The 59,210-nt window shown below is 42.5% G+C and overlaps 7 protein-coding genes across 18 annotated transcripts; 1 reads left to right on the top strand and 6 right to left on the bottom strand.

The window, feature by feature from the left end:
• Nucleotides 1-2,430: 2,430 nt before the first annotated feature.
• On the bottom strand, nt 2,431-14,956 carry LOC118702112 (keratin-associated protein 4-7). Of its 11 annotated transcripts, XM_036407771.2 has the most exons (4): nt 7,272-7,939; nt 6,919-7,046; nt 5,923-5,929; nt 2,431-2,959 (listed from the first exon to the last, which is right to left on the bottom strand). In XM_036407771.2, the coding sequence occupies exons 1-4, from the start codon at nt 7,451-7,453 to the stop codon at nt 2,698-2,700; spliced, it is 579 nt and encodes a 192-aa protein (XP_036263664.1). In that variant the 5' UTR covers nt 7,454-7,939; the 3' UTR covers nt 2,431-2,697. The 11 variants fall into 11 exon arrangements, with proteins under 11 accessions (XP_036263664.1, XP_036263659.1, XP_036263657.1 ...); XM_036407766.2 differs by lacking the exon at nt 5,923-5,929 and having other exon boundaries at nt 2,431-2,854; nt 6,885-7,939; XM_036407764.2 differs by lacking the exon at nt 5,923-5,929 and having other exon boundaries at nt 2,431-2,944; nt 6,900-7,939.
• A 4,960-nt stretch (nt 14,957-19,916) lies between these two features.
• On the bottom strand, nt 19,917-20,867 carry LOC118702114 (keratin-associated protein 4-3-like). Of its 2 annotated transcripts, none has more exons than XM_045570782.1 (2): nt 20,432-20,867; nt 19,917-20,263 (listed from the first exon to the last, which is right to left on the bottom strand). In XM_045570782.1, the coding sequence occupies exons 1-2, from the start codon at nt 20,865-20,867 to the stop codon at nt 20,190-20,192; spliced, it is 510 nt and encodes a 169-aa protein (XP_045426738.1). In that variant the 3' UTR covers nt 19,917-20,189. The 2 variants fall into 2 exon arrangements, with proteins under 2 accessions (XP_045426738.1, XP_045426739.1); XM_045570783.1 differs by having other exon boundaries at nt 20,534-20,867.
• A 2,165-nt stretch (nt 20,868-23,032) lies between these two features.
• On the top strand, nt 23,033-28,254 carry LOC118732264 (keratin-associated protein 9-1-like). The gene is made up of 3 exons (XM_036461381.1): nt 23,033-23,205; nt 23,926-24,254; nt 28,199-28,254. Exons 1-3 carry the CDS (start codon nt 23,033-23,035, stop codon nt 28,252-28,254), a joined length of 558 nt encoding a protein of 185 aa, XP_036317274.1.
• Nucleotides 28,255-28,847: 593 nt separating this feature from the next.
• Nucleotides 28,848-29,647, bottom strand: LOC118732263 (keratin-associated protein 5-5-like). The gene has a single exon (XM_036461380.2). It carries the CDS (start codon nt 29,573-29,575, stop codon nt 29,240-29,242), a length of 336 nt encoding a protein of 111 aa, XP_036317273.1. The 5' UTR covers nt 29,576-29,647; the 3' UTR covers nt 28,848-29,239.
• Nucleotides 29,648-36,891: 7,244 nt separating this feature from the next.
• LOC123651106 (keratin-associated protein 9-1-like) lies at nt 36,892-41,925 on the bottom strand. Its single transcript, XM_045570784.1, is given in 2 exon segments — nt 36,892-37,247; nt 41,772-41,925. Coding segments are annotated over 2 exon segments (510 nt in total).
• A 4,876-nt stretch (nt 41,926-46,801) lies between these two features.
• LOC118702136 (keratin-associated protein 5-5-like) lies at nt 46,802-48,292 on the bottom strand. Its single transcript, XM_036407795.2, has one exon. The coding sequence runs from the start codon at nt 47,951-47,953 to the stop codon at nt 47,597-47,599; it is 357 nt and encodes a 118-aa protein (XP_036263688.1). The 5' UTR covers nt 47,954-48,292; the 3' UTR covers nt 46,802-47,596.
• Nucleotides 48,293-58,491: 10,199 nt separating this feature from the next.
• Nucleotides 58,492-59,184, bottom strand: LOC118732261 (keratin-associated protein 4-11-like). The gene has a single exon (XM_045570786.1). The coding sequence runs from the start codon at nt 58,849-58,851 to the stop codon at nt 58,492-58,494; it is 360 nt and encodes a 119-aa protein (XP_045426742.1). The 5' UTR covers nt 58,852-59,184.
• Nucleotides 59,185-59,210: the final 26 nt, after the last annotated feature.

Below are 59,210 nucleotides of genomic sequence, written 5' to 3'. Positions count from 1 at the left end.
TTTATAACTACCTATGTGAATAATTCATGACCATGCCTCCTAAAAGCCAACAATTAAAAATTTAAAGGATAAATAAGTGGTGCTCTAAATGTCCACCAACCAGATGCTGTCTGAACACCATTCTTCTGGGTTTTTCTGGAGGCTTCATTCCATAGTCATACTGATAACTGGGATGGCGAGCCAAGGTTTTTACCCCGGGGTCATGTCTTATGAAGCCAAATTAAATCACAGACCAGAAGATTTAAGCAAAAGTGTGGGAAATTTATTATAAGCAGATTCAGACTTCCTGCACAGGGAGAGGGTCCAATAAGGGGTTGCATGAAGCTTTGTGATCTAGGCGTATATATGGCTACAGGCCTGCTCTATATCTACCTGTGTCACCACCTGAATGATTCCCTCAGATGTTCTTGCCCAGCAACGGACCTGAACTTTCCCTGTTTCTATGCATCAGTTCACCTTATTGCTGCAGACCCTCCCTAGTTTCACACGTCTCCCGCTTTGAGTCCAGAAACATTTTATTGTTTCTGCATAGTTGGTTCCTGTGATTAGGCTTTGCTCAAACTGCCGTGTCTTCCCCTGCCTATGTTCCGCCTGCCTTTGTTTCCCTCTGGACCCCTGCCCTGTCTGCCTGCGTGTCAAGCTAACACTCTCACTAAGACCCTAACACCCAACTTATGTTGGGGTGAAGCCCATATTATATCAACCTCTAGATGGTGTGTTTCTTGACACCTTAGAACTTCCAAAAAAATTTTTAGAAATAACATCAACTCTTAATTACATTTGTTTTTTGGAAATATAACCCAGCTAATATATAAAATTCTGATATATACTAATTTTGAATTTAAAATGACTTTAATGTACTTCAGATTATAAACCAAAAGTTATAGATCCTTATATTAGTACTAGAGGCCTGGACGGCCGTTCTGCTTTTTGGTCTAATTGACGTATTAGCTCTTCATTATATAGGATAAAAATGATATTATTGTATATATTGTGAGATGTTTTCACAGCTAAGGAGGATCATTTTCACCTAAGTTTTGGTGATAAGAAACTGAGTCTCAAGGAAATATCCTGCACATGTGCTCTTATGTAATATCAAACAAGGTGACAGAAGCCTAAGTCAGGAGAGTAAAACCATCAGGAAGATAGGAAACTTCAATAACATGAGAGGCTAAAATTATGAAGGAGTTTTCATTTTGAAATACTAAAATTTTAGGACATGCTTAGAGAAAGGAATGGAGCAAGCGAGAGTGAGAGAGAGAGAAACAAACATAGATATGAGAGAGAAACATCAGTAGACTACCTTCCCATATACTCCCCATCAAACCTGAAACCCAGGTATGTGCCCTGACTGGGAAATGAACAGGCAACCCTTTGGTGTATGGGACAGTGGCTCAACCAACTGAACCACTTCAGCTGGGCTTGAACATATATTAATAAACAGTTTTAAAAGCCCAGCCTGTGTGGTTCAGTGGTTGAGCATCGACCCCTGAATCAAGAGGTCACTGGGATTCAATTCCCAGTCAGGGTGCCCAGGTTGTGGGCTCGATCCCCAGTAGGGCCATGCAGGAGGCAGCTGATCGATGATTCTCTCCCAATTGATGTTTTCTAGCTCTCTCTCTAAAATAAATAAATAAACAAATAAATAAATAAATCTCAATAAAAACATCTTTTCAAAAGTTTTAAAATTTTTTATGGAGAAGTTGCTATGGACTTTAATACATTTTCAGAAATCTGTATTTAGAAGGTACACTTAGTATTCTGAGATGAAGTTTATTATTTAGAGAGAAAAGGAGGAAGGGGCAGAGGGAGGGAGGAAGAAGTACTCCAGCTAACTAAAACACCCAAATGTATTAACACAACCGTAATGGGACGTACTCAAGTACAGTGAGATTTAGATTTCTGTATGATGGTCAACTCAGTGGAGTTTTTAAGGGACATTTGAGACATATGCCAATACTTAAAGTTCTAGAGGACAGTGAAACCATTATACAAACTGTCTTTGTTGTTCTGTCAAAGAGAACATGATTCTAAGGTACTTTTCTCAACCAGGGTAGTGTTTCAGTAATAGTAACAATAAAAATGGCATTTACTGAGAGCTTACATCATGCTCCTCACCTCTGTGCTAAGTGTATTTATTACATGGATTATGTCTTTGAACCTTTGAAGAGCATAATGAATTATCCCCATTTCACAGAGGAAAAAAACCAAGGCCTAAAGATATTAAATAACTTTGCCTGTGTCATGCAAGGAATACCCAGTGGAATTTTGATTCCAAGATAAGTATCTGTTTCCAAACTTACTGTCCTGCATTTCATGCAACATTTCTTAGTGTGAAGTCATAAAGACACACATGTACACACACATGCACGCACACATCAAATTAACAAATCAGCAGATTTTGATATCAGGGGAAATGGCTGTTTATTAAGAACATATGGAGACAATGTTATATGAGATCATCACATACACTATATACTTCGGGTGAGACAGTGTCGGTTCAAACATAGATGCATCCGGTTTAAACCATTTGACAAATGTGCTTTCATTTATCATTTTCTGGAGTTGAACACCAACTCTGTATGCCAAATCAGAAGAATTGGCAGCTAAGAGTTCATTCCCCAGTCACTGGCTGGCTCAACACATTTTAGGTGACTTGTGAGGACATCCAGTGTGTGACAGATTACAGGCAGAGATTCAGCAGTCACAGACGGCACAGCACATGGGGCGGGGGCAGGTGGAGATGACGCAGGTGGGGCGATAGCAGTTGGTGTGGCAGGAGACCTGGCCACAGACTGGGCGGAGGCAGCAGCAGGGGCAGCAGCAGGGCCGGCAGCAGCTGGAGCCGCAGCAGCTGGAGCCACAGCAAGAGGGGCGGCAGCAGCTGGAGATGCAGCAGGTGGGGCGGCAGCAGCTGGAGATGCAGCAGCTGGGGCGGCAGCAGCAAGAGCCACAGCAGCTGGAGCCACAACAGGACATGGTGTCAGAGGGTGGAGGTTCTGGGTGGGTTTCCAGGAGAGTGAGGTTCTTGAGTTTGGGGGTCTCTTGGTGGCAAGGCCTCTTATATACTGTCTGGACAGGGTGAGCTGTCCACATGCTTCCTTGTTTTTATTTACCTTATGTTTGAGTAATTATCTTATTACACATAATGTTTATCTTCTTAATGGTTTAAACTTATTGGAAACAACATTTTCTTTTCCAGATATGCTAAATTCTGTCTGATTTGCTTTTCCTCTGAGTCAGACCTGTGGGCATGTTCTAGACCACACTCTCCTCCTCCATTTTGCATTTGGGGTGACATTCCTTACTCGCCCTCTGTATCCCCTCAGGATGGGATCTGGGCAGACGTATTCCTGGTTGTGCATTTCTTCCAGTGACTCATGTGGAGAAAATTCCATCAGCAAAGTGTGGCATCGGGCATGGGACAAGAGAAAAATGACCTCTGTGGGTCATTTGTGAGCAATGAGGAAGGGGACCTCGGTATGCGTGTGATGTTGGTGGCTTCTATGTCACAGGAATGGGTTTCCTTAGATGTTTCAAACTTTGGGTCATGTTCTGTACCCTAAACCATGGCGGACAATTTATCTACATGGCTCTGGTTACTACAACATCCCACAGTTTATTACGTTGTTACTTTGCTGGCAGATATGTTTGCAGCATCTCTCTCCAGTTGGTCTATTTATTAAAGTTTAATTTACATGTATATTAGGCAGAGTAGGAGATGAACAAACATAACTAGTAATAAAATAGAACAGTTATAAGACTATACTGTAATAAAAGTTATGTGAAATGTGGTCTCTCTACAAATTTTTCCTTCAACAAAATTTGTGGATAGAAAATCCATTCTTTTTTTTTTTTTTTAAACAATATACAGTATATACACTGAGTGGCCAGATTATTATGATCTTTGAATGCATAATAATCTGGCCACTCAGTGTACTTCTCTTGAGTACATAATTTATTTGATATCAAAGATACTATAAATCGTGCACCTGATCAGTTTTCCCCTTTGCACTGGCTGATAAAAAGCTCAGGGCAAATAGGTAAGTCTAGAATATTTTTGGTACCCATTTGAGATACAAATACACTGAGTGGCCAGATTATTATGAGTTCAGAGCTCATAATAATCTGGCCACTCAGTGTATATTTTTATGGATTTCAGAGAGGAAGGGGGTGGGGGAGAGAGAGAATTATTGATAAGCTTCCTCCGGTATGCCCCCTACTGGGGATTGAGCTCACAACCTGGGCTTGTGCCCTAGATAGAAAGGTGCCCTTGACCAGAATTGAACCTGGGACCCTTCAGTCAGCAGGCCAGTGCTCTATCCATTGAGCAAACTAGCTAGGGCAGAAGATCTATTCTTACTGTAGAAATTAGCAGCCTCAGCATATGCTTTAAAAATATTTTCTTATTAAGAACTTTCTCTTAAAAGGAGCACTTTAGGGCTTTTCTTTGGCATGTTTGAATTACCAGAATCACTGTTCTTACACTTGGAGTACAGGTCAGGATGACAAGCAGCAGTAAATAAGGAACACAAGCACTGCAACACCAAGAGAGTTGATCTAATTATTGAGACAGCTACAAAATGGGTAGCATATACAGTATGGATTCACTGGACAGAGGGAAGATTCACAACCTAGGTGGGATGGAACAGGACAGCACAAGACTTCACCTGCTACCCAGAATGGCATGCAACTTAAAACTATGAGTTATTTTTTGAATTTTCCATTTACTATTTTCAGACCATGGGCGACTGTGGGTTGCTAAAACTACTGAAAACAAAACCTCAGATTTAAGGGGGGAGACTACTATATACTGAAAAGTGTATAAGACATACATGTGTAATATCTATACTAATAATAGGGTAATATGCGAATTAGACTGAACATCTTCCAGAAGACCTTCCAGACAAAGTACGGTGGCGGGGCTGAGGCAGAGGCAGTTAGAGGCAATCAGGCAGGCAGGGGAGAGCAGTTAGGGGGATCAGGCAGGCAGGGGAGAGCAGTTAGGGGATCAGGCTGGCAATCAGGTGAGCGGTTAGGAGCCAGCAGTTCTGAGGGGTCCAGGGTTGGAGAGGGTGCAGGCTGGGCTGAGGGACCCCCCTCCCCTTCATGAATTTCATGCACCGGGCCTCTAGTAATAAATAATTATGAAGCAAGCATCTATCTATCCCCACACCCAAGTCAAGAAATAGGACATTGCTGTCCAAGGCCCTGAATGTGTCTTTTCTTTACCACATCACTCTCCTTCCCCCCTGATTATTACTGTTCTGATTCTTAAAGTAATCCTTTCACTGATGTGCTTTACAGTTTTACCACCTAGGTATGCATCCTAATAACTATAGTTTAGTTTTACATGTTTTTGAATTTTATGTAAGTGGAATCTTCATCTATGTATTGTGTGTTTTTATTCTCTCACTCAATATTATGTAAGAGTTGTGGTAGGCAGCCCCTTAGGTGACCCAGTGATTTCTACCTCTTGGTGTTCATGGTCTTACATATTTCCATTCTTGTGAGAAAATTGCTTCTAATCAACATCAAGTGACTTAGTTACAAAAGATGGTGACTAGCCAGATTTCTCTTCCTTACTGGGTCTGAAGGAAGTAAGTGGTCTGAGAGAAGTATGTGGCAAAGCACTGAGAGCAGTCTCTGCTGACAATCAGAGGGAACTGAGGCTCTGACTCTAATGGGTCTCAAGGAACTGAATCCTGTCACCAACCACATAAGTGAACTTGAACTGGATTCCTGCTCTGTCAAGACTTTATTTATTTTAATATATTTTATTGATTTTTTAAAGAGAGGAAGAGAGAGGGATAGAGAGTTAGAAACATTGATGAGCAAGAAACACGAATCATTTGCCTCTTGCACACCCCCTACTGGGGATGTGCCCACAACTAAGATACGTGCCCTTGACCGGAATTGAACCTGGGACCTTTCAGTCCGTAGGCCGATGCTCTATCCACTGAGCCAAACTGGTTTTGGCTCAGTCAAGACTTTAGATGGGACCCCAGTGCCAGCTATCACCTCGACTACAGAGTTGTGAAAGTAGATGAAGTGGAGAGGTCAGCTGAGCTGCGTCTGGATGCTTGACCCACAATATAAATGATTTAATGAAAAGATGATTCCTATATAGACAAATAGGGTGCAATTCCACCGAGAACCTCTGGAAACTGGAACAGCATGCCCCTACTAGAAAAAAAGAAGTCATAGCATTGACCAAAAACTCCTGTCCACTGGTTGAACAATGTTCCCAGAGACATTAACTCCGACTTTTGGCCTGCCCAGAGCTGGCTCTTTCATATGCAGGAAGTTCTCTACTGAGGAAGTTCCAGCTGGTTGCTATAGGAAACCATCTCCCTATAATAGAGTGAGGATGATGTGGGACTAAAGTTAGAAATTCTAAAATCACCTGCTGTAGACTGCTTTCTGCGGAGAGCAACAGAAGAGTGGACAGATAAGAATGCTGATTCAAAAAGGAAAAATGAGACATAATACTCTTGTATTTGTATGCTTGGGAAATTAAGATTTATTTAAGATTTGGGGACATCTTCATATGAGAAAATGTGGTAAGGAAGAAATATATCAATGGGGATGACAGACATTGAAGAATTACAGAGAAAATTGAAGCTTTCTATTCATTTGGGAGAGAGAGTAACATATGGGGGCAGAGAGGGGGGCATTATATTTGGAGGCCACAATCAGTTAAAGAATCAGTTGAAACCGAGTTTTGTCAATTGGACTCTCATGACTCAGCTCAATTTGAACTACATTGAGTAGACTGGTTTATGAAAAACAGGTCGGCACAGGTTACAAGGATCACCAGCAGGAACCGCTAGAGCAGGTGGGATGGCAGCAGGTGGTCTGGCAGCAGGTAGGGCGGCAGCAGCTAGACAACACAGGAGGGGCGGCAGCAGCTGGAGCCACAGCAAGAGGGGCGGCAGCAGGTGGTCTTGCAGCAGGTGGTCTGGCAGCAGGTAGGGCGGCAGCAGCTGGAGCCACAGCAGGTGGGGCGGCAGCAGCTAGTGATGCAGCAGGTAGGCCTGCAGCAGCTGGAACCACAGCAGCTGGAGCCACAGCAGGAGCCACAGCAGGGGCGGCAGCAGCTAGACACACAGCAGGGGCGGCAGCAGCTGGAGCCGCAGCAGGGGGGGCGGCAGCAGCTAGTGATGCAGCAGGTAGGCCTGCAGCAGCTGGAGCCACAGCAGCTGGAGCCACAGCAGGGGCGGCAGCAGCTAGACACACAGCAGGGGCGGCAGCAGCTGGAGCCGCAGCAGGTGGGGCGGCAGCAGCTAGTGGTGCAGCAGGTAGGCCTGCAGCAGCTGGAGCCACAGCAGGAGCCACAGCAGGTGGGGCGGCAGCAGGTGGTCTGGCAGCAGCTGGGGCGGCAGCAGGTCTCCTGGCAGCAGCCTTGGCCACAGCCCTGGTCAGAGCAGACGGAGCTACAGGAGTTGACCATGGTGTTGGAGGGTGGAGGTTCGGAGTGAGTTTTCAGGAAGGTGGGTTGGAAGGTTTGGAAGTCCACTTGCCCCAGGTCCCCTTTTATACCCTGCTAAGGGCGCTGTCATCAGGAGCTGTGCTCTTCCTTGTCCTTGTTTGTCCTAATTAACAGGTGATTATGAAATTAGCCAGGTTTGTTTTCCTGGCTCCCCTTTTTAAGATGGATGGAAAACGTTGTTTCCTTTTCCTGGTGGGTTAGCATTCCTCACTTCAGCTCTTCCTGGATCATCTCTTATGTGTCTTTCTTGCTTCATCTTCCTTAAAGAAAGCTGTTACGTGATTTATGCATATAGACCATGTATGTGTGTCTCATGTTGCACAGCCCAACATGTCTCCCTTTGGGTGATAATAAGCCACATTCCTTTTGGTGACTTGGGGGGTTCACTGCATTTCAGTGTGATGTCTCATTCCCTGTGGGTCAGGTGGGCAGAGAGGTGTTGAATGTGAATCATGGCATTGCTGGCATGAGAATGAGACTCTTAGAGTTTTTCCTTTCCCTCCTGTTAATTTTGGCCCATTTTCTAGACTTTTTGATGGGAAACAAATAACTGGTGTATGAGGAAACACTAAGTCATGTAATTTTGATGTTTCTTCTTTGTCTTCAGCTTTATTAAGGTATATATAATATACAAAAAATTGCATGTCTAATGTATACTTCTGATGAGTTTGGGCTTATGCATGCACCATAATATCATTTCCAAAATTAAGGTAAAAATCTATTCTTCACCTCTAAAGAGTTTTTTGGTCCCTTTGTTGTTTTTTTTTTTTTGTGTGTGTGTGTTACAAACATTAGCATAAGGTCTACCTTCTTAAGTGCATCATACTATTATTGTTAACGATAGGCATACTGTTGTATAGCAAATTTTTAAAATTCATTCATCTTGTATACCTTTAACTCTGTACTCATTGAACAATAACAACCCACTTCCTCCTCCCCAGGTTCCTAAAATTCACCATTTTATTCTCAGCTTTTATGAATTTTGACTACTTTAAATATCTCAATGAGTGGAACATGCAGTATTTGTACTTCCATGACTGACCAACTTCATGTAGCATAATATCTTTCAGGTCCATTTATGTTGTCACACTTGGCAGAATTTATTTAAGGCTGAATAATACACACTTTCATCAATGTATCAGTGTTGGCATTCAGAGTTTAGTGGCAACAGTGGTCAGCAGTACGTGTGGCTTATCCTGGAAATTAATATCTTGTACACATCTTGTCTTTTTCATTACAAACTGCTTCGATCTTTCTTACAGATTTGCAGTAGGTAGAGTATAGACCAGCAGTTCTGAAGCTCTTCTTCCACATGATAACAGGTGTACTGATGATGGTACACCTTGGGAAGAAGCGATGAGAGGAAATGTAATGTTAGGGTGTGTGAAGGTTCAAATCAGTTCTTCTCCTAATTAAAAAAATATTTTTAATTCAGAAAGGAAAGGAGAGGGAGAGAGCGATAGAAACATCAAAGATGAGAGAGAGTCATTGATCAGCTGCCTCCTGCACCAAGCCTGCAACCTGACCAGGAATTGAACAGTGACTCTCAACCACTGACCCACACTAGTTGGGCCCAAATTTTTAAATACAGTTAGAACTACCCAACTCATGTGCTATGTGCATTAATAACTTCTCATCTAAACTTCCGAAAGGCTCTGACCTGTGGGATTTATAGTGTTGTGCAAGGATGTCTAGGGCTTTCTGAACCAGATTCTGTCATTTAGCATATTCCATTGTCCTCAACATCATGGACTCCAAATCTTTTGATGAAAAGACTCTCATTTTATTTCTCATTTACATATTTTATGAGAAGACTCTCAACCAAATTAAGATGTCCTTGGCTGTGTTCTCAGGATAGCTAGTCCAAGACAGGAATGGCTTTCCAGAAACTATACGTTGGAGCTATTACCTATTTGGTAGGACATAATACAAAAACAAACAGATTTAAACTAAGTGTCCTACTCCCTCCCTGACTTTTCTTGACTCAAGAGGAAACTGTATAAAAGGAGCTAACAGATGACCTGCCAGTGCCCCTCATTTTTTAAAACAATCAGCTGGTCATATGGTTGCTATACGTAAGAGATCGACTTTCCCCAGATTCCTATAATAGACTGATACAGCCTAAGTGGGTGTCTCATAGAAGCAAATTTGAGTCACCATGGTGACTATGGTTTATGGAATGGCTGCCTCCAAGCATAGTCAGTGGAGAGCTTTAATTCTAAGCTGGTTTTACAGAGGAAGAATCAAGAACCAGGTGGTGGAGATTCGATGACATGGGTTTGAGGAGCCCTCTCTACCACAAGGTTGAATAAAACCAAACTCTTCATTTTTTTTTTTTTCTGGCCAGTTTCTTCTTCTGCCCTGGCTCTGATTTTTAGGTGGACATCCCTGGGTGCTAACAACCTGGGCTCCTGATGGGACCTCGGCTGGGAGGTGTGCCTGGTGTGCTGAGCCTGCGTTGTCATAATGCTGGTGAGCCAGCTGCAGCATTTTATTGGAAAAGTCCTGAGCCTCTCCTCCTGTCACAGAAAGATGAGGGAACAAGAACCGAGATTAAGTTGCTGTGGGGGCAGAGGCCCTGGAGAGCCTCATCATGGAGCCTGAAATAAAACTCGAATTCCATATGACCTCTTGTTTTAGGAAAAGGTTGTCCCCTAGGAGCTCTGATGAGTGAATCCTACTGATGACTCAGTAGAGATAATTTATATTAATTTAGTATATATTTTTCTTCATGGTGTGTGTGTGTGTGTGTGTGTGTGTGTGTGTGTGTGTGTGTTCCGTAGGATAAGCTTAAAAGTATGTTTAAAAATTCCTCATGATTTCTTCTAGTACATTAACAGTTTAATTTTTATATTGAGTTTTTCATCCAAATGAAGTGTTAACTCTTTCCTTTCTTTGTCCAGAAATTAATGAGCTGACTTACATAATTTTTATTATTATAGTATAGACATTTTTAGTCTATACTGAGTTTCTATAGGCTTTTAATCTATTCTGGAGTCTATTTGGTGACACACCCCACGATGTGAATATCCCTGGGTTAGAGGGTCTTTAATGTGATTCTCAGTTCTACAAATCCATAAGTTTATGATTATTCAATCCCCTTTTATTGACTGTTTTTTTTTCATTTACTTCTATGTCCATGATTTTATTTTAGAATTGATAATTGTCCTCAGAAGTAGTTAAGTAAAACTAGAATTTTTAAAATAGCATATAGTCAATGTCCCTTTGTGCTCATCCAATGCAGAAAGGACCCAAAATAAAATACCCAGCTATTCTTAAAAAAAAAAAAAAAAAAAAAAAAAAAAAAAAGATAATTCTGCTGTGATGTTATGACTTAGGGAAGTGCTACAAAACACTGGGAAAACTATTTTTCTCTACATTTATATTTCTGGGTCACTGCCAAATTTACTATGTCTCCTAAATCTTGAACATAACTGAGTAGGCTACAGAGACAAATACAACCTGTATTTCTTTCTTCTAGCAAGTATTTACCGATGGAAAGCCTTTCTTCCTTTTAGAAATTGAGACATAAATTGATGATTGTAAAAAAAGTGATATTTTAATTCTCAGAAGATTGATTGTTTTGTAAGAAAGACTAAATTATTAGAACCCTTTATTCCAAGAGGAAAATAGATATAGGCTTATGATAAAACTTTTAAAAGTCATAAGGAACAGGAGACAAAGAAAATAGATACAAACTTGCTAAAGCCAACAGTATTCAAATTAGATAATATGTCTTGTGACCGAAAAATGATAGTGTTTGCCTGCAAGTAGGAAGCCTCAATTCAATTTTTCCACAAAAATGAAAAAATGAGTGAATAATTGAATGAACTTGAAACAGTTAAGGTTATCCTTCATAGGTGAATGGTTGAACAAACCAAACTATATGTGTCCATAACATAGAACAGCTACTGATACACTGAACAACATGCATGATCTCAGTGGAAGACTGCTGAGTATAAAAAGCCAATCACCAGAGGTTACACAGTGTAAGATTCCATTTGTAGAACATGCTTGGAAATAAAATTATAGAGATGGAGAACAGAGTAGTGGTAGGCAGGGGTGTCGGATGATGTGTGGGAGGGAGTGGGTATGGCTACAAAGATGGAGCCTTATGGAGAAGGACAGTTCTGTATCTTAATTGTGATGGTGGTTACACAGATCATTACAGTAAACATGACTGTACTGCATAGAAACATACACAAATGCATGCACATGTACACTCACGCTTATAAAAGTGGTAAATTCTGAACAAGATCTTTGCACTAATGTAAATTTCTAAGTTTGTATATATACTGTAAATAGAATGTGACCAGTGTGGGGGATTGGGTGAAGGGTGTGCAGGCATTGCTGTCCTCTTTTATAACTTTCTGTGCACCTATAGATATATAAAAATAAAATATACAATAAGGTTAATTGTTGATAAAAGGGAATATGCTTTTACTTGCATACCGTTCACCTTCATCAACTTTTAGTACTTATGACCATTTACTTTATCTTGTACCACATAACACACAAATGAGGAGGAAGGGGTCAAAAGGTGCAGAGAAGTGGATATGGTAGAATAGATTTAGTCATAAAGCCAGAAAAGCCAGCTCACTGACTGTTCTCTAGGACGTCTCACTGTACACTACACAGGCATATTGAGAAGCTCAATAGTGTCTATTCTCTCAAGTTGGAGCTTGTCTTAGAGAATATTGTCACAGAACTTTGCTCCATAGGAGTTGCCCCATTTACTTCATTCACCCCCAGTGATCCATTTGGGGGGATTTATGCCTCCCTCCACCATAATTGTAGGCTCTGTGCATCTAAACGCCTTAGGTCTAACAGAAAAGAGTTACCGCTAACGAGGCACAGTAAAGGTGTGGTTGGAATTAAAGCTATGGCTGTCACTTAATTACTTTGAGCTTTTAGTACCAGGTGATCAGCAAGCAAAGAAAAGAGTAATGGCATCAAGGAGGAAAATATTTATCATTTATGTGGTGTCCTGAGGGCATTCTGGAAATTTCTATTTCCAAGATATGGGGCAAGTACAACAGCTGTGGCCATAGTAACAGCTGAGAACATAGGAATGGAGGGCTCAGAATTCTCAGGGACTAGAATTTGGTCCCTTCACTAGACAGGCCAGCCAGAAGAGCAGAGACGTTGCCCACAAACCCTCCTCTTGTAAGTTTCTGTAGAAATTGTAACCAATCAGTTGGAGTGAGTTTAATGAGAAAAATTCATGGACCTGAATAGTGCCCAGGGTAGACTTTATAATGGATGCCCTTTGCCATAATGAACTCCATCCTCAAATTAGTGTGTGTGGACCGCTGATAGCCAACATTGTTCAATCACATGTTCTCCGGGTCATTGTTCTCCCTAAAGGAGGAGGTGGCTCTCCATTTCTACTCCCCTCGGAGTGGTCCAGAACTAGAAATAACTGATGTAGTACAAAGCCCAGCCACCATGCCTCCAGGAGGGACAGGTCTGTGGTATTGTTCACACCCACATCTGTGGGGTCAGATGATCATAAAATTTCATGGCAACCACATTTTGGCTTATCTTCTTTTACTTTCCTATCGTGCTCCCCTCCATTTCTTACTGATTTCACCTGAAAGCATTTCCTTATGTATCACTTGTGCAAAAATCCTTGTGTCAGGCTCTGCTTTTAATAAATCCAACCTAAGACACACAGGTGGGGAAGGCTCCCCCATAAATGCAGCAGGCTCCTTTAGGATGAGAGTTGCTAACATGACGAACCATGTTACTTGTGGGATATCACTTCTCTCAGACATATTGTGCAAAAAAATGGCAAGAAGAAGCAGAAAATATGCAAAGGATTTAGTGGTTCAGTTGATGATAATTCAGGACTTGATTGTAACAGCATGGCAACCTTTCATAATGCAGGAAAAATGTTTTGAGGGCACTGGTAATGATATTGAAACACTGGTGTCTTAGATGGAGTGCCCTGAGGGGCAGACCCCAACACAAGTTTCAATAGTCTGCTAATCCTAAAAGCACTGCAGGGAACCTGGGAAGTGATCTGGAGAAGGGATGGAGGCGAGTGTGGGATGATGGAATGAGCAGCTTACTCCAGTGAGCAATTGGACACTATTCCACCAAGGACCTCTAGAGAGTGGTGCTCCTTGCCCCCACCTGAGAGGAAAGAGCTAGAGTATGTACCCACCCATCACTGGCCCAGCACTGCTCCTACACACTTGGACCCCGGCCTGCCTAGAGCTGACTCCTTCATCAGAGAAAGTCCACAGGCCGACAGATCCAAGTGTTCGCTGCACGAAGCCATCTCCCTCTGTTAAAACAAGGGTGCTGACGGCATGGAGGGGGAACCCTGAAATCACCCGCTGTCCCCTTCTCTCTGCAGATAAACACAGAACACCTGACAGCTAAGGATGACAAGTCAAGAGGAACAGGATCAGACAGGATACTCTTGTATTTGTATGCCGGGAAACTCAGATTTATTTAAGATTTAGGGACATCTCCATATGAGAAAAGATGGCCAGGAAGAAATATATCCATTCGGATGACATGTTGGTTGAAAGATTCCAGAGAAAATTCAAACTTTGAGTTCATTTGGGAGACAGACAGTAACATGATGGGGTGAGGGCAAGAAGGAGGGGAGGAGGCAGTACATTTGGAGGCCAAAGTCAGCTTAAGAATCAGTTGGAACTGAGTTTTGACACTTGGCCTCTCATGACTCAGATCAGTTAAACTACATCAAGAAGACGGGCTGACGGAAACCAGTGGGCACAGGTCAGGGCAGTCAGCAGCAGGAACCGCTGGAGCAGACTGGGCGGCAGCAGGGGGTCTGGCAGCAGGTGGGGCGGCAGCAGGTGGTCTGGCAGCAGGTGGGGCGGCAGCAGGTCTGGCAGCAGATAGGGCGGCAGCAAGTGGTCTGGCAGCAAGTAGGCCTGCAGCAGCTGGAGCCACAGCAGCTGGAGCCACAGCAGCTGGGGCGGCAGCAGGTGGTTCTGCAGCAAGTGTTCTGGCAGCAGATGGGGCGGCAGCAGCTAGAACCACAGCAGGAGCCACAGCAGGTAGGTCTGCAGCAGGTGGTCTGGCAGCAGGTGGGGCGGCAGCAGCTAGTGATGCAGCAGGTAGGCCTGCAGCAGCTGGAGCCACAGCAGCTGGAGCCACAGCAGCTGGAGCCACAGCAGGGGCGGCAGCAGCTAGACACACAGCAGGGGCGGCAGCAGCTGGAGCCGCAGCAGGTGGGGCGGCAGCAGCTAGTGGTGCAGCATGTAGGCCTGCAGCAGCTGGAGCCACAGCAGGTGGGGCGGCAGCAGGTGGTCTGGCAACAGCTGGGGCGGCAGCAGGTCTCCTGGCAGCAGCCTTGGCCACAGCCCTGGTCAGAGCAGACGGAGCTACAGGAGTTGACCATGGTGTTGGAGGGTGGAGGTTCTGGGTGAGTTTTCAGGAAGGTGGGTTGGAAGGTTTGGAAGTCCACTTGCCCCAGGTCCCCTTTTATACCCTGCTAAGGGCGCTGTCATCAGGAGCTGTGCTCTTCCTTGTCCTTGTTTGTCCTAATTAACAGGTGATTATGAAATTAGCCAGGTTTGTTTTCCTGGCTCCCCTTTTTAAGATGGATGGAAAACGTTGCTTCTTTTTCCTGGTGGGTTAGCATTCCTCACTTCAGCTCTTCCTGGATCATCTCTTATGTGTCTTTCTTGCTTCATCTTCCTTAAAGAAAGCTGTCACATGACTTATGCATTTATATCATGTATGTGTGTTTCATGTTGCATAGCATAGCATGTCTCTTCTTGGGTGATAAAGATTCTAATAACCCACATTCCTTTTGGTTAGTTGGGGAGGTGGTATACAGCTGCATTTTAGTGTGATGTCTCATTCGTTGTGGGTCAGGTGGGCTGAGAAGTGTTGAATGTGAATCAGGGCATTGCTGGCATGAGAATAAGATTCTTAGGGTATTTCCTCTCCCCACTGTGAATCAGGGACCGTTTTCTGGACTTTCTGATGGAAACCATTAGCATGAGATCCCTCTTCACAAGGTTTTAAGTGCACTATAACGTGCTGTTGTTATAAACATGATATTATACATCACATCTCTAAAACGTGTCTGTGTGTGTTTTTTGTATAACTAGAATGTTCTGTCCATTGAACAACTAACTACCCATTTCTCATTACTCTCATCCCTGGAAAACACCATTTTATTTTCTTCTATGAAAACTTTTGACTCTTATGATATCTCATGTAAGTGGATTCTTATAGTTTTTATCTTTCTGTGACTGACTTATTTCACTTAGCATAATGTCTTCCAGGTCCATCCATGCTATCAGAAATAGCAGGATATCTTTTTTGTTGTTGTCCTTTTTTGTTAATCCTCACCCCAGGATATTTTCCCATTGATTTTAGGCAGAGAGAGGGAAAGACAGAAAGAAACATCGATGTGAAAGAAATACATTGGTTGGTTACCTCCTGTATGACCCCGACCAGGGCTGGACTGGGGAGGAGTCTGCATGAACCCGAATCGAACCCAGAACTCTTTGGTCCACAGGCTTATACTCTCACCTCTGAGCCAAGCCGGCTAAGGCTGGCAGGATTTCCCTTTGAAAGGTTGAATGACAGACACTTTTATTACAATGATGACATTCTGAGAATAATGTCAGTATTGGTTGGCAGTAGATGTGGATGTTCAGCCTGTGAAACACGTTTGTCTTTTTCATTACAAACTGCTTCCATCTCTCTTATAGATTTGCAGTGGATATACATAGACCAGCACTTCTCAGTCTCTTCTACCTGATACCACGAGTAACGTGGCTCGTCCTGATAATGGTACATCTGGGGAAGAGGCTGAGAGGGGATACAACGTTAAATCAATTCTCCCCCCCCTCTCCCCGCAAATGTAAATATAGTCAGAGCTCCCCAACTCACCTGCCATGTGCTTTGATAACTACTCATCTAGGTCTCAGAAAGGCTCTGAAATTTCATCCTGTGGGATTTAGTGTCTTGTGCACTGATGTCTACAAATTTTCACATCATGATTTTATCTTTCAGCATATTCAACCTCCCTTACCTTAAGGCTTCCAAATATTTTGATGAAAAGATTCTCATTTTATTTCTCATTTCCATATTTTACGAGAAAATTCTCAACCAAGTTGAGATGTCCGTGACTCTGTTCTCAAGATGATTAACTCAAGATAGGGATGGCCACCCAGAAACTATCCTGAGGTTGAAACTGATGCCTATTTGGCAGAACATAATATAAAAACCGATTTTATAGTGACTGTCCTTTTTTCCCAGGTTTCCTTGACTCTAGAGGGGAAATGTATATAAAGAGCGAACTGCCAAAGCCCCTCATTCTGAGAAACTCTAGTCGGCTCATCGAATGGTTGCTGTATGTGAGGGATTGACATCCCCTGCTTACTGTAAAGGGCTGATATCAGGGAAGTGGGTGTCTCAGAGAGAATCAAATTCGACTCACCATGGTGAGTAAGACTATGGAATGACTGCCTCTGTAGACAGTCAGTGGAGGGCTTGAATTGTAAACTGGTGTTACAGAGAAGGAATAAAAATCCAGATAGAGGAGATCAGATGAAATGGGATTGAAGATCCCTTTCTATTTTAGGCAACACAAACATCTTATAAACCAAACTCCTTATGTTGCTTTTAAAATTCCTTGCCAGTTGCCACTTCTGCCCTGGCTCAAATTTCCAGGTGGACACAACCTGGATGATGATGATGTGGGCTCCTGACTGGACCTCTGCTGGGAGGTGTGGCTGGTGTGATGAGCCCACACACAGCATTTTATGGGAAGGTTCTGAGCCTCTTCTTCTGTCACAGAAAGATGAGGGAACAAACGCAGATTCAAGTTGTTGTGGGGTGAAGGCTATAGGGAGCCCTAATTATGGAATCTGGAGAAAATGCCAAGATTTCTAAATGACCTGGAATGTGGGAAAAAGAATGACCCAGGAATCCTTATGACAGACCTACTGATGACTCAGCTGCGGTCACATTTATTTATATTAATTGGCTATATTTTTTCCTTCATGGTGTGTGTGTGTGTGGCTTTGTTGTTCTTATTGCTTAGGATAAGCTTTAACACTATGTTTGAAAATCCCTCCTGATTTCTTTTAGAACTTTAACAGTTTTGTTTTTATAATGAGTTTTTCACTCTATTGAAGTTTGTTTTGGTTTAATGAATTTAGTATCTCTGATTTTTTTCCTTCTTTCTTTATCCAATTAACTAGCCAACCTATACCATTTAAAAAATAATTCTTCCCTTACAGGGTGATTTTAAACTGCAACCTTTTTTTGTACTTAATTCTCTAGGACTCTATTCAATCCAATTTTTATTTAAGAAATAAAGAGGTTCTTGCAGATTTGATATAAAAATCTGAAAATTCTAGTCTATTGCCTTGAAGTCAGAAACATATATGTCTTTTTAAAAAAATTATGTTGTGTTAAATATAAGAGCACAACATAAAGATATACCCCTTAGAAAATTTTATGTATACAAAACAGTATTGCCAGCCATAAGCAAAACTCATAGATCAGGGAAGAATTGAAGAATTTTGCTACTTCAGTGGCTTTTTGGGTCTCTCTCCCTCTCCCTCTCTCCCTCCCTTTTAGTACTAATATTTCAAATATAACATTTCTCATGTACATTTTCCCACTTATGCCATCTTCTAAGTATTTTATTCACATTATTCATATTGATGTGAATTTGTTATTTCAATTAATGATTTTCAAACCTTTTAAAAAATGTTTTCTTATCTGGAAGCTCACTGTATTGGTATAAACCAGGGAAAATGGAGCAACTCCAGGTGGAGGGAGATGGCACAGTCCACAGGCTAGCAGCATATGAGACAATGTTTTTCTGATACTTTTTAATAAAGACTGCCTACATAAGAATACAAACATTATGCTTTCATTCACTCCTCTTCTTGCTTTGTCTTGTCTTATGTGTGTGATCTGGACATTCCCCTCAATTTTCAGACTTGACACATTTTATTTTTAGAAATAAATCCTTATATATTATCTTCTCCAATAGAATAGAATCCTCTTTTTCTCCAATATTACCAACATACTCTACTTGATATATATTTTTCTATTAAATCCAAGACTTCATTGTGAATTACCTGAGGGATGGGAATTGGGTCTCATTCAGCTTATAAGCTTCCCGGAGCCCAATAGCACAAGGATCTTGCTAAATGGTTCATAATTCAGTGAGTAAAAAAGATATTCTTGTCTTCTCTCAATAAACTTGCTGGCAGACAATGTGGGCAGTCTGGTTGGAGAAAGACTAATTATTTGGCGTTTTCTTTGATACTAGTGGCTCGGTGCACCAATTCGTGCACATTGAAAGGAAATTAATTAGAAGAAATATTTTTAATATCATATTTGCCCTTTCTCTATAATAGAAGTGTCAACCAAATTCATGAACAACAATGACAGATTGAAACATGCATGCAATTGGCACCAGCGAGAGCTTTATATGTATCTCGTATGTGCAAGTCAATTAGCCTTTTATATATATAAAATAAACTTGCTTAATTAGACCTGCTTTCTGAGGTAGCTACACTTTTTCTGTAGTGAAGCACTCCAACTTCTCTTTCAGGTAATTGTGAGCAACACAGCAGTAAATGTCAACACAAAGCAAATTAGTATTGTAGATCATGCAGTGAGAACAAAGGGTAAACTATTTAACTGCAGCAGTGTTTAATTATATTCTGTGCAGTGAGAAAACCTGAAGTCATTTTCAAGGTCTCCTATTTCTTACTTCTTTTCAGTCGGGTCAAGTTTCTAAGCTTTCTAAATCTCTGTTTTCTGGCTAATGAAAGAAAAGAGGATTCCCCTAAGTCTCCTATCTACCTATTCCAGGACTTCTTGGAGGATCAAATGAGATGAGGATTTACGGACATTTGGTTAAAGTCTGAAATGTTTGTACCTGGCTATAAAGCAAGTTGTTTTCATGGGCTGAAGAAACTGCAAGGAAGCTACTTGTTGCTAGGGAGAGGAAGCTGGGCATTGTTATGTAACGTCACTACCTGGCTCCCACAGCCATCATTTCTGGGCTGGGCTGGGCTGGGCTGTTGGGTGCAATAGTGCTATGGGGTTTCGGCAGCATCAGCTGCAATTTGGTGGGATGTTGTTTTGGGGTGGTGGTGCCGCCTGTGTCCCACTTAGGGGAAGACAAGTGTTGCTTTGTGGGCACCAGGTCTACGGTGCTGTTTATTGTTAAATGGCCTGTTGCAAGGGAGAGGGAGCTGGGCGTTTTATGTGATATCATTACCTGAATGGATATTTAACATGTTAGCCTTTTATATATATAGATAGGCTTTGATGGCTATATGCAAAATCAGTTTCTCTGTGCCCATAACAAATATCCAAACTCATCTCCAATTCATAATCAAAACTAAAATATAATTAAAAGCCACAAATGTTTTGGTACCAGGAAAACAAGTATTTATTGAGACATGATTACTCTACTGCACACATTCAGTGTGAAGGTGAAATCTTCCCCATGAAGTAGTAGACATTTGGTCATTTGACTGAACGTCAGCTTGGAGGTTTTGTGTGGTATTTAGTTTAAGTTGTTACTTTTTAAATAGTTGCTTGGTGGCAGGAGTTAATAAACATAGCAACAGATTAGAACAGGGTGGGGTCCTATGGATAAAGGGAATGAGAACAAGCTTGATGCACTGATAGTAGACTCAGGGCTGGGGGTGAAAAATGTAGTTCAACAACAGGAGGATCCACAACAGACAGGGCGACAGCAGGTGGGACGGCAGCAAGTGGTCTTGCAGCAGGTGGTCTGGCAGCAGGTAGGGCAGCAGCAGCTGGAGCCACAGCAAGAGGGGCGGCAGCAGCTGGAGCCACAGCAGCTGGAGCCACAGCAGGGGCGGCAGCAGCTAGACACACAGCAGGGGCGGCAGCAGCTGGAGCCACAGCAGGGGCGGCAGCCGCTGGAGCCACAGCAGGGGCGGCAGCAGCTGGAGCTACAGCAGGTGGGGCGGCAGCAGCTAGTGATGCAGCAGGTAGGCCTGCAGCAGCTGGAGCCACAGCAGCTGGAGCCACAGCAGGGGCGGCAGCAGCTAGACACACAGCAGGGGCGGCAGCAGCTGGAGCCGCAGCAGGTGGGGCGGCAGCAGCTAGTGATGCAGCAGGTAGGCCTGCAGCAGCTGGAGCCACAGCAGGAGCCACAGCAGGGGCGGCAGCAGCTAGAACCACAGCAGGTGGGGCGACAGCAGCTAGTGGTGCAGCAGGTAGGCCTGCAGCAGCTGGAGCCACAGCAGGAGCCACAGCAGGTGGGGCGGCAGCAGGTGGTCTGGCAGCAGCTGGGGCGGCAGCAGGTCTCCTGGCAGCAGCCTTGGCCACAGCCCTGGTCAGAGCAGACGGAGCTACAGGAGTTGACCATGGTGTCGGAGGGTGGAGGTTCTGGGTGAGTTTCTAGGAGAGTGAGTTTCCTGAATCTCTGCTCGGGCCCTCTTTTATACCCTGTTGAGGGCAATTTTTTCCTTGTTATTGTTTATCTTAATAGGTAAACAGTATTCAATCAGATAATTATAATCATTTTTTTCTTGCAAAATTAGATAGAATGCATTCTTCCTTTCTATGATGTATTTCACTCTAATCTTTTCTTCAAGTCAACACTTGTGTTTCTTCCTTGTGTGTATCATCTAATTTCAGGACTGCAGCTCTCTGTCCAATTGGCTGGAACGGGACTGGCTGTTTGTTGTTAAGTGCCCATATGTTTCTCATTTCCGTGACTCAGCCTAGGCCCAAACTGTGAGTCGCGAGTTTAGGACACAGACAAATGGGAATGGAATAATTCTCAGAATGATATATTGAGGGATCCTGGAGAGGAGTAGGAGACCTCCCCCCAACCCCCACCCCCTCACCATGAATGATTCTTGAGCAGTGAGATAAGGTATGGCTCTAGATACAGGCTGGTGGTTAGTGAGCTGGGAAAGGAATTCCAAGTAATGCATTTTGGCATATTTCCTCATGTTGTTACAGCTTCTTATTGGCAGTATCACTCTGTTTAGCACAAGACATTATCATATCTCTTCTTTATGAAATAACCAAATGACACATATGCATTCTATCTAATTTTGAAAGAAAAAATGATTATAATTATCTAATTGAATTTGATATCACTTTATAATACTGATGTGAAATGATGTAGGTATTCTAAAAAACAGTTTGTCAGGTCCTTTAGAAACAGAACATGCAATTACCATATAACCTGGAAATTGCAATCATGGACATTTCTACCAGAGAAGAAGACTTTATTCATACAGTGAATGTTTGTACTAATGCTGTTCATAACAGCCAAAGAATGGATACTACCCAAATACCCTTCAATGAATGAGTGATTAAACTGTGGTATACTCATACCACTGAATACTACTCAGCAACAAGAGAGAATAAACTATTAATACTCAACAACCTGGATGACTCAATAGAAAATTATGTTGAGTGAAAAATGCCATTGCTCATACGCTGGACCTGCGAACATGGGGTTTCTCCACCTTTGCAGCCAAGTCAGGCCACCCCAGCAGCAGAGGGGCCAGAAATCCTTAGCCACAGCTTAATTCAGAGCACAGGAGGCTGTATCAGGCGCCACATCGCTGCCAGTGAAACAAAGAGGCTCTTTCTTTTTAAAAGTTATCCAAATATGGAAATTTCTAAGTTATCAAACTATGATGCACCTTGTTTTGCTTCGCTCCATTGATACACATGATGGAGTCATTGTTGTCCCTTTTGTCCCTCCATTTACACTCCTGGGCATTTGTAATTTTAAACTGCAATTTAGAGCAAACTCTTGGAGTTGTCAGGCGAACTGCTTTTTCTTTACCAGTAAATGTAAATATAGTGTCCCCAGAACACACTTGCTGTCTGGCCAGCCAACAAATCTGGAGCCCAGCGTGGAAAAGATCATGCCAGTTATAGTTGAGCTCCATCCCTGCTGCAGAATATACATGCCCATGTGGACTTGCTTGCTATTAAGAGAATAATCAGTCATTGAGTTTTGTGTGACATAGATAAAAAGCCTTATTAAAATATTCTTTTTAATTAAAAATGTGTTAAAATGTAGTTTGAATTTATCATCTTTGTTTTATCAACAACATGCTCTGTCTGCAGAGATGGATTTCAATAAAAGTAGCATCAAGGGAGAAAAGTCAGTGACAATGGCTCTGGCCTCTTCTCCAAACCAGCATGAACTAGCATATGACCAGAGGATGTGCTCCTTCTTTAAAAAAAGGATGATTCATAGTTAATAATTCTTTTGATGTTGACTATCTCTCCCATTTCTGGAAATGAGTTCTTATAGATTATCTTTTAATTAGGAGGACAATTCTATCATTTTATTTTCAGATCATTCATAATTCTTAGGGAACTCTTCTTCCTTGGTCAGTTGTCCATGGTCATGAAGAAATGTCATAAATAATAACCAGGAAACTTCGCTTCATTGGTCCCAAATTTGGGAACAAGTGTATAAAAGGTCTAGGAGGGCAGAAGAGTTCATATCCTAAGAATTATTTTCTGCTCAGAAGCCCACCTTTTACACCTGACACCATGACCTGCTGTTCCCCTTGCTGCCAGTCTACCTGCTGCAGGACCACATGTTGTGGATCCAGCTGCTGCCAGCCTTGCTGCCGCCCCTGCTGTGTGTCCAGCTGCTGCCAGCCTTGCTGCCGCCCATGCTGTGGGTCTAGCTGCTGCCAGCCTTGCTGCCGCCCCTGCTGTGGGTCCAGCTGCTGCTGCCGCCCCTGCTGTGTGTCCAGCTGCTGCCAGCCTTGCTGCCGCCCATGCTGTGGGTCTAGCTGCTGCCAGCCTTGCTGCCGCCCCTGCTGTGGGTCCAGCTGCTGCCAGCCTTGCTGCCGCCCATGCTGTGGGTCTAGCTGCTGCTGTCAGCCTTGCTGCCGCCCCTGCTGTGGGTCTAGCTGTTGCTGCCGCCCCTGCTGTGTGTCCAGCTGCTGCCAGCCTTGCTGCCGCCCCTGCTGTGGGTCTAGCTGTTGCTGCCGCCCCTGCTGTGTGTCCAGCTGCTGCCAGCCTTGCTGCCGCCCATGCTGTGGGTCTAGCTGCTGCTGCCAGCCTTGCTGCCGCCCATGCTGTGGGTCCAGCTGCTGCTGCTGCCCCTGCTGTGTGTCCAGCTGCTGCCAGCCTTGCTGCCGCCCATGCTGTGGGTCTAGCTGTTGCTGCCGCCCCTGCTGTGTGTCTAGCTGCTGCCAGCCTTGCTGCCGCCCCTGCTGTGGGTCTAGCTGTTGCTGCCGCCCCTGCTGTGTGTCCAGCTGCTGCCAGCCTTGCTGCCGCCCCTGCTGTGGGTCTAGCTGTTGCTGCCGCCCCTGCTGTGTGTCCAGCTGCTGCCAGCCTTGCTGCCGCCCATGCTGTGGGTCCAGCTGCTGCTGCCGCCCCTGCTGTGTGTCCAGCTGCTGCCAGCCTTGCTGCCGCCCCTGCTGTGGGTCTAGCTGCTGCTGCCGCCCCTGCTGTGTGTCCAGCTGCTGCCAGCCTTGCTGCCGCCCCTGCTGTGGGTCTAGCTGCTGCTGCCGCCCCTGCTGTGTGTCCAGCTGCTGCCAGCCTTGCTGCCGCCCATGCTGTGGGTCTAGCTGTTGCTGCCGCCCCTGCTGTGTGTCCAGCTGCTGCCAGCCTTGCTGCCGCCCCTGCTGTGGGTCTAGCTGTTGCTGCCGCCCCTGCTGTGTGTCCAGCTGCTGCCAGCCTTGCTGCCGCCCATGCTGTGGGTCCAGCTGCTGCTGCCAGCCTTGCTGCCGCCCATGCTGTGGGTCCAGCTGCTGCTGCCGCCCCTGCTGTGTGTCCAGCTGCTGCCAGCCTTGCTGCCGCCCCTGCTGTGGGTCTAGCTGCTGCTGCCGCCCCTGCTGTGTGTCCAGCTGCTGTCAGCCTTGCTGCCGCCCGTGCTGTGTGTCTAGCTGCTGCCAGCCTTGCTGCTGCTGATCCACTTGCCCACCAGAGACAAGACATATTTCTTTGACCATTTTGCCAAAGTTTCTGATCCTGCAAGAAACTGGCTCCCCAAGCTTTGCTGAGAAACAACATGCTGACGCAACTTCGTTCATCTTTCTATAATTCTTGAGAATCCACTGAGGCGATGCAGTCTACTTCCCTTCGATTCTGTTCTTCATTTCCTCTTGATCAATGTATAGATACTGGTCAGCTCCATCTGATTTCAACATGAATTAATGGTCTCAGGCCTGATGAAAGTCGTCCTTCCCTCTTGCCTCTATGGAACTTAAACAAATTATTATGACTGTATATTTAGCTCTGCACAATGATCAATATTGATCATCTTTTTAGACCTATTCATTGTATTTAATAATTTATGCCAGGCTACTAAACTCTTCAATATCAATTTGAACACTCTTCTTGACTGTTCTTTCCTAATAAAAATCTATACTATCTTGCATCATATGTTTGTATTTTGTTTATTTGTTTATAATACTGCCTTTATGGAGCCTTACTTTTGAGTTGCAGCTTATATGTTTTATCTCATTCAAGTCTCACAATGGCCTTACAAGATAGGCAGAGCAAAAATTATCATCCCATTATCATTCTCAGTGAACAGAAAATGGTTTGACACGTGGCTTATAATTGACATAATAGGTCCTACGTACACAGGGTCTTTTGATTCCAGGTCCAGGGCACTTTTCTTTACATTTTTCTGCAGGTAGAACAAACTGGTGACTGGGCACAGGGGAGGTATGTACATTGAGTTGCTTTTTTAACAATGGGGATAGTCACACCTTTCATATACAGAATACCTTTCTGTCTACAGAGCTCTTTTCAAATATTCTCTCTACTTCTCTGATCAATAGAGGCTGCTTTAAGAATTTTATCAGTGAAGGCAGCTCTGACAGCCTCCTTGAGTTCTGATCTGTAAGTGGCACAATCTGTCATCAGAAAGTAACGTGAGTGTGGTTGGTATCCCGGCCCTTCCCCTTGCCGAGAGGAACTTGTTCTTGAGTGTCATAGAATAGGCATTGGTGATATTTTATTTATCTCAACAGAAATTTGGATTAACACTCACACTTGCAAAGCACACAAGCTCAGGCCATACTTTCCAGGCTTCCAAACTTTGAGGCAATTTGATCTCCTGACCCGGAAGTTGTTAAAGGAAGATACATTTTTAGAGTCCTGAGATTTGAGGTAACTATGCAATGGGCACATAAACCTTTGATCCAGTCATTATCTCTAGGCCATAAAAGGAAACAGTACAGCTTACCATGTTCTCTTGAGATAAAGACTCAGAATTTTCAGGAAAAAGAAAGAAAAAAAGTAGGAAGAATGAAGGATGTATTATTCAAAGTCAAGATGGGCAGAGGAAACCTGGATTGTTGGATGAAAAACTGAATAATAAAGAGAATAGATGTATTAGCCATTAAGGGTTAATATAGCTCTGGGAGAAAAATAAGTTTTTATTGTGGTCACCTCTTAAGAGATGCAGAGATACTTAGGGTCATGTCACTGGATATAACGGAAAGTGTGATCTTTCTAGAGGATGTGTCCAACATAGAAAATAAGTGGGAAGAATTACTAACATTTATTGAAGTCCTACTCTGTGCTGAGTATTGAGCTAGATGTTTGCTCTACATCATCTCTTATTCTCATAGAACCCTGGAAAGTGGATATTACTGCCTCCGTGGAAGAGCTGAGGAAATCAGTGTTGAGGGAAGCAAAATAACTAGCATGAAATTGTATAAACTGCAAAACACCATCTGACTTAAATTAAATCTCTTGTGAGGCCACTGGGGAAATGTTAATGATATAGTCCAATGGGGGGGGGGGGGATTGATTTTTTTAAAAAGGTATCAAATTAATATGCAGAGAAAGTGTGCTCTTTTGTTGAAACCGGTTTGGCTCAGTGGATAGAGTGTCGGTCTGTGGACTGGAGGGTCCTGGGTTCGATTCCGATCAAGGACATGTACATTGGTTGCGGGCACATCCCCAGTGGGGGGTGTGCAAGAGGCAGCTGGTTGATGTTTCTTTCTCATTGATGTTTCTAGCTCTCTATCCCTCTCCCTTCCTCTCTGTAAAAAATCAATAAAATATATTTTAAAAAAAAGAAAGTGTGCTCTTTTGAACAGATGATGCTGAAACAGCTACTAGTAAATATCCATGTGCAAAAACAAACAAACAAACATACAAACAAACAAAAAAGACACCCAATTGGGCCCATATTTGATGTTATTCAAAACCAACTCAAATTGGGTTATGCATCTAAATGTAAAGCCTGAAACTGTAGAACTTCTAGAGAGAAACAGGAAAAAGTTCTGCAGTCCTTCACCCGATTACAGAGCCACTCAGTGTGAGCCAGTTTTGTAAAGAGGCTGCTAGTTTGCATCATCGCTTGTCTGTACTAAGTTCCCTCTAGAACTGTGCAGCTATTCATCTCAAATTCTATCTTTAATTGTAAACTCTCTGTTGTGGAAAAGAATATCATAGATCTTGGTTATGAGAATTAGAATCATATGGAAGAGTCCTCAAATTCCTGTTCTGCTGCACCCTAGCTGTGTGTTGGGGTGGGGTGGGGGGCATGCAGGATATGTTTATTCATACTCATGGGAATATTTCTCATATATAATTTCATCTTCCTTTTGTCTATTGCTTTCTTTTTCCCTTTAAATAGTATGTCCATCCATGGATTAATCTGGAATTTTTTCTTTCTCTTTTCCGGCCTCCTTTACTATATTAGCTGGACTGTAGGCAGATACAGTCTTTAAGATATCATCATCCTTACATTTCCAAGGGGTATCACAAAAACATATTTTATTCCTAATCTTTAATAAATAGTAAAGAATAGTTTATTTGCCATTTTTTCTCAGTAACTAGGATTTGCCTTTTTTGTTTATGCCTATATCCCTAACTTAACATAAACTTTATTTCAAATTTACAAATTAAACCTCCAGACCAAGGAACTAGCAAGAAGCTATAGCACATCAGGAGGTTTAGTGCTGACCTAAATGACTAAAGCAAGATTGCCTTACAACTCCATTTATCCCGGCAGAGACCTAATGGAATATGATATATAATCATGATATTCTTTAAATTTTATCAGTTAGTATCCCCACCAGCAGCTATTATACCCCATATAGAATTTTTACTAAAATAGGTCAACAATTTCTGGTCTGACAAGGCAGTGGAAAGGGAAAACACTCCCGGTGAGAAGAACTGTGAGCAGCAGTACATCTAGTTGTAAATTTTGCTTAACAACAAAGTGGACAAGGAAATGACGTTCATGGGCTATAAGGAAGCACGGACGATTGGTCTGAGACCTGGAAGGAGCAAGACAGAAAGACTGGAGATCCAGAGATTTGAAGAATCATGTAGCTATAACCATGTGTGTGGACAGAAAGTGTTCCCTCTTTGTGTCCCACATCAGTGCCCACAAGAGTATCCACCACTTGGGAGGCACTGGATAACCAGGAGTTGGGGATAATTCATCCCGTCTCCCTCCTCAGGTGCCCCAGTGCTTCCAATGTAGACCACAAACAAAGGAACTGTGGTGGCAGGGACCCAGGCTTTGCGTGGAACCAGCCACATGCACCCTCGCCCACCATAGCTGCCTCTACCGAAGGTGCTACTTGTCAGAGCAGGGACTGATGTCGAGCCCCTAATATGGTAACATCCCTCATAAAAACTCACTGAAGCAAGTTGGTTTAAAGTTGGGGATCATAATGTAGGGAGTATTTTTTGTAGAGAATTACTTAATGCCTTTTTGCTCTAAAACAGGGATGCGGGAGAAAGAGGCCACACAAGAAATATGTGATGCCAAGAATAAGTCCTGATAAGGGAGCCTATCTTAAGAGGACACAATGGATGATCAAAATTGCTCGATGCAGAGGAATTCATGCGGGGGGTGACCAGAGCCCGAGAGAAGGAAAGTTACCCTGCATTCATGAGAGCTCTCCAACGCCAACTGAAACTAACCGCCATCCTCACTGAAACATCCACTGCTCTATGAGCTGTGGGACCCTGACTGGGGAAGGACTCTGTAGACCCAGAGGTGCTGCATAGATGGAAGATGATTTCATCCATTGTTAAAGGAGTAACTCAAGTGCACAGGCTGCTGGTGGGCATCCCAGGTTCATCTCGACGTTTCTCGATACGGGAATGCAAGTGCCCTTGAGAGGAGCAGGAGGCCCAGTCTTCAGTCTCCTTAGTCCATTTTTAGCTGCATTATCCAGTGAAATGTTCTCATCAGCAAGCTGAAAATATAACTTGTGAGAGGCTGTTGTGAAGCTCAAAACGGAAATGCATGCGATATGTGATACGTGCATAAGTCCCTATATGAGGAATGCTGTGTAATAAAACCAAATGCAACTGGTGATGCGTAAGGGTACAGGATTTATTAAGAAATATAGGATGGAATTCTTGCATCTACAGAGACAATTCAAAGTGATCATGGAAATAAAACAGCAGGATATAAGAACCATGAGTACACTGAGAAAGAAACATGATTATGAAGACCAGCAGCAGAAATCCACGAAGAAGTAATGAGAGTTTGATTTCCTAAATTACTCGTAGGTCACACTCCATAGTGAGGATGCACGAAGCTGGCACATGGTCCACAAGACGTAAGAAAAGAATCGGGGATGTCCACTGCACCCTGTCGGGGGGATTCATACACTTGCTAACAGGCAAATGAGTCACAAAAATGTTGGTGACCACATGCTGGCTTTCAGCAACATTTGTAAGGGAATTTATTTCCAAAATTGCAAGTCAGTTCACAGTAGGTGTTGTGTGCAGGTGGTGACTCTTAAGTCAGGGCAATCAGCAGCAAGAAGGCTGGCAGCAGCTGGACACACAGCATGGGCGGCAGCAGAAGCTGGGCCGGCAGCAGGTGGTCCTACAGCAGGTGGTCTGACACCAGGTTGGGCAGCAGCAAGGCTGGCAGCAGCAGCTAGACCCACAGCAGGGGCGGCAGCAAGGTTGGCAACAGCTAGACCCACAGCATGGGCGGCAGCAAGGCTGGCAGCAGCTGGACACACAGCAGGGGCGGCAGCAAGGCTGACAGCAGCTGGATACACAGCAGGGGCGGCAGCAGCAGCTGGGCCGGCAACAGCTGGATCCACAGCAGCTGGATTGGCAGCAAGGGGAGCAGCACATGGTGTCAAGTGTAGAAGGTGAGTTTGTGTTCAGAGGTGAGTTTCTCAGATTCTGAGGACTTCTTCCGTTCTGGGTTTTTTATACACTGGGCACCCAATGTTGGGACCAATCAGTAAGACTTTCCTTGTTTTTGTTTGTCATTTGTTAATCACAGAGAAATTGTCAAGGAGGAAGCTGTTCCCTATATGATATGAATGTTTAGAAAATAGGTATTTAATGTATTTCCTAATTGAGAATAACTCACAGAAACTTTTTTAGATAAAAGGAAGGCATTCCCATCATCAGGATGGTTCCTGCTTTGGTCATATTGTGGTCATATGATAGCAACCCTCATGGCTTCATGCGGGTCAGTACATGAGTATTGGGTATTTGGCTGTACTTACATCCAGAAGTATCCCTGTGTAAGGGACATGATGCTGATATGTTCATGGTTTAAATTGACATTATGCCTGAGTCCAAGTCTGTTTGCCCACCAAAGCTTGATTCAAGACTGTGACAGGAATCTCTCTGGAGCCACCACCTCACCTGTGCATCCAGGTTGGGTCACAGACACTTGTGTAGAGGATGTTTGGCATAATCTCCTCCATATGCACAGCAGAACCAAAGCACGTTGGGTGGAAGCAGAAGCTGGGACTGAGAGAGCATCAATCATTTCACTTCCTACATGACCAGTGGTCCTAATTGCCCAGGACTCAGAAGTTTCCTAGGATGCAGGACTCCCCCAAAGGTGTGATTGGGGCAGTTTGGGTAAACCAGGATGAGTTGGTGACTCCAGTTCTAACCTTGTTAACCAGCAGATTCAGTGACCTCATGTCACTGACTACACATGCACTGTTTTCTTTTTCTTTCCTTCTCATTTTCTTTAATCCCTACCTCCCTTCCTTTTTCTTTCTTCTTCTCTCTTTCTCTTCCTCCTTCTCTACATCCTCCTTTTCCTCTTTCTTATGCATTTCTTTCCTCTCTCCCCCCTCATCTTTCTTCTTCTTCTTCTCCCATCGCTCATTCTTCCCCTCAACCTACTCTACCTTCTCCATCCCCTTCTTCACCATCCCTACCTCTTCTTCTTAGAAAGGGTGAGTTTACACTGAATAACCCAATGTTGGAGGCAATGGGGAAAATCATAGATTATAGATGAGGTTTTGCATTCCCCACCAAAGTATCTTGGATTGGAGAGGGTTATAAGGAGGCGGCTCCCAAATGACTCAGTTGGATAATCCTAAAGTGTGTGCTTCCAACATTTCTGATATTTCCTCTTAGACATAAGCTACAGTTGGCCACATGGTACTGGCTTCCTGTGCCCCATTCCTGTATCACATCTACACTCCAAACCAGTGAGACCTGCATTTACCAAATCAACTAAATGCACTTGAATCATTTATTTAGATTAATTTCTTGGAGAAACCAAACTGTGACATTCCTTTTCCTCCTCAGTCTCAATATCCTCATCTGTACAATGGGGATATTTATAATTGTCTTGAAAATTTCTGCAGAAATTAAAGATATGCAGATAAAGCACTAAGTGCATACCCCGCAAATAGTAAGTCACCCAGAACATGTTATAATAGTTTCTCATTTTAATCACCCAAACACCCACCAAAGACCAGCAGTCAGTCAGTTTGGCAATCTCTTCTGAGCATCCCAGACACACAGTCTCAAAAGCGAGCACGAGTCCTGGATACCAGCTTAGTGAGCTCATCAGAGGTACCACTACTGCTCCCAAGGAGGTGATCTGGGTTCCAAACGCTTTTAATTTTCTCAGAACCAGTCTCGAGCCTTAGCTCATTGAATGTTCAGGCAGCACTGTTAGTGCAGGATCAAAGAGCAGCCTCTGTCCAGCATGACTATTAGGAGTTCTCAGGCTCCTCGAATTTTCTTTCTCACATTATGTCACTTCCCCTGGAACACAGGTTTTTATTTCTCTCAAGTGCTACCGACTTCACTCACAATCCACAGGAGATGGTTCTGTTTCATTAGAAGGTTCAAGAATTATGAATTCCTCAAAGTCCTACCTGCCCATTGCTTATTTCTCAGGTATCAACTAACTTCTCTTGGTAATATTCTGATCAGAATGACAAATTGCCTTAAAGTTGGGGAATGTAAAATGTTCTGCAGGAAATGACTTAATTCCCTTTTATTCTAGTCTATAGGTAACTCAGGGGATGAAGGACAGCCAACATTTTGACTTATGTGAAAGCAAAGAACAAGTCTCTTAGATGAGCCTCTCCCTCATGAGGACACACTGGATACTCCCGAACATTGGATCCCCATGAAAGCGTGACAGGCTGGACGGCACCTGAGACTGGAAAGGATCCTGCACGCAGGGGAGCTGTAAACTACAGGCCTTGCTGCCCTCGATGTAGTGGAGGTGTGGACACTGATTTGGGGAAAACTTTGAAAATAGGTGTTATATGCCTGTACATACAGGAGAATATCATCTCCACTGTCAGAGACACTCAAATTAGCATCTGGCTGGTGCTCACGCCAGGCCTTTTTCTGACTTGTCTTAAGATAAGCACCATTGAGCAGTAAAGCAAAAGACACAGTCTTGGGTCTGAGGCTGTCCAGGTCAGCTGTCTAACATGACCCTGTGAAACGTTCTCATATGAAGAATGGAGATAATTGTTTTGGGGGACTACATGAAGCTCAGAATGGTTTATGCATATGATGTGCAATGTGTATGTAAATGCTTATATCAGTATTTATAATAAAACCAAACACAATGTGGAATGAACAGAATTTATTAAGAAATACAGGTACAACTCCCATATCTAGGGAGCCAACTCAGAGTGAGCATGAAAGAAGAAAGCAGGATTACAGGAACCAGGAGAGCAGAGGAAAAGAAAGCAGGATTGAAAGATTTTCAGCAGTTGCAGAAAACCCGTGTAACCGTTACAAAATGTGTTTTTCTAAGTCACACAGAGGGAGAGGGTGAAGACCTTGGCTACAGAGTCAAAGCAGAGACCAGAGCTCCGTATCGAGGATGCAGGAAGCTGACCCATATTGCACCCGCATGGGAAGAAGCTGATTGGGAACGTCCTCTGCTCTCCATCCAGCTGATTCAGAAGCTTGTATCAGGCACATGAGTCACAGAAATCAAGGGAGAGCATGCGGGTGGCCAGCCAAGCCTAGGAAGTGAATTTGTTTCCCAAATATTGAATCAGTTAACAGATGGTGTATGAAGATGATAGTTCTGTGTCGAGGTGTTCAACAGCAGGAAGGTTAACAACAGCTAGACCCACAGCAGGGGCGGCAGCAAGGCTGGCAGCAGCTAGACACACAACATGGGCGGCAGCAGCAGCTAGACCCACAGCAGGGGCGGCAGCAAGGCTGGCAGCAGCTGGACACACAGCATGGGCGGCAGCAGCAGCTAGACCCACAGCAGGGGCGGCAGCAAGGCTGGCAGCAGCTGGACCCACAGCATGGGCGGCAGCATGGCTGGCAGCAGCTGGACACACAGCATGGGCGGCAGCAGCAGCTGGGCCGGCAACAGCTGGATCCACAGCAGCTGGACTGGCAGCAAGGGGAGCAGCACATGGTGTCAGGTATAGAAGGTGAGTTTGTGTTCAGAGGTGAGTTTCTCAGATTCTGAGGACTTCTTCCGTTCTAGGGTTTTTATACACTGGGCCCCCAATGTTGGGACCAATCAGTAAGACTTTCCTTATTTTTGTTTATGTTCTTTTGTTAATCACAGGGAAATTGCCTAAGATGAATTTGTTTGCTATCTGATATGAATGTTAAAAAAGTAAGTGTTTAATGTGTTCCTTAATTGAGAATAAGTCATAGAAATGTTTTCAGATAACAGGAAGGTGGTCCCATCATCAGGATGGTTCCTGCTTTGGTCATATTGTGGTCATATGATAGAGTCTCTCATGGCCTCATGAGGGTCAGTACATGTGTTTTGTGTATTCAACTGTACTTAGTTTTGGAAGTATCCCTGTTTAAAAGACATGATGCTGGTATGTTCACGGTTTAAATTGACATCATGCCTGAGTCAATGTCTGTTTGCCCACCAAAGCCTGATTCAGGACTGTGACAGGAATCTCTCTGGAGCAACCACCCCACCTGTGTATCCAGGTTGGGTTACAGACACTTGGGTAGAGGATGTTTGGCATAATCTCCTCCATATGCACAGCAGAACCAAAGCAGGTGGGAGGAAACAGAAGCTGGGGCTGAGAAAGCATCAGTCATTTCACTTCCTGAGTGACCAATAGTCCTGATTGCCGGGGACTAACTTGTTTCTCAGGATAGGGGCTCCCCAGAGGTGTGACTGGGCAATTAGGGCAAAGCAGAATGAATTAAACCTTGTTAACCATCGCATGCATTGACCTCCCCTTAGTTACTACATACAATTACTGTGTTTTCTTTTTCTTTCTCATTTTCTTAGATCCCTTTTTCCTTCCTCTTTTTTCTTTGTTCTCTCTCCATTTTCCTCCTTCTCTACCTCCTAAGTCCTTCCTGTTCTCCTTGGCTTCCTTTGTCTCCTCTATTATCTTCTTCTCCATCTTTCCCTCACATGTTTCTACCCCTCATCTTTTCCACCTTCTATATCTCCTTCACCAGCACTACTTCTTCTTACTCTGTCCTCTTCTTCTTAGAAAGTGTGAGTTTAGCTGAAACTGGTTTGGCTCAGTGGGTAGAGCGTCGGCCTGTGGACTGAAAGGTCCCGGGTTCCATTCCGGTCAAGGGCATGTACCTTGGTTGCAGGCACATCCCTAGTAGGGGGTGTGCAAGAGGCAGCTTATTGATGACTCTCTCTCAGCAATGTTTCTAATTCTCTATCCCTCTCTCTTCCTCTCTGTAAAAAATCAATAAAATATATTTAAAAAAAAAAGAAAGTGTGAGTTTACACTGAATAAGCCAAATTGGATGCAATGGGGAAAATCATAGTTTATAGATGAGGTTTTGCATTCCCCACCCACCTATCTTGGATCTTAGTGTATTCAGGCCAATTTCTGCCAGTAGACCTGCATCTCTGAGCCTCGGGGCTATTTGCTTGAAACCACAGAAGTCATGCTGCCAGTGTGTGTCACAACCACTGCTTCTGGAGAGGGTTATATGGAGGCGGCTCCTGAATGACTCAGTTGGATAATCCTAAAGTGTGTGCTTGCATCGTTTCTGATATTTCCTCTTAGACATAAGATACAGTTGGCCACATGGTACTGGCTTCATTATGCCCCATTCCTGTATCAAGTCCATACTCCACCAGTGAGGCCTACACTTACCAAATCAACTACATGTACTTGAATCATTTATTTAGATTAATTTATTGGAGAAACCAAATTGTGACATTTCTTTTCCTCCTCTGTCTCATTATCCTCATCTGTATAATGGGAACTTTTATACCTGCCTTGAACTTTTCTGCAGCAATTAAAGATATGTAGAAAAAGCACTGAGTGCATACCTAGCCATCAGTTAGTCACCCAGAACATGTTAGTTTCTCATTTTAATCACCCAAACACCCACCAAGGACCAGCGGTCAGTCGGTTTGGTCTTAGCAGTTTTTGCTGAGCATCCCAGACACACAATCTCAAAAGCGAGCACGAGTCCTGGACACCAGCTTGGTGAGCTCATCAGAGGCACCACTACGGCTCCCAAGGAGGTGATCCAGGTTCCAAACTCTTCTAAATCTCTCAGAACCAGTCTCAAGCCTTAGTTCATTGAATGTTCAGGCAGCATTGTTAGTGCAGGACCAAAGAGCAGCCTCTGTCCAGCATGACTACCAGGCTCCTGGACTTTTCTTTTTTTTCAAATTATATCACTTCCCTGGACGAAAGCTTTTATGTCTCACAAATGTTTCAGAGTTGACTCACAATTCACTGGAGATGGCTCTATTTCTGTAGGAGGGTCAGGTTTTATGGATTCCTCAAAGTCATAATTGCCCATTGCTTATGTCTCAGTTCCTGACTTTTTTTTCTCAATGAATTCTCTTAGTAATATTCTTTTAAAAAAAATATATATATATTATTGATTTTTACAGAGAGGAAGGGAGAGAGATGGAGAGTTAGAAACATTGATGAGAGTAAAACATCGATCAGCTGCCTCTTTCACACCTCATACTGGGGATGGGCCTGCAAACTAAGTACATGCCCTTGGCCAGAATCAAACCTGGGACCTTTCAGTCCACAGGCTGATGTTCTATCCACTGAGCCAAAGGAGTTAGATCTAATATTCTGATCAGAATGGCAAATTGCCTTAAAGTTGGGGAATGTAAAATGTTCTGCAGGAAATGACTTAATTCCCTTTTATTCTAGTCTATAGGTAACTCAGAGGAAGGAGGACAGCCAACATTTTGATTTACTATGTGAAAGCAAAGAACAAGTCTCTTAGATGAGCCTCTCCCTCATGAGGACACACTGGATACTCCCGAACATTGGATGCCCATGAAAGCGTGACAGGCTGGACGGCACCTGAGACAGGAAAGGATCCTGCACGCAGGGGAGCTGTAAACTACAGGCCTTGCTGCCCTCGATATAGTGGAGGTGTGGACACTGATTTGGGGAGAACTTTGAAAATAGGTGTTATATGCCTGTACATACAGGAGAATATCATCTCCACTGTCAGAGACACTCAAATTAGCATCTTGCTGGTGCTCAGGCCAGGCATTTTTCTGACTTGTCTTAAGATAAGCACCATTGAGCAGTAAAGCAAAAGATACAGTTTTTGGTCTGAGGCTGTCCAGGTCAGCTGTCTAACATGACCCTGTGAAACGTTCTCATATGAAGAATGGAGATAATTGTTTTGGGGGACTATATGAAGTTCAGAATGGTTAATGCATATGATGTGCAACATGTGTGTAAATCCTCACATAAAGATTTATAATAAAACCAAACACAATGTGGAATGAACAGAATTTATTAAGAAATAGAGGTACAATTCCCATATTTAAGGAGCCAACTCAGAGTGAGCATGAAAGAAGAAAACAGGATTACAGGAACCAGGAGAGCAGAAGAAAAGAAAACAGGATTGAGATTTTCAGCAATTGCAGAAAACCCGTGTAACTGTTACAAAATGTGTTTTTCTAAGTCACACAAAGGGAGAGGGTGAAGACCTTGAGTACAGAGCCATAGCAGAGACCAGAGCTCCGTATCGAGGATGCAGGAAGCTGACCCATATTGCACCCACACGGGAGGAAGCTGATTGGGGACGTCCTCTGCTCTCCATCCAGCTGATTCAGAAGCTTGTATCAGGCACATGAGTCACAGAAATCAAGGGAGAGCATGCGGGTGGCCAGCCAAGCCTAGGAAGTGAATTTGTTTCCCAAATATTGAATCAGTTAACAGATGGTGTATGAAGATGGTAGTTCTGTGTTGAGGTGTTCAACAGCAGGAAGGTTAACAACAGCTAGACCCACAGCAGGGGCGGCAGCAAGGCTGGCAGCATGGCTGGCAGCAGCTGGACACACAGCAGGGGCGGTAGCAGCAGCTGGGCCGGCAACAGGTGGTTCTACAGCAAGTGGACTGACACCAGGTTGGGCAGCAGCAAGGCTGGCAGCAGCTGGACCCACAGCATGGGCGGCAGCAGCAGCTAGACCCACAGCATGGGCGGCAGCAGCTGGACACACAGCATGGGCGGCAGCAAGGCTGGCAGCAGCTGGACACACAGCAGGGGCGGCAGCAACAGCTGGGCCGGCAACAGCTGGATCCACAGCAGCTGGACTGGCAGCAAGGGGAGCAGCACATGGTGTCAAGTGTAGAAGGTGAGTTTGTGTTCAGAGGTGAGTTTCTCAGATTCTGAGGACTTCTTCCGTTCTAGGGTTTTTATACACTGGGCCCACAATGTTGGGACCAATCAGTAAGACTTCCCTTATTTTTGTTTGTCATTTGTTAACCACAGAGAAATTGTCAAGGAGGAAGCTGTTCCCTATGTGATATGAATATTTAGAAAATAGGTATTTAATGTATTTCCTAATTGAGAATAACTCACAGATAAAAGGATAAAAGGAAGGTGGTCCCATCATCAGGATGGTTCTTTCTTTGGTCATATTGTGGTCATATGATAGCAACCCTCATGGCTTCATGCGGGTCAGTACATGAGTATTGGGTATTTGGCTGTACTTACATCTGGAAGTATCCCTGTGTAAGGGACATGATGCTAATATGTTCATGGTATAAATTGACATTATGCCTGAGTCCAAGTGTTTGCCCACCAAAGCTTCATTTAAGACTGTGTCATGAATCTTTCTGGAGCAACCACCCCACCTGTGCATCCAGGTTGGGTCACAGATGCTTGTGTAGAGGATGTTTGGCATAATCTCCTCCATATGCACAGCAGAACCAAAGCAGGTGGGTTGAAACAGAAGCTGGGGCTGAGAGAGCATCAATCGTTTCACTTCCTTGGTGACTAATGGTCCTGATTGCCCTGGACTAACAGGTTTCCCAGGATGCGAGACTCCCCAGAGGTGTGACTGGGCATTCTGGGCAAACCAGGATGTGTTGGTTACTCCAGTCCTAATCTTGTCACAATTACCGTGTTTTCTTTTTTTCTCGTTTTCTTATAATAATCTTTCTCTCTCCTTGCCTCTCAGTTTATGAAGGAATTAGATTAGTTGAGATGTTACCTGATTTATCTTTGATGTCTAATATGTTTAAACTTTTTTTAGGTATACTATTCATTTTAAAAGTATGCAAATGATTAATTTCCAATTTGACTGATTATTACAAAATGACCAGACCCATGGTAATACTATCAGGTCAAGAAATATAAATGAACCTTACTCACTCCAAATCATACCCCCTTATGCATCTCTAATGCTTGCTAATCACTCTCTTGACTTGTCACACTATAGCTTGATTTCACTGGTTTAGATCTTTATATAAATAAAATATTATAGGACTGGCTCTTCTTTACATGATGATTGTGACATTCAATAATGTAAATATTTGTAGTTCATTTATTATTGTTGGTGTATAATCTTCCACTGGATGAATGTGACATAATTTATTTGTTGACTCTCCACTTGAGAAATATGTAGTTTTTTTGCAGTTTGGGACTCTTAAAAATAGTGCCTCTATGAATTATTTTTGTTTGTTTAGGTCTTTTGGCAAACATATATAAATGTCTCTTTGAATATATTATATATACACCTCGCAGCAGATTTCTCATAGACTTGCTTGGTCAAACTATTCTGTCCTCTGTAGGAGTCTTGGCTATCTTTCATTAGATTTTTCCTAGATATTTTATTTTTATGATCTTATTTATGGTATAATATAAAATTTTATTTGTAACTGCTTCTGACATACAGAAAAACATTTATTTGTATATGAATTTATCTTGGAACCAAATTCCCTCGTTATTTTTAATAGTTTACTAATAAATTTTTTTGTTGGAAATTTTGCATATACTGCCATATCCACAGAAAATGGTGGTTTTATTCATTAGCAGCCTTTTTATCTTGTAAATTGTTTCCTTCTTCATTCCATGGCTAGACCCTCCCTTTAATATTGAATGAAATGGTGAAGTGGATTCCTTTGTGTATTGTCTGTAGAATAGGACAGCTCTCCATATTTCATAATTAAATAGTAAGCTTTCTGTCTTTTCTGTAGATTCTTTCCATCAGGGGAGCAAGTGTGTTTTTTTAAATTATTATTCCTATTTGCTAAGGCATTCTATATTTGAAATGTGTATTTAAACTTATAAGATGCTCTTTCTTTATCTATTGAGATAATCATATGATTAGTCTCCCCTTTTTTCAGTAAATATGGTTTTTAAAAATTGATTCATGTTTAAATGTTAAACCAACCTTGTATTCCTGTCAACAATTCAATGTGGTTATGATCATATGTATACGGCACTGAATTTTATCTGCTTATATTGTGTTTAGGACATATGCTCTGATTGCATCCCAAACTTTTATCCTTCGGTTCTTATACCATTTCCTCCACCTCCCTCAAACAAGTCAATCCTTAATATGGCAATATCCTCCCCACTTCCTGTGACTGAATTTGCATCTGATGTGACTCCCTGTATTGGGTTTCCAAAGCACTTTTATGACCCACAGGATTAACCCGCAGCACTATTGGGGAGTAGGGCGGGGGTGAGGGGAAAGTGTTATCTTTTAAACAGTTCACAGGAATATCCCATGGGTTACTTTCAGGCACACAAGCCATGATGGAATTTCAAAGTAGCTATGGTGGCAGGAATAGGGGCAGGTGTGGACCAATAGCACGGCTCCATCTCACCTCTGCTACCTCTGCTATATAGGCTGTCATCATAAGCAGAGAATGGTATTGAGCCCTATGGACAAATATCAGCCATGAAGCTAACCACCCCACCTGAAGGCTAGTTTTCTATATCAGACCACTTCCACAGTGAAAAGACTATAGCAGTTCTTTCTTATTCTTTTTTTTTTTTTTTTTTTTTTTAATATATTTTATTGATTTTGTACAGAGAGGAAGGGAGAGATAGAGAGTTAGAAACATCGATGAGAGAGAGTCATCGATCAGCTGCTTCTTGCACACCCCCTACCGGGGATATGCCCGCAACCAAGGTACATGCCCTTGACCGGAATCGAACCCGGGACCTTTCAGTCCCCAAGCCGACGCTCTATCCATTGAGCCAAACCGGTCCCGGCTCTTTCTTATTCTAATGGCATGTGTGGTGCATAGAATTGCCTTTCCTGCCTTCAGTGCTGCCCCTGCAGTGCAGTACTATATACTGAAAGCTTATATACAGCTTACAGTATATAAGTCATAGGATAGCATCACTTTGGACCAAGGGATCCACTCTTATGATGAACAAGGTCAACAATAGGCCATGGGATCTACTTGTCCTACTATACATCACATGACAGAAAAATTGCAGGCTTGACGAGAAATTAAAATGGTCTTTTAGATGTGCAGCAAAGCCACCATCTTAGAGGTGACATCCTGCTATATTGTGTTTTGGATATGGAATGTACCTCAATCCAATGCCATTATATGGTTTGATATATATGTAGGACCACATACATCCATTAAAAAGTAGAATATGTAGGTTCAGAAAATGATGGGTGGGAGTGAACCTTCTCAAATTAACTCCTAGTGAGACGCTTGGGAATCTGTGCTTCTTGTCTCACAGTGCCATTAGGCTCTCCTGGGTTGAAGGTCTTACTTCTCTGAAAGACACCTTTTTGTGTCAGGAGACACAACTATCATCTGGCCATTGTGGATTCTAGAGAGCAGTTACTATTTGGGGAGGGATCATTATCTTGAAGGTAAGAGAGCACAGAGAAATACATCTGGAACACAGGATTTCACTGGAGTGACTCGTGGTGGGTTCGGGCTCAGTGGCATTCATAAATAAGCAAGGACAGCAACCACAGCAGGCCAAACAGATGTAACGGGGGCTCAGACCTACATCTTTGAGATGTAGATGTAAGTGCCTGTGAGCAGGAACAGGAGGCCCAGTCCTGGATCTGAGTCTGTTCATCATTAGCTTGGGGCATTGCAAAAATGAACTGTTTGTGTGTTGTTTTCCTGAATCTTGGAGATGATAATGGTGGGAGGTGCTATTCTGATGCTCAGAATGGATAATGTATGTAGTATGCAAGGTGTATTTAAATCCTTATGTGAGGAATTCTGTACAATAAATCTCACACAATATGAATTAGTTATGATATATAATTTATTAAGAAACACATAGGTAAGATTCCTGATTCTATAAAGACAACTCAAAATGATACAAAAACCATGAGTACAATGAAAAAGAATATGTGATTTTGAAGATTATTGGTTAATTACAGAAACCTATGAAAAAAGTTATGAGAATTTGATTTCCTAAGTTACTTAGAGGAACTAGGTAATCCTACTTCAAAATCAAGGTCATTTTCACATCGAGGATGCGCAAAACTGGTACATGATCCACATGCACAGGAGGAAGGTCCAAGACCTGTGACCTCCACCAAGCTGACTCAAACTTGTAACCAAGCAGATGAGTCACAGAAATTATGGTCCCGCATGCTGGTGTCAGCAAATTAAGGAAGACAATTTGTCTCCATAATGGCAAGTCAGTTCCCAGATGTTATGGGTGCAGATGGTGGCTGTCTGGCAAGGTGCTCAGCAGCAGCAAGGTTGGCAGCAGCTGGATCCACAGCCATACCTTATGCAGCCTGGCACGCAGCAGCAGGTGGGGTGGTAGCAGGTTCTGCAGACATGCACGGGGCAGCAGCAAACCTGCTGGCAGCAGGGAGAGCAGCAGCAGGACCCACCACAGCTGGACCCACAGCAGCAGGGCTGGCAGCAGCTGGACACACAGCAAGGGCGGCAGCAAGGCTGGCAGCAGCTGCTCACACAGCAAGGACGGCAGCAAGGCTGGCAGCAGCTGCTCACACAGCAAGGACGGCAGCAAGGCTGGCAGCAAGGGGAGCAGCACATGGTGGCAGGTGAGGAGGGTGGGTTTGTGTTCAGAGGTGAGTTTCTCAGATTCTGATGGTGACTTTTCTTTGGGGGCTTTTATACTCTGGAACCCCCCAATGTTGGGACCAATAAGCAGGTCTTTCCTCATTGTTGTTTCTGTGTTTATAGTCACATGGAAGTTGTCAAAGAGGAAGTTATTCCCCTTGCATTTGAGGGTTCTGTCAATTACCATTTTATCTTCTCCTTAATTGGGAATACTGCTTAAGAATCTTTTCCAGAAATGGGACAATCAGGAATCATCCCCAGCAACATTTCTGGTCATGTGACATCATCTGGTCATATATTACTTCCTGCTGGTTTGTCTTCTAAATGTGATGCAACTGTGCACTGCCCACGTCATAGCTACCAGTCATTCTGCTGTTCCATTGATTTGCATGTTAGCCTTTTATTATATAGGATAGCTTATTGATAGATTTTTTGAACATTTTACATACACAGTTATATCATTCACACAGGATAGGATTGAAGAAGTGGTCTCTTCTCAGTGTTGTTCCTTTGGTCATATTTAGATTGATGTGCTGTTGTCATAAGCAAGAATGGTTTTGAAACTTTATCTATAATATCCATCTTGAAAGTAAATCACTCACACAGAGCCATTGTTCTACTTGTACCACTTCCATCTTGAAAGTAAATATGAAAGTAAACTTCCATATCCATCTTGAAAGTAAATCACCCACACAGAGCCATTGTTCTACTTGTACCACTTCCACATTGAAAACACAGCGATTCTTCCTTTCTATGGTTGCGAGTTTGGTGTGTGGAATTATCTTCTTTGTCTGCAGGGCTATCCACAAAGATAGTCTATTGTCATAGGATGCTGGGTAACAACATTTTGGACCAAGGGGCCCACTTTATGATGAACAAGGTCTTCAATAGGCATATAAGCATAGATCTATCATACTTGTCCTATGGATCTACTTGTCCTGCCATACATCACATGGGAGATAAATTGCTGGACTGACAAAAAATGAGCCTGGTGTTTTAGATGTGCAGCAAAGATACCACCATAGAGATGACAACCTAGGGGATAGATATATTGTCTTCTAAATGTGGTGCAACTGTGCACTGCCCACTTCTGGAAGCCCTCAGGAGATGTCCAACTGACTGCTTAGACCTGTTCCATGCTGCCATGGAGGCGGGAGCAGCTCCCACCACCTCTGCATTCACCAGCCGTGAGTCCCACTTTTGGCTGAGTAGTGTGGGAGCACACTGACTACAATGGACAGCTCCTGCATTGAGTGTCTGCCCCCTGGTGGCCAATGCACGTCATAGCTACCAGTCATTCTGCTGTTCCATTGATTTGCATGTTGGTCTTTTATTATAGAGGATAGCTTATTGATAGATTTTTTTGAACATTTTACATGCACAGTTATATCATTCACACAGGATAGGATTTCCCTTCTAAAGCTGAATGTAAAGATACAGACAGGAGTAGAACCAATTCATGCAGACACTTTAAATAGGAGGAATTATATCGAGACAAGTAGATTATTCACTACCCAGGTTGAGAACATATACAAATGAATGTGGTTTCTCAAATGGGCATGTGGCAGTGAACCCTGGAAGTTCAGAGTCAGGAGAGGCACATGGGCAGAGGTGGGCAGTGCACAGCTGCACCACACAGAGGAGAGGGACATTGCACCTGAGCCTTCCAGTTCCTGAGGCTAGAGCATGTGTTTGACATGAATGTAGGCGATGCCACTAAACATTTTGTTCTTCTAAATTATTTCCTCTGATTCTTTGCTCAGAAACTAATCCTCCTATTATAATATAATTTGACTACTCTGGTAAGCATTTGTGTGGTGAGAAACAACTGGCTAAATAAAGTATAAAAACTACAGTTATTACATTTATAATTATGGCTAATAATTGACGTATTAGTTTATGAGGATCAATAAAGTTGTTGGGCCTCAGGTGGTGACTCATCCTTGTATGTGATTGAGATCAGATATCCGAGACCGCAAGATTCCAATCCAGCCCCTCATAGATTTGTCACAATTCTGAAAATCGACTTGAAAGAGTTTTGGAAGAGAGCTTCTTGTTCTCCCAGATGAATGCATAAAAATGTCATGGCACCCTGTGACATGTATTTATTTCAGTGTGATGCTTTTGAATGCTTGTGGACTTCTGAGAATGACAGCAATGTCAGAAAGCAATCAGTGACAGTGATTGGACAAGAGAGAGAATTTAGGGACTTTAGACAGACTCGGTAATGGAAAGGACCCCTATTGAATTCGCTCACAGAGAGTGCAAATCAAAGATACAATATCCCAGTATCTACCAACTGGTTATTTAGTTGATGCTTGATACCTGCAGTGACGTGAGTTCCTACCCACAGTGTCGCCCATAACAGAGCTTCCTTATCTGAGCGTCCACCCTCCTGGGCCTCCTGCATCTCTTGTTCATTGGGATCCTTGTGACCAGACAGTCAGATAGCATTGCAGAGTAGCTGCTTCTCTCATTAGACACCTTGTCCCCTGATAGGCCTGCTGCAGCATCGCATTCCCTTCACTCTATTTCTGCCCTGTGTTTCCCCACCTCATGGGATGCACTTCTGATGAAGGACAGCATATCCTATTGATTACATGAATTTTATGAAACTCGATTTTTCTCAAGGACCATGAAATTGACATTGCCAATTAGATGCTTATTGTGAAGAAATTGTTAAGAGTAGTGTCTCTTAATATTCTAGTTGTTCTTAGATTCTGGTTGGGTGGAATATAATAAGATCCTGAAATGTATGGACATTTATTTCTGTTCTTACTACTTGCGTCTGTGCTGATTTTGTGAGATGCTTCTAGTTTCAATTATCCATTTTCTATAGATTGTACATCTGTTTATCTCTGATTTTATCTTAAACCATGAGTTCTCTATTGTGGAAGAAAGTACAATTAATTTTGGTTATGAGGTTTAAATCAAATGGAAGAGTTTCAGATTCCTGCTCTGCCACTCACTAGCTTTACCATTAGGGGAAATATAATGTATTATTTATACCAACTCATGAATTGTTTCCTATATGTACTGTATGATCATCCTTTACAAATGTATATTTTTTATTTTTCAGCTACCATCTTACATATTATGACCACCCGTGGAATAATTTGGAAGTGTTTCTTCCTCTATTTTACTTTATTTTAATGGGGCAGCCAGTCTGCTGGCAGATACTTCCTTGGAGATATCATTGTTCTTATATTTTCCACAGACATGACAAAAACAAATCCATCACCCTTACTTTTTGTAGAGAATAGTAAATTTTCCTTTTCTTTTCCCTTAATAATCTAAGATTTATTTCTGTCTTGCTTATCTCTCTATCTCTGACTTAGTACAACTGACCTCAATGTTACAAATTATGAACATCCCAAACCAGGAATAATGGTAAGGCTTCTCCCAAATCAGGGAGAAGATCATGGTGTAGCAATGATGTCCATGGCTAATGAACACAGGATGATACTTTTTTTTTTTTTAAACACAATTTCATTTTATTCCCCCCAAACATAAAATTATTATAATATATGGACATAGAATACCTTAAAAATTCATTAATTGGTAACCCAAATAGTAGAATTTATGCCCAATGGAGTTCTTATGGCAAGAAATGAAGTTTCAAAGACAGTCCGCAGAGGAAATATTTCCAGTTAAAACAACTGTGAGGAGTACCTTGAGCATTATTTATATGTGTATGTAATTGTGGATTTAAAAAGTGGCTCGAGGGAACTATGTTAATTGACTATTTGCCAGTGGTGAAAGCCTTGACTGACTGCTCATAGTCCTGGAAGGACCAAAGTTGGGCTGACTATAGGCATTTGGAAAAGAATCATGTAGACGGGGATGGTACGTGGGCCCAACCCCCAGAGAGTATCTACCATTAATGGGACACTGGACAACTATGAGTTTGATACAACTCAGCCTATGGCCTTCTCAGGTACACCAACTCTTGCACAGGGAGCATGAGCAAAGTAGCCATGGAGGAAGGGATGGAGGCTTTGTGTGGACCAACAGCAAGGACTTCCTCTCCTCATAACTCCTCTGCTCTATGTGCTCTTGTCACAAGCAGAGAATGGTGTTGAAACCTTATCTGTAATATCCACCTTGAACGTAATCACCCACACAGAGCTAATGTTCTACTTGTACCACTTCCACATTGAAAACAGTGATTCTTTCTTTTGATGGTTGTGAGTTTGGTGTGTGGAATTTTCTTCTTTGTCTGCAGTGCTACCCATGAACTTACAGTCTATTGTTGTAGGATGCTGGATAGCAGTAATTTGGAACAATGGACCCACTTTATGATGAACAAAATCAATAGTAGGCATATAATCATGGATCTACTTGCCCTATGGATCTACTGACAGAGAAATCGCTGGACTGATAAAGAATGAGCATGGTTTAGATGTGCAGCAAGGATACCACCATAGAGATGACAACTTGGGGGATTGATATATTGTCTTCTAAATGTGGCATATATTTTGTCCAGTGACATATATGTAGTACTATATGTATTTATGAAAGTTAGTATCCATGAATTTAGAAATAATGGGTGAAATTAAAGGTGACCCTCTCCTGTGAATACCCTGTAACATGCTTGGGAATTGGGGCTTCCTATCCCATCATGCCTCTAGTTTCTTCTCGATTGGTGGTTTTATGCCTAAGAAAGCATTTTTTTTGTGTGTCAAGTAATATCATGTAACTTTATAACTATCATCTGGTGAGTTTGGAATTTTCATATGAGTAGAGTAGCAAGCAGTTACTATTTGGTGAGTGATCATTACCATACAGATGTACCAGTAGAGAGTAGGGAAAAGTACATCAGGAATCTGGGAATGTACTGGAGTGTCTCATGGTGTGTGTAGGCTTACTGACAACCTTATCTGAGCAATGACAACACCACAGCTTGCCAAGGGTGCAGTAACCAGAGGCTCTGACCTCTATATCTTTGACATATAAATGCCAATGTCTTAAGCAGGAACAGAAGACCCAGTTTTGGAACTGAGTCTGATCATTATTATTAGCTTGTGATATTATGCAATGAGTTTGTTTTTTCTGAAATTGTAGATAATAATTGTGGGAGCTGTTGTGCTCAAAATGAATGATGCATAAAGTATGCAGTAAGTATTCAAATCAGGAATGCTGTACAATAAATACACACAATATGGATAGCTTATGGTATAGACTTTATTAAGAAACACATGGAGAAGAGTCCCACATCTAGTAAGACAATTCAATGTGATCCTGAAGAAAGAAAGTCTTATACAAGAATCATGATTACATTGTAAGGAATTGCAATGATGAGGGTTATTCAGTTACAGAAACCTGTAAATAAGATATGAAGATTTGTTTGACTAAGTTGTTTAGAGGGAGCCATTGGTCCTGACTTCAGAATCAAAGCCAAGATCATGACTGCATATTGAGGATGCACAAAGCTGGGGCAAGATCCACATACCTTGGAGCAAGAGAACTGAGGGAGGTCCTCTGCACTCCATCCAGCTGACTCTTTAAACAGGCAGATGAGTCACAGAAATTATGGTCCCACATGCTGGTTGTCAACAAAGTCCAGAAGGTCCATTTTGTTTCCATAATGGCAAGTCAGTTCTCAGATGTTATGTGTGCAGATGGTGGCTGTCTGGCAAGGTTCTCAGCAACAGCAAGGTTGGCAGCAGCTGGATCCACAGCCATACCTTATGCAGCCGGGCACGCAGCAGCAGGTGGGGTGGTAGCAGGTTCTGCAGACATGCACGGGGCAGCAGCAAACCTGCTGGCAGCAGGGAGAGCAGCAGCAGGACCCGCCACAGCTGGACCCACAGCAGCAGGGCTGGCAGCAGCTGCTCACACAGCAAGGGCGGCAGCAAGGCTGGCAGCAGGGAGTGCTACAGCAGCAAGGCTGGCTGCAGCAGGACCCACAGCAGCTGGACCCACAGCAGGCGGGCCTCCAGCAGGTGGTTCTGCAGGTGGTCCTGTAGCAGCAAGGCAGGCAGCAAGGGGAGCAGCACATGGTGGCAGGTGTGGAGGGTGGGTTTGTGTTCAGAGGTGAGTTTCTCAGATTCTGATGGTGTCTTCTCTTTGGGGGCTTTTATACTCTGGACCCCCAATGTTGGGACCAATAAGCAAGACTTTCCTCTTTGTTGTTTTGGTAATTACTCTGGAATTGTCGAGGAGGAAGTTGTTCCCCGAGTGTTTTGAGGCTTATGTAAGTAACTGTTTGATCTTTTCCTTAATTGTGAATCCTAATTTACAGCCCTTTCCAGAAATGAAACAGGAATCATCCTCAGGAACATCTCTAGTCATGTGACATCATGTGATCTGTGGTCTTTCCTGCTGGCTTGGTGAAGGTCAGAACTGTTGTCTCTTCTCATCCTTACAGCGTTGGCCTTGTTAATAGGGGGAAGTGTCCTGAGATGCCAGGAGCTAGTGAGTTCTCTATGAATGGAGCCCTGCTTGTGCCTAAGTCTGATCTCCCAGAATCTGGATCGAGAACTCTAGCATTATTTGCCTGTGGCCACCTACTAGAAATTGACATAAAACATTAACTTTAGGAGTGGGACCTGATGATTCATGTTTGTATATATTACGAATGATCACCACAATAAGCCTAGTTAATATTTGTCAGTTTTCCCAACACCATTTATTGAGAAGACTGTGCATTCCCCAATATATTATACTCTTGAGTCCTTTGTCATAAAGATACTGACCATATATAGGCAGATTTATTTCTAGGCTCTGTATTCTGCTCCATTGATATGTGGGCATGTTTTTATGCCAATAACTTACTATTTTGATTACTATATGTTTGAAATATAGTTTGAAACCAGGAAGAATGATGCCTATAGCTTTGCTCTTCTTTCTCAAGGTTGTTTTGGCTATTCAGATTTTTTTTTTCTAGTTCCATATAAATTTTAGGATTTTTTTTCCATTTTTGTGAAAAAAATGCCATTATCATTTTAATACTAATTGCATTGAATTTTAGATTGCTTTGAGCATTGTGGACATTAATATTAATTTTTCCATTGCACGAGCACAGATATTCTTCCATTTTTGTATCTTCTCAAATTTCTTTCATTTATGTATTTTAGTGGCAGGCACAGGTCTTTTACCCCTTTGGTTAAATTTATTTCTATATATTTTTATTTTGATGCCACCGTAAATGGAATTATTATCTGAATTTCTCTTTCTGATAATTTATTAATGTCTGGAAATTCAGCATTTTGTATATGGACTGTATAGACTGCAATTTTTAAATTTTTAAAAAAATATATTTTATTGATTTTTCTACAGAGAGGAAGGGAGAGGGATAGAGAGCTAGAAACATCGATGAGAGAGAAACGTTGACCAGCTGCCTCTTGCACACCCCCTACCGGGGATGTGCCCACAACCAACGTATATGCCTCTGATAGGAATCAAACCTGGGACCTTTCAGTCCACAGACCAACGCTCTACCACTGAGCCAAACCGGTTTTGGCTAGACTGCAATTTTTAAAATTTTATTGATTAGTTCTAACAGTTTTTTGGTGGAGTCTTTATGTTTTTCTCTCATTATATATTACATAGTCTACAAATAGAGTTAGTTTTACTTCTTCTTTACTGACTTGGATACCTTTTTTTTTCTTGCTAATTGCTTTGGCTAGGACTCGCAATAATACTATGTTGAATAAAGGTTCAATATTATGTTGAGTAAAATACTATGCTAATTAAGAGTGGGCATTCTTGTCTTGTGCCTGCTCTATCTATCTATCTATCTATCTATCTATCTATCTATCTATCTATCTATCTATCTATCTATCTATCTATCTATCTATCTAAAAGCCTAAATGACCAAACGACCAGTTAACTGGTTTCTATGATGCGCGCACTGACCACCAGGGGGTAGACTCTCAATGCAGGAGCTGTCCCCTGGTGATCAGTGTGCTCCCACAGCTAACCTCCTGCTGCTGGCCAACCTTCCATGGCCCTCCTCCTGGCCAACCTCCTGTGTCCCCAATTGGCCCCAATTGCATGCCAGGCCGATGGACCCTACCCATGCATGAATTCATGCACCTGGCCTCTAGTCTTAAATAAAAAGCTTTCCACAATTGAGTTTGAAGTTAGTTATGGACTTACCATATATGGCCTCTATTATGTTGAGGTATGTTCCCTATATGCTTTCTTTGTTGATAGTTTTATAATAAATAGGTATTGAATTTTGGCTAATGCTTTTTCTGCCTCTATTGAGACAATCATATTATTTTTATCCTTCACTTTGTTAATGTGGTGTGTCACATTGATTTGCAGATGTTTTACCACCCTTGCATCCTTGAAATCAGTTCCACTTAATCATGGTGTATGAGTCTTTCAAACTTTCATTGGTCTCTTTTTGTTAATATTTTGTTGAGGATTTTCCACCTATGCCCATTGGGGATATTGACATATAATTTTCTTTCTTCGTTGTTCTTGTCTGGTTTTAGTATCAGGGTAATGCTGGCCTTATAAATGGGATTGGAAGTTGTTCTTTCCTCTTCTGTTATTTGGAAGAGTTTGGTATTAATTCTACTTTAAATGATTGGTGGAATTCACTAGTGAAGCCATCTGCTTGTAGACTTTTGTTTGTGGAAGGTTTTACATTATGGAGTCATTTATTACTATAATTAGAGGCCTGATGCACAGAATTCATGCAAGGGGCTTGGCCCTCTCAGCCCCGGCTACCTTGGCCGGCCCTTGCAGCCCTGGCTTTGTCCAGAAGGTCATCTGGAAGGGTGTCCAGATGGTCATTTTGCTGTTTGGTCTAAGCTCTTTATTATATAGAAATGACTGCTTGGATTTTCAATTTCTTTACAAATTATTTTTGATATCAGGTTTTCTGTGATATCAGTCGTTTCTTTCATTTCTGATTTTGTTTATTTGAGTGTTATTACTATTTTTCTTAGTGGGTATAACTAAAGGTTTGTCAATTTTCCTTCTTTACAAAATACCAAGCTCTTGGTTTCATTGATTATTTTTATTGTCTTCTTAGTCTATTATTTTATTCAGCTCTTGTCTTTGTTATTTTCTTTATCTACTAACTTTGATCTTCCTTATTCTTTTCGTAGTTTTGTGGGGTATAAAATTCTCTTCCTCTTTATCCTCTTCCTTTTCTAATTATTATTCTCAATCTAGAAATTGTGGATGTTCACAATTTGAAGAAGCAGAGGAAGGTTGAGAGTATCAAGGGGAGATTGCAGATGATGTTTCTAATTGCCTCACTTTTACAGCCTGAATGTTTGTTTCCTCTCAAAATTCATATGTTGAATCCCTAGTATCCAATATAATGGCATTTGGAGGAGGTCTCTATGAGAGGTAATTAGATTTGGCTGAAGAGATGAGGGCAAGTCCCCCATGATAGGATTAGTGCTGATCCTAACAAAAAGAGACCAGAATCTTCCCCATCTCCCCGTGTGTGTGTGTGTGTGTGTGTGTGTGTGTGTGTGTGTGTGTGTGTGTCATTGGAGGATACAGAAATAAAGCAGACATTAGCAAACTAGGAAGTAGGTCCACCTGAGTGGACACTTATCCTACCAGCACCTTGATCTTGGATATCCCAACCTGCAGAACTGTGAGAAATACATGTTATTGTTTGAGCAACCCAGTAATTAGTCATTTGTTATATATAGCTCTCCAAATTGACTTGTACATATTTTAAGTCTTAGTGTGCTCAGACCAATTTCCTCCCACCAGATGTTCACTTTTATGTCTTAGGGTTCTATTCATGCTAAAGCAGAAAGTCATGATGTCAGTGCATGTCACCTAACAAAGACATTCACCCAGTAATTTTAGAGATCTTTTTATAAAGACTCTGGCCCCTTCATTTGTCAAGAAGGACAATTCCAAAGTATGTGTTTTCCATCATTTTGGAGACTTTTCCCTCAAGTTTGCACTTCCGTAGTAAACTTGATACTGGCTTTGTACACAAATCTGCCTCATCCTTTTCTCAACTTTCTGCCAATGTGATCTGTGCATCCCTATGGTCACTTGAATCTTTTCTCAGGTTATTTTTACTTTGAGAATGCAAACTATGGCTTTCATTTACCTCTGTAAAATAGCAGAATTTATGTCCAATGGAGTTTTTATGACAAAAAATAAATGACTTCTGGTTTTAAAGTCAGTGGACAGAAGAAATATTCCCAATGAAAAGAACTTTGAATAGTACATTGAGTATTACTTATATATGTATGATTTTTTTTTTCAAAAACAAACAAAAAAACCCCAACCTGATGGAATGATATAAATGGCTATTTGCAAGTGGTGAAAGGCTTGACTGATTGTCTGAATTCTGGAAGGAGCAATGTTAGCCTATACGCGTTTGGAGAAGAATCATGAAGAGGGAGATGGTCTGTGGACAGAACGTGTTTCCACATTCTGTCCCACCTCAATGCCCAACCCCCCAGAGAGTATCTATCATTTAGGAGACACTAGACAACTATGAGTTTGATACAGCTCAGCCTATGTCCCTTCTCAGGTGCACCAGCACTTGCACAGGGAGCATGAGCGAAACAGCCTTGGAGGAAGGGACAGAGGCTTTGGGTGGACCAATAGCAAGGACTTCCTCTCCCCGCGGCTCCTCTGCTCTATGTGCTGATGTCACAAGCAGAGAATGGTGTTGAATCCTTATCTGTAATATCCATCTTGAACGTAATCACCCACACAGAGCCAATGTTCTACTTGTACCACTTCCACATTGAAAAGACAGCAGTTCTTCCTTTCTATGATTGCATCTTTGGCGTGTGGAATTAGCTTCCTTGTCTGCAGTCCTATCTAGCAGATTACACTATATTGTTATAGGATGCTGGACAGCAACATTTTTGATTCAGGGACCCACTTTATTCAGAACAAGGTCAACAATAGGCTAAATAAACGTGGATCTACTAGTAGTTGTCCTACCATACATCACATGACAGAGAAATTACTGGCCTGATTAAAAAATTGTAATAGTATTCTAGGTGTGCAGCAAAGATACCACCATAGAGTGACAACCTGTAGGATTGATGTCTTGCCTTTTAAATGTGTGGTATATATTTTGACCCAATAACCATTGTTAGGTTGACATATATGTAGTAGTATATGATCTTTTTCTGAAATTGTAGATAATAATTGTGGAGGCTGTTATGATGCTCAAAATGAATGATGCATATAGTATGCAATATGTACTTAAATCAGGGATGCTGTACAATAAATCACACACAATATGGATGGCTTATGGTATAGACTTTATTAAGAAACACATAGAGAAGAATCATCTATTAACCTTCATATTTAATTAATGGTTGTCTAAGTTGTTTAGAGGGAGCCATTGGTCCTGACTTCAGAATCAAAGCCAAGATCATGACTGCATATTGAGGATGCACAAAGCTGGGGCAAGATCCACATACCTTGGAGCAAGAGAACTGAGGGAGGTCCTCTGCACTCCATCCAGCTGACTCTTTAAACAGGCAGATGAGTCACAGAAATTATGGTCCCGCATTCTGGTTGTCAACAAAGTCCAGAAGGTCCATTTTGTTTCCATAATGGCAAGACAGTTCCCAGATGTTATGTGTGCAGATGGTGGCTGTCTGGCAAGGTTCTCAGCAACAGCAAGGTTGGCAGCAGCTGGATCCACAGCCATACCTTATGCAGCCGGGCACGCAGCAGCAGGTGGGGTGGTAGCAGGTTCTGCAGACATGCACGGGGCAGCAGCAAACCTGCTGGCAGCAGGGAGAGCAGCAGCAGGACCCGCCACAGCTGGACCCACAGCAGCAGGGCTGGCAGCAGCTGCTCACACAGCAAGGGCGGCAGCAAGGCTGGCAGCAGGGAGTGCTACAGCAGCAAGGCTGGCAGCAGCAGGACCCACAGCAGCTGGACCCACAGCAGGCGGGCCTCCAGCAGGTGGTTCTGCAGGTGGTCCTGTAGCAGCAAGGCAGGCAGCAAGAGGAGCAGCACATGGTGGCAGGTGTGGAGCGGGGGGTTGTGTTCAGAGGTGAGTTTCTCAGATTCTGATGGTGTCTTCTCTTTGGGGGCTTTTATACTCTGGACCCCCAATGTTGGGACCAATAAGCAGGATTTTCCTACTTATTATTGTTTCCTTGTTTATAGTCACATGGAAGTTGTCAAGGAAGTTGTTCCACTTGCATTTGAGGGTTCTGTCAATTACCGTTTGATCTTATTCTTAATTGGGAATACTAATTAAGAATTTTTTCCAGAAATGGGACAATCAGGAGTCTTCCCTAGCAATATTCCTGGTCATGTGACATCATCTGGTCTTATATTACTTCCTGCTGGTTTTTAAAAGGTCAGGATAGTGGCCTCTTTTCAGTGTTGTTCCTTTGGCAATATTTAGGTTGGGAGGTACCCCGAGTTTTCAGGAGTTGATGGGTTTTGTGATTCATGAAGCCCTCTTGAGTATAAGTCTGATCTCCCAGAAAAGTAGATTCAAGACTCCAGCCTGTATGTGTCTGAGGCCTCCTACTATTAATAGAAATGTGTTTTCCAGTTCTGCCAGAGATTCTTGGGTCCTTGGCCCACTGTTTTTCATATGCAAATCAGCACCCAAACAGGAGAATAGAGGCAGAAGCAGTCCACTGGTTTTCAGAGCATGAAGCTGTTCATGCTGCATTTTTGTTTTCTAGCTGAATCAGGTTCTCAGCTGACACCTCTCAAGTTGCAAATGCCTTCTTTCATAATTTCAGGTGAAAAGGGAGATAAAATGATGGCCAAGGGAAATTTGAGTATGTATATTTATACTTTTCAACAAATGTAGAAAGTTATCACATACATTTGGAATGTGTTTCTGCCCCATTTTCTCTCTTCTAGGTACATATGCCAGAGTGAATTGCCTTGTCATAGAAAAAGCACAGTCAACAGGATAGGAAGAGTAGGACCGTATTTCTACATTTCACTATCAACACTGTCTCCTGCTCTTTCTGATATTTTGAGCCCTCTGAGTACTACTTGTATGTATCTCAACTTATTTTTTATCAAGGTACTAGAGGCCCAGTGCGTGAAATTTGTACACTGGGGTGCGTGTCCCTCAACCCAGCCTATATCCTCTTCAGTCTGGGACACCTTAACTGCCCTCCCTCCCCTGGAGGCTTGATTGCCCCCAACTGCCCTCCCCTGCTGGCCTGGCCACCCCTAACTGCCCTCCCCTGATGGCCTGATCACCCACAACTACCCTCCCCTGTCAATCATTTTGTGGTAGCCATCTTTGACCACATGGGGGTAGCCATCTTGTGTGAGGGTATGAAGGTCAATTTGCATATTACCTCTTTATTATTGAAGGTATACTTGACAAATTTTATTACCTTTAGGTGTAGAACATTATGAATTGATATTTGCAAAATGATCAGTACAATCAGTCTAGTGAACGTTTTCCAGCATACATAGTTACTAATTTTCTTGTGATAAAAACATTTAAAATCTACTCTCTTCTCAAGGCAGTATAGTTCAGTGGTTGAATGTGGACACATGAACCAGGAGGTCACAGTTTGATTCCTGGTCAGAGCATATGCCCGGGTTGCAGGTTCAATCCCCAGTGGGTGGGGAGGTACAGGAGGCAGCCAATTGATGATTCTCTCTCATAGTGGATGTTTCTGTCTCTCTCTCCCTCTTTTTTCATTTCTGAAATAATAATAAAAAAACATATTAAAAAATCCACTCTTTTAGCAACTTTCAGATATGCGATACTGTATTTTTAAATGTCGTCATCACGCTGTACATTATATTCCCATGACTTATTTCTTTTATAACTGGAAGTTTATATCTTTTGACCCCCTTCACCCATCTTGCCCAACCTTCAATCCCCACCACTGGCTACCACCAATGTTGTTGGTTTCTTTCCCCTAGATTCTAGATATAAGAGAGGTCATATGTTATTTGACTGTATCTGATTCATCTTACTTAGCATAATGCCTTATAGGTCTATGTTGTGATAGATGAAAAGATGTACTTCTTTTTTTATGTCTGAATAATATTTGGGGGGTAGGGTGTGTGTGATGGATATGCAGGTTGTGTTCATATCTTGGGTATTATAAATAATGCTGTTATGAACATTGTTGATGCACATATCTTTTCATGTTAGTGGGGCTTTTTTTCAGATAAATATCCAGAAATGGCATTGCTGAGTCATTAGACAGCTCTATTTTTAATTTTTGAGGAACATCCATACTATTTTCCACAGTGGCTATGCCAATTTACCAAATTTAAATTTCCACCAACAGTGCACAAGAGATTTCTTTTTCCACATCCTCACCAACACTTGTGAGGTCTTGTCTTTTTGTTTATTATCCTTGTAAGAGTTATGAAGTGATATCTCATTGTGGTTTGGATTTGATATTAGTGATGTGGAGCACCTTTTTGTGTACCTCTTGGCCATCTGTATGTCTTCCTTCGCAATATATTTACTCAGATCCTCTGTCTATTTTTAAATTAATGTTTTATGGGTTTGGAAGTTTTGTCTTCATTTTGCTATGGAGTTTTATGAGTTCTCTATGTATTTTGTGTATTAATCCTTATTAGATGTATGATTTGAAATATTTTCTCTCAGTAGTTTGTCTTTTCATTTTGTTGATAGTTTTCTTTACTATGCAGATACTTTTTAGTTTGATGTAGTTCCACTTGTTTATTTTGCTGTCTTTACTTTTGATGTCATATCCAAAAAAAATAACACACACACACAAAAAAAACCCAAAACAAAACATTGGAATTCTGTGGTTTCCTATCTTACATTCTACTCTTTAATCCATTTTGAGTTAATTTATGTGTATGCTATAAGATAGTGATTCAGTAGCACTCTTTTGCAATGTTAGTACCTAGTTTTATTTCAACACCATTTATTGAAAAGACTATCCCTTTTCATTTTGTATTCTTGGCTCCTTTGTCATAAATATATTAATCATTACATGAGGGTTTATTTCTAGGCCTTGTATTTTGTTCCATTCATATGCGTCTATTTTTATGCTAGTACCATACTGTTTTGATTACTATAAATGTGCAATATAGTTTGAAATCAGGGAGCAAGATACCTCCAGCTTTTGTTTGTCAGGAATACTTTGGCTAGTCAGAGCTATTTGGGATTACATATACATTTTAATTTTTTTTTTATTTCTGTGAAAAACGCCATTGCAATTTTAATATGGATCGTACTGGATCCGAATATTGTTTTGAGTAGTTTGGACTTTTAACAATATTAATTCTTCCAATCCACGAGCATAGAATATATTTTCGATCGTCTGTGTGGTCTTCAGTTTCTTTCATATATAATATATCCTTAGTTTTCAGGGCAAAAGTCTTTCACATTCTTGATTATATTTATTACTAGTTATTCTATTCATTTTATGAAAATATAAATGAAATTATCTTAATTCCTCTTTCTGGTAATTTATTGCTAGTATATAAAGACACATTCTGATTCGTAACCTGTAACTTTCCGAATTTATTGATTAGTTCTAAGTTTTCTGAGTCATATTTAAATTTTAAAAAATATATGTAATATTACTTCAAATGCAAATAGAGTCAGTTTTACTTCCTCATGCCCAATTTGGGTGTTTTTCTTTAAAAAAAAACACCTATTTTTACTATAATTGCTCTGGCTGGAGCTTCCCGTAATATATTAAATAAAGTGGTGAGTGGCCAGAGGGATTGCATGATTGGCTGCACAGCGCCTGAGATGGGAAAGGCTCCTTGCACTCGCGAGAGCTGAGATGCTGTCCCTGCTGCCCTAGCACGTGGCTGCAGGTACCTGACATGGGAGGAATGTTGTGAACAGCGTCATCTGTACATGCAAGGGATTACTCCTGCCGCTGTTGAGATAGAAAAGTAATTGCACTCTTACTAAACCTCAGTACTCAGTGTCACTGCTACTTGTATTGACCTGTGAGCACAGGTACCCTTGAGCAGGAATAGATGGTCCCGTCCTGGATCTCAGTCTGTCCATTATTAGCTACAAGACATCACGCAATGAGGTTTGCTCATCTGAAACTGTGGGTGATAATTCATGGAGGTTCGTTTTGCAGCTCTAGCATGATGCTGCACATGGTATGCAATCGGTATATGACTTCCTATGTCAGGAATACTGTATGGTAAAAGAAAACACAATATGGGATTTAAGAGGTACCGATTTATTAAGGAATGTGTAAGATTCCCTGCATCCAGGGAGAGGTTACAAAGTGATTGTGAAAAGAAGAAATAGGATAGAAACTATGCATATATGATTATGAAGACATTGATCAATTGCAGAAACCTATTAAAAAGTTATGAAGATGAATTACTTAGAAGGAGCAAGAGAGTCTGACTTGAGAATCAAAGCAAGAACATGACTCCATATCGAGGATGCAGGAAGCTGGCAAATGATCCATGGCATGATCATGGGAGAGAGAGAACTGAGGGAAGTCCTCTACATTGCATCACACGCCTCTGAGTGGGCTGATGCATAACAGAAATAGTGGTGGTGGTATGCTGGCTGTCTTCGAAGTCGAGGAAGTGAAATTGTCCACATGGCAAGTCAGTTCACAGAGGGTGTTATTTCCAGTTGGTGGTTCTTGGGGAAGACAATCAGCAGCAGCAGGGACGGCAGCAGCTGGACACACAGCATGGGCGGCAGCAACTGGACACACAGCATGGACGGCAGCAACAGCTAGACCCGCAGCAGGGGCGGCAGCAGCTGGACACACAGCAGGGGCGGCAGCAGCAGCTAGACCCACAGCATGGGCGGCAGCAAGGCTGGCAGCAGCTGGACACACAGCAGGGGCGGCAGCAAGGCTGACAGCAGCTGGACACACAGCAGGAGCGGCAGCAGCAGCTAGACCCACAGTATGGGCGGCAGCAGCTGGACACACAGCAGGGGCGGCAGCAGCTGGACCCACAACAGCTGGATCCACAGCAGCTGGGCTGGCAGCAAGGGGAGCAGCACATGGTGTCGGGTGTGGAGGGTGAGTTTGTGTTCAGAGGTGAGTTTCTCAGATTCTGATGACCCCTTCCTCTCTGGAACTTTTATACCCGAGGCCCAAAATGTTGGCACCAATGGCCTGGGTTTTCCTTGTTCTTATTTACACTTTTAGTGTAGTCACTTGGGAAATTTTGAAGAGGAAGTTGTTCCCTAAGTGTAATTAATCTCTTCCAAATAAGCTCGTAATCTGTTTTTTAACTGAGAATAACTCATAGGAACCTTTTTATGGGTAAATAAGAAATGGCCACATTGTGAGCATGTGACCTGCTTCATAATCGGGTGGGTCCTCTGACCCATAGAGTCCTGCTGCCTGGGCAGGTCGCAG

The sequence above is a fragment of the Pipistrellus kuhlii genome, unplaced genomic scaffold, assembly GCF_014108245.1.
Source record: "Pipistrellus kuhlii isolate mPipKuh1 unplaced genomic scaffold, mPipKuh1.p scaffold_m20_p_37, whole genome shotgun sequence".
NCBI lineage: Eukaryota > Metazoa > Chordata > Mammalia > Chiroptera > Vespertilionidae > Pipistrellus > Pipistrellus kuhlii.
The sequence above is the reverse complement of the archived record's forward strand: the minus strand, read 5'-3'. Positions and strand labels throughout refer to the sequence as shown.

What these genes read in the sequence shown, in the direction of transcription:
- LOC118702112 (XM_036407764.2), bottom strand. Translation starts at nt 7,453, where the DNA reads ATGGTCAACTCCTGTAGCTCCGTCTGCTCTGACCAGGGCTGTGGCCAA. An exon ending in GGCTCCAGCTGCTGCCGCCC is followed by an intron (nt 2,945 to 6,899) that starts CTCCTGTGTTGT and finishes CTGTGGCTCTTG; the next exon opens with CTGCTGCCGCCCCAGCTGCT.
- LOC118702114 (XM_045570782.1), bottom strand. Translation starts at nt 20,867, where the DNA reads ATGGTCAACTCCTGTAGCTCCGTCTGCTCTGACCAGGGCTGTGGCCAA. An exon ending in TAGCTCCAGCTGCTGCCGCC is followed by an intron (nt 20,264 to 20,431) that starts CCTGCTGTGGCT and finishes CCTGCTGCCAGA; the next exon opens with CCACCTGCTGCAAGACCACT.
- LOC118732264 (XM_036461381.1), top strand. Translation starts at nt 23,033, where the DNA reads ATGACCTGCTGTTCCCCTTGCTGCCAGTCTACCTGCTGCAGGACCACA. An exon ending in TGCTGCCGCCCCTGCTGTGG is followed by an intron (nt 23,206 to 23,925) that starts GTCCAGCTGCTG and finishes CTGTGGGTCTAG; the next exon opens with CTGCTGCTGCCGCCCCTGCT. An exon ending in TGGGTCCAGCTGCTGCTGCC is followed by an intron (nt 24,255 to 28,198) that starts GCCCCTGCTGTG and finishes GCTCTAAAACAG; the next exon opens with GGATGCGGGAGAAAGAGGCC.
- LOC118732263 (XM_036461380.2), bottom strand. Translation starts at nt 29,575, where the DNA reads ATGTGCTGCTCCCCTTGCTGCCAATCCAGCTGCTGTGGATCCAGCTGT.
- LOC118702136 (XM_036407795.2), bottom strand. Translation starts at nt 47,953, where the DNA reads ATGTGCTGCTCCCCTTGCTGCCTGCCTTGCTGCTACAGGACCACCTGC.
- LOC118732261 (XM_045570786.1), bottom strand. Translation starts at nt 58,851, where the DNA reads ATGTGCTGCTCCCCTTGCTGCCAGCCCAGCTGCTGTGGATCCAGCTGT.